Here is a 72089-nt window from a genome sequence, read left to right on the forward strand (position 1 = left end):
TCCTTGACATGATTCCAGCCAGTTGGTCCATCAAAGTTTCCTTAGTTGCTGTCGCCGTTGTTTCTCCAATATATCGATGAGCCAAAAATACCATAATATCAAAAATAAATGCAACCCTTTCACAAAACAATGAGCAATAAATAATAATCAAGTGGTGTTCTTGTACTGTATATGTACTGTATATACACAGAGAGTTAAGTTTGTTGTATATATGTACACAAAACAACTTTCAGACTGGCTTTTTTTTTTTTTTAAGCACACAGCCTACGACTGGAATTTGAGTCTATAAATCCCAGAAAAAGCAACAACATAATAACTTACACAGAATCCTCGAAGAGCAGACGGGATAATGCACAATGACTATGTTGCTTGTAATTTTCGCCCCCAAAAATAGAAGCAGTGGTCTGGAAAAGAAAGGAAATATAAAAGAAAAAAATGTAACATTTTTTTTAAGGTAGGGTGTAAAAAAAAAAAAAAAAAGCCTCTAGAATTCCATAAAATAACTAGCTTATTAAAACATTGATTGACAACAACATGCACAATTCTCAGCCTAGGGTGGAGAAGGTTATGATGAAGCACTTTCTCTGCACCGCGGCATGACTTTGCAGTTTTTGCATGTAATAATGCTTTTCCAATTCCTCATTTAAGGGTGCTGTTGTCTGTCTTTGCTTGAAATAGTTCTTTTAAAATAAGAGTTTTTAATCCATTCCATGTATCTTGCAGTTCACATGCTCAGGTCGCAGAGGGCGGCATCATTTCTGCTTCCGTAAATGTATCTATTAACCGTCCTCTCGGCATAAAGAGTCCGTCTGCTCGCAAACAAACACCTCACTTTTTGTCCCAGTTTGATTTTAGTAGCTTATGTACAGGAGGTTGAAGTGTCTGCCAGGCCTTATCCTCACACATTTACAGTATGCATTCCAGTTTTTCAGTCCTCTTTGTCCTCTTCACAGGTTTATGTGCGTTTGTGTCTTTGAATGAGAGCTCTATTGTCGAGTGCAGCTACCTATAAGTGTTGTTTTTTTTTATGGTTCTGCTGTTATCATGGCGAGGTCACTGAATCATACATTGGACACACAATCTACAGAATGTGTTTGTGTGTTTATGTGTGGATGCATGGTTTTGTGCTTGTGTGTGTACATCTGGCTGCATGTGTGTGCTGTTTTTTTTGCTCAAACGCTACGCGGGGGTCTTTGGAGCTCATGGGTCCTCCTGTTGCGGCCCTTCTTGTTTTCCTGCATCCGTCTCCACTTGGCCGCATGCTGGCTGCTGCTTGCCCGAGAACCCCCGACGACCTGAGAGCCAGCCAGGCCGCCCTGCCCCTTCTGGTTGTTTTGCGTCTTCTGATTGTTCTTTGGCGCCTGGCCGCTGAAGGTACCCAGATTTGGTTGAGCTTTCTGGGTAGTCTGGCTCCGTGCCGGCCCGTCCGCTGTCGGAGCGCCAGCCTGAGGCCATGGTCGGCTCTGTGGTGGACTGGCTTGTTGCTTCTGGGCGTTTGGAGGCAAAGCTTTAGGCCGTAACGCGAGGTTGGAAGCGCCGGTGCTTTCAGGTTTACTCTGACTGCTGCCGCTTGGCGTTTTCACCCTCTTCTGTTTGCGTTCTTTCTTCCAAACTCGATCGCAGAACTCCTCCACGCTGTTGAGGTCTGGGTGGTCCAGGAGAGACAGGAAGTCTCGATACCACAGCCTGTGCTTGGGAGAGTGACCTCCGCCGCCTCCAGATAATCCAGGCAGGATGTCACCCAGTCTCTGGGCGGGGATGACCTGGAGGTTGAGGCGCAGCAGGGGCTGGATGAAGCCGTGTTCGACGGCCTGGCAGTGGTAGACCCCCGAGTCAGACTGGGCCAGACTGCGTATGAGCAGACCCTGGTCTGTACGGAGCACCCTGTCATCGAGCTTGATCTGAAAGAAGTAGCAGAGAGAAAGACAATGATAAATAAAGAGCAAATATTGGGACAAACATTCATTATTTTTGGGAAATAATTTAGATTTAAGGTGGGAACAAAACAAATACATTTTCCTCCGACAGCACATGAATATGAAAGCAGCCTTTTGGTATCAAACTCAAAACACACTTCATGCTGAGTGAACCTCAACAATACAGTTTCAGTACAACCTGAGGCCACGTTCATACAGACAAAAGCACTGTGTTAAAAAGGCTCCCGCATTTTTGATCTGTCATAAAAATAAATAATAGATTATGCTTATAGAAGATATCATGATTGCTGCTGTGATAATTTCCCAAAGAAGTAAAATCCTTCCTCTTAATATTTCTACCTGCTGTGCTGTGGTCTGTTTCTAATGAACCTTAAAAAAGAACTTCACCCACAAAATCATCATTTGTATATTGATTACTCCCTCAATGTTATGTTGAATTCTGGAGGAATACTTTGTTTTTATTGCCTACCTTCATGGGATGAGTAACTAATACACAAATGATCATTCTGTGGGTGAAGTATTCCCCTAAAACTCTCGGATCTGCGACTCGGATTAAACTTTTTGTATTGTATTTCTTCTTGTTATCAGTATTTAAAACCACACGCCCTGAAGGCCCGGTTAGACAAATACAGCCACAGAAGAAAGTCAGGCAAAAGTAATTAGTTACATCATTGGGTTAAAAGTCAATCTAAACATCCACACCCCAAGGCTAGCACCCTCGGGGCTTAAAGGTCAAATGGGTCATTACATGATAACACAGAGACAAAAAGGTGCAGAGATGATGTTTTCTTTGCAGCAATTAAATTAGCGTGAAATCGAGCTCATCCAAAAAAGGATGTGTGGCTTTTACAATCACGCAGCTGCATTTGACAAAAATCAGCAATGATGTGAGAAACATACGCACCTCGTGCTTGCGGTCGTCGTTGGGCTTCTGCAGCTGCCAGTAAATGAGCGCTCTCTGAGACTTGGGGCTGCACTCCAGGAACATGCTGCTGTTCTCCACACCGTACACACTCCTGTCCTCCACGCTGCCTCCAAAGCCGTCCACGTCATCTACTCAAACCGAAACACACACACAGGCGAGGGCAATGAGACATGTGGCAAGAAAAGGAGAGATAGAGCTTTGATTCTCTGCCTGAGCTGACTGAGATTATTCTTGCCAGTTGACTGGCGTTTTTCATTGGTTTATTTTTTATGAAACTGGCAGTTCTCTTGCATAAATAGAGCTGAAGGACAATGAAGAAATAAGAGTGGAGAGCTGGGGGAGAGAGATAGAGCGTGTGCAAAGAAAGAGAGGCTGCAAGGCGACTTGGCCAGCAGTGTTTGCCTCTGCCTCCCCAGCAGAGGGAGAGATGTGTGTAACATACAGCGGAGAGTGTTGAGCATCGTCTTTATGATACAGCGTACGCTGTACGCACTCAGGTTCTGCCAAACCTGTTGAGCGTGAGACATACAGCCGAAAACAGACTAGTGGAGGAAGACAAGAAGGAGAAATGCAGCGCGGAAACACGTCAGCCCTTGTAAAGTAATAAATGATTATTTTTGGTCTGACATTAAAATAAAATAGGAATTTATCTGTTAATTTTGTATAGAAAAAATACACAAAACATAGCAAACAGAAAACATCTTTCATAATACTGATAAAGTAAAAGTTGGATTCTGGTGCATTATCATAATAATTTTCCTAACATTTTTCTCTTCACAAGCACTGTGTTTATTGTGAGTGTTCTTGCAGCAGGAAAACTCTGTTTTTTAATCGGGCTCGGTCCCAAAACTGCCTCTGTGGTTCGGGCTCATTGGGCTTGGACAGAAACTGTGGTTTCGTGGAGGATCAAGATTTTTGGGCCGATCAAAGGTAGCTGAAAGTCTGTATACACAATCTTTTACTTGCTTCAGCAGACCTCACATTCGTTCCATTGGAATTACACACATTCATGTGAGTCAGAAAGAGGGTGTGTGTGTTTGTGTGTGGTCATTAAAGTACCATGATGCTGAAGATCTGAGCACTGCGAGAGAGGGTCTCCGTTTCTGATGTCCTGCCGTCTGGTTCGCCTGGAAAGAAAACACAAAGACAGTTAATGGTGGAAGTGGGTGTACTGATAATTTAAGCAACAAAGAATAAAGCAATAATGCACTTATCACATGTCCTGCTCACTGTACTGTCTCGTTTTAACCACTAGGGGGCAATGTTACCCAACACTATTCCACACTCAGCTTCTTCAGGACTGGAGAGTGGATATTTGTTGAACCTTTATTCCACTGTGAGTAAAAAAAGCTGGCAAAACGTAAGAAATATAAACCTGCCGAGCAATGAAACAGCGTGCTTCATTGCCTTCTGATGAGCCGTTATTATGAAACACATACAGCATTGTTTCACCCTTGAAAAACCTTGTAAAAGCAGCCCCACTCTTTGTCCTCTCCATAAGAAAGTCCACTATGTCATTCAGCTTTTTATTTTTACTGCGATGGTGCGACGTTTTCATATCCTGGCTTTACTGACTGACTTTGTCTCCTCTGGTTCTAGTTGCCATGGTTTAAAATCTAGCTGTAAAAATCAAAGCCGGGAGGAGAGGTGGGGTAAGCCAAAGGTGAGGCGAGGAATGGAAAGAAGGAAGTAAAGGTAGAGGAAAATAAGGGGAGAGGTAAAAAAAAAAGAAACAGATGGAGAAAAATGGTCAGTTTGGTGCTGGGCGGGTTAGGGTGAATTCTGCACACAAAAATCTTAATTTCTGTGTGTCATACATGTTTTAGATGCTCGTCTTTCTGCCTCGTTCTCTCACACATCCCTCCTTTGAATGGACTAACATTCCTGTCTTTTTTGGCTGTCTCAGCACGTGCGGGGCCGGGTGTCTGGTTCTCATTCGGGGAGGGAAAATATTTGCAGTGTTGAGAGGAGAGCTGAGAGGAGCCGGTCCTGGCCTTAACCACGGGGTGTGCCACCTCCTCTGTAACCCTGCCAGGCTGGAGTATACCCACTGGCCTACTTGTGCTGGTGTGAGAAGTTCTGGATGAATGAGATGCAGGGGTGTAGTGCGACGTGTGTGTGAGGGCTGCGGTGGTCAGCCTAATCCCGCTGGATACAGCAGAGGGTAATTTGAGGGTGTGTATGTTCATACCTCCTGGCTGCAGGGTGAGGCGGTCAGACGGCTCCTGTTGGCTATAATTTAGTGTGTGAGTGCTTGCGGAGATGTATATTCGTGTGTGTCTTTATGACTGTGTGTGTGTGTATTTTTTGGGCTGTTGGGTGACGGGATCGCAACTCAGAACAACTGTTGTTGGCAGAAGTTATAACCCAGGTTGTACCTCTTGGAATGCATGCGTGTATTTAATGACTGTATTTTGTGCCCGTGCAGTATTTTGTCTCCGGATTACTTCCATGTTTAGATGTTTTGGCATGTACCATGTAACCATTTTTTTTTTTTTTTGGACTCACAGCACTTGCTAATAGGCCAACGAAAATCTGACGTTACAGAAACAAGGCTGAGATGCCCTTGAGCAAAGCATTTAAAGCCCATTGTAACAGCAGGCTGCAGGTGCACTGATAACTCCCAGGTGTTGTGACGACATTAATACAAAGGCAGGATGTTGCTGAAAAGAAGCATGCATGCTCAGCAAACCCTCCGAGGATAAATAAAGGTCAAAGATTTGTTTGCTGCATGTGCGCTCCCTACCTCTTGGCGGTAGGAAAGTATCTCGAGCACTCGGTGCCGTCCCAGGCGCAATAAGGGTCTCTGGCCAGGCAGCACTCAGCGCAAGCTTTCCCATACACCTCGCAACGGTGCAAAGACATCTGCGATACACCCAGGCCCGAGCCAAGGTACAGCTGTTGCTGTGGGAGCGAAAGAAAGAGCGAAGAAGTAAAAGTTGAGTATTCCTGTGAGGCTCACTTGGAAATGTTCTCGTAAATGAAGGTGGCTGTGGGTTTGGCTCTCAGTAGGCACATTGAATTTCTTTGTATATCAGTGTTTGCTTAAGGGCCCAGAAGCTCTCACTTTTTAGTTTCGGTTCTGTCAACAACTTTTGGATAAATTATTATGTGTGAAAACAAGTCTTTACCTGCTTGGTGGACAGCTCCATAGCAGTAATGGGAGTCGGCTCCTGCACAAAACAAACAGCTGCTTTACTATCTATGGACATTGTGTCTATATTTATAGACATCAGGTGCATAAATTGTTGTTAACACTCAATTTTCAATGTCGTACCCTGAAGACAGTCATCTCCTCCAGCACCACCTCTTCCAGGTCGTGCCAGCTCTCTCTGGGGATCGTCACCACCTTCAGCACCGTGCCCATGTCTGAAAGAAAAAAAGACACTTAGATACAGTGTATGTGAATAAAAGTATGTTGAGATCATGTTTACTAGTAATGAAATTCACATTTTAAAGTCTAAATCTGCAGCTGCCTCTCTGTGTTGGAATATGTGCAATTTCTTTATGTTTACTGTGAATAAATGAAGATTTCTCTGAATACAGTTTTTACTTGTAGTTTTTAATTTATAGATTCTAGATGCTTTTTAAAAAAAAGAAAATGTTATATATATATATATATATATATATATATATATATTCCAAACAAATGCATGAATTTCTTTTTTTTCAAAAGGAGAGGAAAACAGCAATAATTTTCAGGTTAATAAAAAATAAATACAATATAAAAAAATATGAAAATCTATGAGTCAATATTTTTCTGATTTAAAAAAATAAAAATACAAAAAATTCGAAAGAAAAAGAGTCTGCCATCAAACCAAAAATTTCTTTCATAAGAAAAAAAAGAAAGTTAGAGTTGGATTGTGATGCATCATCAGAGCTCATTTTCTCCCCATTTTTCTCTTCACATTTCTGAACTGTGTTCAAAACTGCACCAAGAGGACTTGGTTTGCTGTGTGGGATTCAGAGTCTTTTTGCAGCAGGAAACAAAACACCTTATGAGTGCATCGGGACATATAATTCAAGTAAACGATATAATATGCTGGACTTTACGACAAAAAAAACAAAACATGTAGACTCATACAGAAGTTATCCCTCCCAATCACCATTTATGACCCACTAGAAGTTATATATTATGCAGAGACTCTTATTCTCTTATTTTCGTCTTATTCTTTGTGCTGTGTACGTCAGGTAAGGTCAAGACTTTATAAAACAGCAGCCGCTATCTCGGAGACACAGCGCTCAAATTTGATTGTTGATTTAGAATTCAAATGCCAACATCATGAAAGAAGCTTCAAAGCTTAAAACTATTTGGTGCCGCTGTGTAAAAGACATGTTAAAGCACAGAGACAAGCTGTGTACCTGTCCCGATGAACATGACATCATACTGTCCGTCCTCTGCCTCCACTCTGTCCACCACCAGCTGGGAGAACTGGTATTCCACGTCCGTCCGCACCATGATAGGACGCCCGCCTATCGGGTGCACTGGGTTGTACATGGCTGGGTGACCCCTGGCGAAGGTGATGACATCATCAGGAAGGTCCTTGGTGGAGTCGAATCCTCCGAATGTCTTACTGGGGCACTGAGAATCAGACATGTAAAAGTAAGTTTTAATGACTGACAGACGATTAATGTTTATTTATTTAATTTCTGTATGCTAATTTGATTTTTGATGCTTTTATAATCACTGCATTTTTGGAGATTTGCTTATGTGGAGACTCACAGTGCCGGGGCGAGGGTATGGCACCCTCCCTTGGAAAGGCACCCACTGGTAGTTGGGTCCATCTCTGTGGGCGTAAGGACCCAGGAAGACCCTTCGGATGTCTGCCATGTTGTACATACACACTGCTGAGCCTTTAAAGATGTTACTGCAGAGAAAAAGAGAGAAACGTAGACAAAAAAAAGTTAAAGGATGAAGAGAGGGAGGGAGTGAGAGTGCGGTGAAAGAACGAAAGATGACAGAGACAAACAAAAGGGATTCACAAACGATAGGTCACAAGACAGGGATTAGGAGCTCGTGAAATACTGAAGAAAGACAACAAAATGACCCTTCATCGCACAAAGACAGAGGGGAGCAAGGTTGTCATTACCTAAGTATAGGAATGACAGATTGGAACTTCTCTCTGATTGCTTCCAGCCTCTTGAGAACAGACAGGAATTTGGGCACGCCACCAACAAAACGGGAGACCTGGTTCAGAGAGCATTTGAAATCCCCTCCAATATTTTTGCTCGCACAAGCCAGATGGGTGGATTTTGCTTTCGCTTGCCAGACAAGGTCCAAATCAGGCAGGTCAATCAATCATACGAAAAAAAGGGAAATTTTGTGGATTTTATTTCAAAACATTCTCGGTCTCAGGTCGTCCAGAAGACAGCAATTTGAGCTGTGACTCATTAAAGTGGAAAATTTGGGAGTTTCTGAGGAATATTCCAAGAGTTATTAAAATATTCCTGTGGAGATTGTGACAAATAAGCTGGATGTTTAAATCTCTGCGCACCATGAAGTCTATTAACCTCTGACACACATAAGAGGGATTAGTCTCACGATTTCATGTCGTTATTTGCTCCAGAAATCAACGTCATTCATCAGCTTTTTGTCACTTTTTACAGATGGCAGATTTTAATTTGGACAGGCAGCGTCTTGCATTTGCAGGAACCAAACGCTTCAATAAGATTTCGGGACGTCCTTTGTCTTGCTGACTGCACTGGGAAGTTGTATCAGACTAATTAGAGATGTGGCTGGCATACACACAGCCGACAGTCCTCACCAAAGCGTGGAAGATGAATGGATTAGCATTTGAAAATGTTAATTACAGAGAAATTCAATTAACTCTGAGGGCAAAAAAAAAAAAAGACACTCCAATATCTGTGCTTAAGAAGAGGGTCGAACATGTGTTTGTGCAGATACACACAGGCGCAGGAATTCTGTCGACCCCGCCAAAATTGCACACAAACAGCGGCACAATCAAACATTGATCTGTCAGTGGCGGCTTCTTTGTGCCTCATTAAGCAGTGATATTAAAAGCCGGTCCCTCTGAATCTCGGCTCTATTCATCTCTGAAAACCGGCCACTTAGAAAACCAATTAAACCACTCTAATTCCTCAATGCCCCGTAATTGAATTTTAAAGTGTGCGTGTGTTTGTGTGTGAGCACAGGCGCACATGTGAGAACGTAGGTGTACGCCCACCACCGCAGATCCGACCTCTTGCTTTGAAAGCATTTCCAGAATTGGGCCAAGCGATGCGTCGGTATGCTTGCGCCGCTGTTCTTTTCAGCCTGTCTTATCATAGTGGTGATTGATGATGAAGTGTTTGTCCTCCTTTCAAAAAGACACTACTGGACACCCCCTCCTCCATCCCAAAATGCAAATTCATCATCATGATAAGTGCCACCATCTGTGCCATTTTAACTCACTTATCTGCCTCGCCCCATGCCTTCACCTCTCTGCGTGCTTCAATAGAGCCCCACCCGGCCCTCTGAAAACCCCATTCAAGGCTGGGGCGGCAGCCAGGGCAGAGACGCGCGTTCCTGCTGAGTGAATATCGTGTTTCTCTCGCTCCTTTCCTGCTCCATAATCTGATTTCCCTATAAGCCCCTGCCAAGGTTTCGCTGTAAAGAAAAAAGGGGGGACAGGTAGCTGGGAATCGGCTAAAAGCAATTCTGAGACGAGGGGAGGGGAACCATATGTGGAGAAAGCAGCCATGAGACACCTGTAAGTGGATTACGGGACGGGGAGCGCTGTCTGGGAATTTGACGGGGGCACGCTTGGTCGCTCGCATCTTGCCGTGTCATTTGAAATGGTTAGGAAATTACAGATAAAGGAAGAATTCTTGAAGGGAAATATGAAGCGTGTGTTTTTCAGATACAGAGGAAATAACTTGTCCAGGACAGTTGCCCGCTGAATTTATTTCATCTCCCTCTGATCTCCTAGCAACAAATCAACAAAACAAAAATTATACTACCAGCGTCTGACAAGCTGTTTGAGCCTTTGCGTGCACATTTTTTGGAGGTCATCGTGAAAAGTTCTGGATGGGTTTATACCTGGATGTGGTGAATATTGCGTAGATAACTGGATTCTTTGGGTCCTTGGAGCTCATGAGAAACACATCCTCTGTAAAGCGAAAAAAAGGTGAAGGTGAGGCTTTTCAATGGCTTTTGAAGGAGAGTCTGTGAGGTTAACTTCAAATCCAAATAAAGAACACACACTTACGCAGCTCATCAAAGTGTGTATCAATGCCGTTGACCCCGGGCACTGAACACATTAGCCGGGCCTTGAGGAAAGTGGTCCACTTGTTCACCAGACTCCTGTGACCTCCCATGTCATTCTGTATTGCAAACACATAATAACCTCAATATTATCTCTGCAGACTCTGACAAAAATATGTTGTTTTTTTGTGAAACCTGTGGAGAAACTTAAGAAGTATGATAAATAGGGATGTAACGATACCAGAAATTCATGGTATATCACAGTAAAAAGTCCACGATACAATATTGATCACAAAATTTAAAAAAGGAAAAAAACAAAGCTGATGTTTTCTTGAACTGGTTCCATTTAGGACTCTTGGAACCCTGGTTCTATCTGGTGAACCAGCTCTCATTTACACCGGTTTTAAGTAGAATCAAAACCACAACCATCGAGCATGTGCCATCAACAAAGAGCGTTGCATAATGTACATTGGAGGTAAACAGTAGCAGCAAGATGGCAAAATGCATTGATTACCGTCAAACTTTTGTTCTGTTATTACAAATATTTGTTTTTATCCAAAAACAAGCATGGACCAGCTACTAATATGACCACTGCACACTCTTCATTTTCAGAAATTTCTTAGTAAAGGTCTCTATTGTTGCCTTCTCCAATCTCTCTTTCCAACCTGTAGAGTGTAACATGCCCACTGGTGTTATTCTTCACGCTAAGGAAAACCTGAAATTTTTAGGTTCCAACTGGCGAGAAACTTTTTTGGTTCCAAAACAATTTATTTCTGGTCAAAAAGCAGAAGGGAACCTGTTACATGTTGGTGGAAAAGGGGTATCTGTGAGTGAGTGAGCTTTGTATGATTGCGCCCTCTTCTGTTTAAACAAAAATCATGCCATCAGGGCTTTACATTAAGCTTGTTTTTGTAAAATAAATAAAATCAACAAAGATCAGGACAATTTTATGATTTATTAATGTATAAAGCATAACACTAACAGATAACAATGACAAGATTCTAATGTAAACATTGTTTTTTGGCCAGTTTAAGGTGGCCGGGGGGAGTTTTTTGTAAAGATTATTTTGGGGGGCTTTTTTACTTTTTATTTGATAGCACAGTTCAAGCAAGAAAGTGGGAGAGACAGAGAGAGGATGACATGCAGCTAAGGGCCAAGGCTGGAAACAAATGTGCAGCCACAGCACAGTTATCAGCACGGAAAAATGGGCAAAGCTCGAATTGGAACAGCACAACAGCTAATGTTAGCTTCTGGACAAAATCTATGCAACGTTCTAGAGATATTTACTGTTAGTAACATTATGTCATTCACAACATTATTGATCCCAGAGGTAACTTCTATAGTGTCCAGGATGTTAGATTTTTCTCATTAGTTCTGTCACCATTTATTGTACACTTGCCCAATCAGGAAATGCATGAGGTATTCATTTGCCTGAACACAAATTTACTTGCTCAATGGGCATTTGTTAATGTCATCGAGCCGTGACAATTTCCGACAAGGAGTGATAGTTGAATGCACTGTGTAATATCTTTGCAGATATTGACACTGTTACATGATGTTATGTATCGTTACATCCCTAATTATGAATATTTTCATTGCTTCAGTGTAAACTGTGATGAAGATTTTGTTTGTGTGTGTGTTGTTACCTTACACAGTTGTCCTATCCTGGCGATGGTAGCTTTGCCAGTGTGCTCTCCGTCCATGGCATTCTCTTTGAAAAACAGGAAGATCTTATCGTCTTCAGGGTTGTCGCTTTCCGGGATCAAGTGAACACCTATAAACCTGGGGTCTGGAGGGAAACAGAATATACATGAAGCACAGAAGCATTGTCTGCTGTAAGATGTGTTCATACACACATAAATTTTACAATCCAACCTCTGCCCCAATGACAATCCTCTCACCCCTATTTTACACCTCCGAAACCAAATCCCCCGTGATATTCTCCAGTCACGGCTCAGTAATAACAGCCATTCACTTTACACCCTTGTGTTACAGTATCTGACTTTACCCCAAGTGAGCCCTCCAAGTCCAAATCCCACATAACCCCTTCTGTAGGCCACATCCTCACAAACACACATGGCTCTGATTGTCCCCGAAACACTTGAATAAATTTATCTCGATTTTAAGCGCGAGAGGAAATCAAAGCTAAACAGGGCAAAGCGAGGCCTCGGGGCCGGGGATATCTCTTAACTTGAGGCGACTGAGGAAAGGTGGCCATGGTCACTGAGGCGTCGTCACGCGTAAAACGAGCCTGTGTCTGAAATCTCCGGGGTTAGCCGGAGAGAAACAAGCAGTGCCATGTTACGCCTCCATGGCCGTTTAGGATATAGAGTAGCTGTGAAAAAGACGAGTGTGGCCAAAGTGGGGAGCAGATTTATAAGTGCTGTGCGGGTGCGAGACCTCTGGTATGAATCATGCGTACCCCACACACGCCTCATAGCTCCACTATGTGAATATGTGCCATTAAATCTACACATTCATAAATTCTGCCTTGTGTGCCCTTGCATACAAAAACAGGCTTCTGACGGTGTCGCCAACCATTGAGGTCGTACAACTCATTACATTTAATTCCAACAAAAGGCCACTGAAGTTCAATCCAACCTCGATGTTGATTGAGAGGGCATTAACCCTTTGAAACCCCGACTGACATCGGTTTTCTGATGCTGCACTCAGACACTTTTCACAAGCTATCTAACACTTTGAAATCTGAGCAATTTGGTTTTACTTCTTCCTTAAAAATGAGAGTAAAAGACAGTATCAAAGTTGGCAAGAAATGTCCCACAAATTGCAAGAAATAAGTACAGGGTGACAAGAAAACGACCTAAAAATTAGTTTTAAAAAAGAGGGAAAGATTATTGGGAAACGAACCAATTTTTTTTAACATTTAAAATAAATTTATTTTTAAAAATTATGTTACAGAAAAAAACATAATAGAATATGTTAAATAAATAAATACAAATATTTTCAGCACTTATTTTTAGGTCATTTTCTTGTTTGTTTGTTTTTCCCCTCTTTTTTTCTTATTAAGAAAAAAGAGTAAAACATTTTTCAACATTTTTTATTGCTTATTTTTGGGCCATGTTTTGTTTGTTTGCTTGTTGCCTTCTTCCCATAGTTTTTGAAAAAAATCAAATAAGTGTGCTCAGGTTTCAAAAGGTTGAACTGTGAAGAGATGCGTAAAGAAACTGCATGAATAAAGACCGGCAAAGCCCTCATTTAACCCTAAATCCTTTTTTAGACCCAACTGCTATTAAAGATTCATCCCCGAGTTTCTTGTTACATTTGAGTACCATGTAACCTTGTTGATAAAGGCTCAATAGAATATCCCCATCCCAGTAATCCATGCAATTACAATCCCTCCTTTGTGGAGAAGGAGTTGGATTTTGCCAAATGGATGCAGTCCCCGGCGTATTTGTTTGAACAAGGTGAAAGATCGATGGGGATTAACGCTGTAACAATGGCTTCTCCCTTTTAAGTCGCTCTTTATTAATATGTCACAGTAATCAGCACAGCAGAGAGCAGTGTTTGTGATTTTTGATGGTGCTGGGGGAGGGAGAGAGGGTGGTTGAGGGTGGAGGAATTTGACTCCACTACAGGAAAACAGCTGAGAACGGATTAGTTCTGTGGGAAAGAGGGGGGAAAAAGGGATGGCACAGCTTGAGGGAAAGGTTCAAACTGACCTTTTGTGGCTCCCTAAGTCCTCCGCGGTGCCGAAAGATAGCCAGACAGACTGAACAGTCAATAACCCCCGCTGCCGCGCTAATCTTACTAGCACAGGCAAATCCAGTGACTTTGTGAATGGGCTCTGATATCTGATGTCTGCACATGAATGGAAATGATCGGAGACTCGAGGCTTGTGGGAGAATTTAATGCTTCAAAGTCCGTTGAAAACCTCTGTGGTCGTCTTCAAAACTGGCCAATGATAAGGGTTTACTTCCACCTTGTACGGAGTAGTTGAGGTTTATGTGTGCCACAAGTGTCCAATTTTACTTTAATAGTAAAGTTTGATAGAGTTTGGGAGGTTTGAAATGTATGTTATCAAGTTTTGGCAGTCTGAACACTATTAGCCTCCACAGTAAGCTTTAAAATAGAAATAAAAATTGGAAAAAAAAGGCAACGTATTTGGGGAGACTACAATGACAAAACCCAAAAAGATAAACTGCAATGTCAAATGACACAAAATAACTCTTCAAAAACTAGATTGTAAAAAACATAGATTAACTTTTTTTAAGGAAAATGCATGAAATTCAGTTTTTTCGACCGCTGTTGCGAATCAAAACTTTTTTCTTTTACCATTCAGCCATCTTGAATCATGCTGCTCTGTTCTGATTGGATGATGATCTCCCAGGGTACGGAAAATAGCAAAGTCCCTTCCCATGAAATCAGCAGATGTGCCAGAGTACAGCTCTCCATCTGCCAGTGAGAAAAGTGTAGTTAGGAACAAATGACCAGTTCATTCTGCAGTGAATATGTGTATTTCCTGGAACTAATCAAGGCAAGAGATCAAACTCACCGATCAGGAGTGAGGCTGACAGCATTTTGGGGTCGTAAGGGCTTTTCCCGCGGCCGTTCTCAAAATGGGAGGCCAGTCGAAAGATGTTGTCCTGTAGTGGAAAGGATCGAAGTTCAGCACGAGGCCAGTGAAAACCACATTGAGCCTGGCTAAAGGTGCATAAATAGCCTGTGTTTCAAATTACACCAAATTCTCATTATAGTGAGCTGCTTTTGGGGTAGGCAGCCAGATTTGTTCTGCTTTGGTCATAGATCAACGATAATTTCTGTAACAAGAAGGAATAACTGGGTATACAGTGGAATCAGGCAGCAAAAGCACAGCTCACACTCCGACTCAAAACAAAAGTCTCAAAAGAGGGACCAGACTCACTTTTCTTTAAATCAGTTACTGACAACACTACTTTAAATGCAAGTGAATGCATGCAGGGTCTTCTATACTCAAAACCTGCATGGTGCTAACAGTCACTCCCCTCCCCATTGTTGATCTGCAGAACCCACACTGGTGCATTGATTAACCTGTAGACCTTTATCAAGATGACTGATTAAACCTTTATGTAGGGGAGAGGTTGTTTAATTTCCATCGGCTGAAGTCGAACCATGTAGTGACCACTTTTTTACTCTACTTCCTCACACAAAAGAAAACATTGACGAGAAAATAATCAATGAAGGGAATGGTTACTGCTGTGCTTGACAGAAAAATGTGTGTGTGTGTGTGTGTGTGTGTGTGTGTGTGTGTGTGTGTGTGTGTGTGTGTGAAAGCATGCATTAGTCATGTTGTGGAGACACTGGAACACAATCACATTGTGGGGACCCACCTGCCTTTAAGGCCCAGACACACCATACCCACATCAAAGATCTAGGGGTGAGGAAGGCCAACTGTTGCATTGTCTCACGTTGCTTTTGTCTCAGCCAAAATGTTGCTTTGAACACACCACAAAGACTACAGCAAATAGCCAACTAGCATGTTTTTTGCACCTGTGTAAATAGAGAAAAACTCTCCATACCAGCAGGTGGCAGTAGTTTGTATTTATCATACAAAAGGGGAAACTGGGAGACCTACAGGACGGATTCAAGGTGCTTTTTAGCCAGTTAGCACATCAACAAAACAACCTGATGTTAAAAAACAAAAGATATTTACTGTGTGCGAACAAGCAATAACCCAAAGATTACACACCCTTTCAACCAAAGAGCTCCATGCCCACAAAACATAATTTTAACCCATATAAAAAGTTTATTTCAATCTCACATCCTTGACTTCCATCTCTTGTCTGGTTACTGTTTGTCAGAGTAATTTCATCTACTGACGGACTCTAGTGTCTCTGACACAGATTCAACATGCTAAATCAGCCTTAAAAAGAGAGCCAACAGTGTGGGATACGCTGCAAAAAATAGGGAGACGGATGCTCTCCAATGGCCGTCGTCTTGATGTGTTGAGTTGGCAAGTCCTCATAAGGTATACTGTTAAATTTTAGAGAGGACTTGGGTTAAGCTTAGCGTTAAGTTAAGGGTTAGGCAAGTAGTAGTTTTGGTTAGGAGATGTCAGGAAATGACTGAAAAAAAAATCAGTGTAATGTCCTCTGAAGTGATGTAAACAGGGCCGTGTGTGTTTGTGTATGAGCACAAATTCTTTTAAAAAACAATAAAGTACTCTGTGTCGTTACTTAACTTAAGCACTGGTGTCAAATTTCAGGACTCATTAATGAACGCTCAATTGTGATCAAGATTAGCTTTGCCTTTATATGTAACTGATTTACCATGTGAAATATTTTTTGAACCAACATTAATGCATCCGATGTATTACCTCTGCCCTCTTGCCCATTTCCAGGAAAGAACAGATGGGGTGGAAGGCTCCTGTGCCACAGATGTACAGGTGGGTCTGGTTGTAGGGTTGGAGGACCCGGATGAAGTTAGAACACTCTTTCTGGAAAAGAAATAAGACATGGAACATTAAAAACTATTGCCAATGTATAATATCATACAGTGAGACATACATCTGGCAAAGAGATATTTTGTAGGCAATACCTTTCTCTGTTTGTGTAGTAATCCTACCAGGATAGTATATTATATAGCCTTGCAAAGCATGTGGAATTTTATGAAAGCGATTGCATATGTTAACGTTAACCTCCAGAAAGCCTCCTCCGTATCATACAGTTTGAATTAAGTTTTATCCTTTATGAAAATAACGTTGACACTTTTAATAGAGAAAAGCACTGCTGTGATTGAGTTGAAACTAGAGACTAATAGGAAGCAGAGAATAATGGAGAATATAGAAAAGCTCTGTTGGAATTCCCTTTAAAGCGGGGACTTTCCAGTTGGATTGGAAAAGACTTATAAAAGTCTCCTTCAAGGAAATCCCACCTGTAAGTCAAATCTATCTCAGATCTTTAATGATCCATATGTTTGAATTTACCGGGGGTGTTTGGGTTGGCTGGCCAGCACATGCTGATAGTCCCAGTGGTGTGAGACTGTTTATTAGAGTGCTAATCAACGGGATTGGTTAATGTAGGAGGGTTATTAGCAGCCTCGAGGAGTTGATTTGGGCACATGTGTTTAAGAGATTAGGCTGGGGTTTGCCTTATTAAACATACACGCTGAATATCCACCTAACAAATAAGTAGACATTTGCTTGGGGATTTGGAAACGCAGCGCACACATCACATCACATGCAGACAGCCAAATTACCCTTCAGTCTTTCTCCCCTTTAACACATGTATCTCCTCAGGCTTCCAAACCTCACAGACATTTCAGTATGATGATTTGATGATGTCCCTCATATGAGACATAAATGGATTCGAGGCTTCCACTGAGTTCAGGTTTGAGTGATGACATTTTCCAGTGCAACACCAAATTGATTCTGGGATCACACAGTGCAAAGCTTCTCCAGCAAACAGAATTTCTGGCTTTTATTCAGAAAGGCAGAAATTCATGTTTAAACTCTGACTCTTTCGCCTCCTCAGAAATTTGCTTAAAGGTAGAGTTTGACATTTTGAAAATGATGCTTAGTCATTGCTTCAGCTAGCAGCCTGTTAACTTACCTCAACATAAAGAATGAAATGAGGTAGAAACAGTGAGCTGGCAAGTCACTGCACCCAGCCAAGAAATAGTCCCGCACATAAAACCCAGCAATATATAGCCCAGTCTATATAGAAAATATTTGCATTGTACATTTCTGCAAAACATGTATATTTGTACATTTCATACACATCATAACGGTGTTTCTAGAGTGATGTAGTATATAAGTGGCACCAAGTTAAGCATGCTCTGCTGTGAAATACTGCAGATTGCTGATGAAGACCAACAAACAACAAAACTGGATGTTTTTTAGAGACTGCTGGCCATGTTTCCAGCAGCATTGGTGCCACCGAATTTTGGTGTTTTCTTTTTAGCAGTCCAAATCTGCGTTTCCCGCAACCTTTGTGCCACTGAAAGTGGTTTCTTTTTAGCAACCGTTGGCTGATTTTCCAGCAGTGTTTGTGCCACTGAACTAAGGTAATTCTAAGTAATACATCTTTGCATTTCCAGTGATGTTTGTGCCACTCGAGAAGTTAAAAAAAATTCAATATTTCCCTCTTAAATATATTGGAGTAACAGTATAAAGTGACATGAAAAGAAAATACTCGAGTACAAATACCTAAAATTTGTACTTAAGTACAGTACTTGAGTAAATGTACCTAGTTACATTCAAACACTGCAGAGGACAGAGAATCTGCAGATAAACACACCATCATACTTCTCGCAAGTCATAAGTGATGATTGAGAGGGATTACTTCCTTTATACATTTAATTGATGCTTTGTTTTTTAGGAAAATCCCGCATAGTTTACCTTTACCCTGTTGTAATACAAAACTAGTTTCTAGTAGTTTCTCACTGACCAGGTTTCATTCAAGCATGCAACACCTTTAAACTGTGCATGTTATCATTAACCCATCCTAACAAAGATTGCACATTTCAGCCATAGGACTATTGCTGAGTTTACAGAGTAAGACCCAACTTGCATGAATCCTTGTGGCTGACCTCAATCCTGCACGTCTCTGCGTCTATTCAACTGTGCAACTTTAATGACTTTACCCTCTGTGTTTTCTACTGTTGCACAGCGGGTGCATATGTCCCCCCCACATCATTCTCACGACCTTATTATATGCATTTCACCAACTCCTATAATCCCTGTCCAATGTCAGCTCTGTTTAGGATTTGACATGGCTGTCTTCGAGTTTGACTCATTAGCTATGTGGTAGGTAGGTTGCACATAAACACTGACAGACGATAGTTATGCGAGTCACTCAAACATGCGGCTCTGTTGTGCCCCCAGGTGAAAAATGGACTCCCTGATCACAAACCATGTCATTATGTGCAAACCACAACACCCGCAGAGGATAAATGAGTCATTATTGGATCAAACTAATGACTCTCTTCGGACCGGGTATTGATGATTTTCCATGAGAGAAATGGGTGGACAGATTTGAATGTGGGTTTGTATATATTTGGACGAGTTGAGCGAATTTTGAGATTATGCTGAGGTCTCTAATTGAATATGGAAAATGCATTGGAAATTTTTATTTTTCCTTTAATATCTGAAATATCTGGGAAAGTGTTCAGAAAGACATCAGGCAGCTCGACAAAATCGTGAATCCACACTCCAGTATCTGAACCTTTTGTTCGCTGAATCAAACGCAACAACCTGGGCCATGTTACACACTCATCCTGCCAAAGAGAATGATACAGCCATCAGGCATTTTGGAAAGGGGCAGCTGTTACATTTGTTCTGCGGCTGTAAATTGTGGTTTTGGAGAAATGCATCACTTTGGGAGCTCTGAATGCTTTAGTAATGTCCTAATCAAGGCCTCTCCATGCTGCACTCCGTCTCTGCTCTCACCGCCTCATTTTCAAGGGTAAACATTTTCACAGCTTGCAAATACCTCATCATTGTGTTTTCTGCGATTTGGTGCTGCCAGAAATATTCTCTTTCCACTGTGCGAGGGCGAGAAGGTGTAGTGTTGCTTGTGTGGCTGCGACTTTGTGTTTGCGCGAGAATCCCGGAAAGCTGGCGGCTGAGTTAGACCCCAGTAAAAACCTCTGTGATTTAAAAGGGCTACGTAATTCTGGATAATCCTAAAAACCCTGCAGCCGCCGCACTCCAGACTCATCCAGCCGTGAAATTAAGATCAGATACAACACAGAGTGGGCCTATCCAAACACAGAGATAACACACACCAACACGGCCATGCACACAAGCAAAGCTGGTGGCATATAATATGTGTTCAGCAAACTTGGGCAGAATGGCACATGTGAGCTAACACGTCGTGCCAGATAACGAGAACTCAAACACTCCCACATAAATATGCACACATGCGCACACTCTGAGGCACAAACATAAACATACACCCAACATTAAACTGTAGCAAATAACCTCTGTGGTAATGCATTCCCGTGCCTTTGAGACACTCTGTACACCTTAATGTGACCGAACATCTGTCGTACAATGTGTTAGTTGTTGGTTTCACTGGGGGATGGCCTACAGAGAGTACAGTGTGCCAGAGGTGAAATGCAGCACTGTTCTATCTCTTTTGTGTGCAGTAATTTGTCTCCTCTACTTTCTAATCTAGTCAACTTCTTCTATGCCGTAATGTTGGAACCAAAACATGCATTCCAGAGAAATTTGAAGACTTACATGGATCCAGGACAGACGTATAATTTGTTTAACAATAGCAACAAAAATTGCAGGGAAGAGCTCAAACGATGATGCCATCGTGAATGTGGACTTACCCCAAGGTCTTTCCCTGCCCATTTGCATTCATCCTTCTTCGACGGGGTGGCAGGCCACGCGATCTGTGCAAATGAGAGACAGACAAAGTCATACTGTGCTGGAGGTGGAGAGCAGAGATTTGCATGTTGTTTCACGAAAAAGGCGGTGAGTCAATGCTGTGAATCAGAGGAAACCAAGGTTTGTGTGATTCCAGAAGAATGACTTTGTATTTGTCATGTTTTATATTTACAATTTCTAGTTTGCTCACTTCCTTATTCCCCTCTATATCCCTGGTCATACCATCAGTGTTGCGCATCCACATGATCAATGAGGGATGGCTTTTTAAACAGCATAATGATAGACTGCACAAGAGTGGAGAAGGAGAGGGGTTTAGGTGACTAATGAATAGAAATGAGGAGAATTTAAAATTACTGTGGTTGTATGCCTCCGCATACCAGTCAGTTTGCTTAGTCCATCCTTGACTCAAAGAGGATGTTTTTGCCAAATTGAAAGAATTCCCTCAAGGTGTTTTTGAGATTTTGTCTTCAAAAGAATGAGACAAACAAGGTCTCAGTGACCTTAACCTTTGACCTATGAACACCAAAAGTCCTCCTTTATCCTCAAGTCCATGTGGATGTTTGTGCCAAATTCTCTTCATGGTGTATTTATTACCTTCATGAGAATAGATGTGCAAACAGAGGGACGGACAGTATGGAAACATAATGCCTTGTGTTAATGGAATAATGAAATAAGATTCTGTATATAAGAACACAGGTAATATTACCCTCTACACTTGCTGTGTCTATATAGACATTTTATATAGTCTAAATATGGGTTCTGGTTCAAATTACAGCATTTTAAAAGTTAAACTCTTCTCCACAGTTCAAATCCTCAGCATATGGTTGTAGTTTTCACTTCAAATATGAAGAGAGAGTAGGCTTTTGCTCCTTTGGTTTGGAAAAGATAGGAGTCACTGTGAAATAGAGGTTTTGTATTGTCCTGAAGGCGAATCTGTCTGTGGCCCCTGGTGTCACATGAATCATAAACACACATGGTGAGTACAAGTGCAAATGTGTAAGGGAGTGATTAAATACTCAAAAATTGGGTGTGAATGAGCCTTTTTTGCTGGTGGCCACATAGATGTGGAAGAACAAAGAAAATGTATGCACATGCATGCACACAAATTATTATGTCCATACAACACACACGCATTTCGTATTCTATTCCTACACTTTATCTCCTCTCTAGATCAGCTGAGTTTTCCTCTCTTGGGAATCTGCGCTGCACATTTCAGGGTAATTACATTAGATTTGCTTAATCACTGCTTTTTGGCCTTTATCTGATAATGATGCAAAGATCAGAACAAAAGAGTGAAAAAGGGAAAAAGAAAAAATACACATCCGAGCCAAGGGCAAAAAGAATTCTGAGACACATACTCTCTCTCTGCATTGACTATGTATTTTTCAGCACTTTCATTCCCCTGCTCAGCTCTGTGCAGCCTGCAGGCAAGTCTGTGTCAGTCTTGTGTGTCTATGATAGCAGCTCGAATCTGATAAAAAAGACTGTTAACCTAGTCCAGGTGGAGTAATGGAATTATGGACAGCCCTGTCTGGACCAAGACAGACAGTGGGAGGGATGGAGGGAGGGGAGGAGGTGTAATGGACTCCAGAGGGAGCATTGAGAAGAGAAGAGAAGAGAAGAGAAGAGAAGAGAAGAGAAGAGAAGAGAAGAGAAGAGAAGAGAAGAGAAGAGAAGAGAAGAGAAGAGAAGAGAAGTGAAGAGAAGATATGAAAAGCGAAAATGGGAGAAGAGAAGAGAAAATATGAAAAGCGAAAATGGGAGAAGAGAAGGGAGCATAGAAAAAGAGAGTAGAAAAGGAGAGGTGAGAAGGTAGGAGAAGAGAAGAGAAAGGAAAGGAAGAGAACACAGGATAAGAGAACAAAAGAGAACATAGGAGAAGGGAGAAGTAAAGAAGGAAACACAGGAGAAGAGGAGAGAAGAGAAAAGAAGACAAGACCAGAGAAAGGGAAAGAGAACACAGGGGAAGTGAAAAGAAGTTAACTGGAGAAAATAACAGGAAAAGAGAAGAGAACATAGAAGACATATGAAAAGAAGCGGACATCGGAGAAGAGAGGACAATAAAGCGTTGTACATCTGAATTTTACCATTTTGTGGTCTCTGTTGATGTTGACAAGGTCGAATGAGAAGATGTGGTCCTCGGCTCCGACCAATAGTCTCCCTCGCTCCTCATCCAATAGGAAAGCGTCGTAGCTCGAGCTGTTGGCCAAGCCATTGAAGGTAACGAGGTTGCTGGACTCTAACATCTCTGGAAGACAAGGAGAAGAAAAAGTTGGTGCTGATGATGTAAGGGGCAATGTTGGCTGACAAAATATTGAAATCCCACATTTATACGGTACAAACACCACAGCACTTGTAAAAATAAATGTGAAGTTAATAAACTAAAAGTGTGGACTATAGACGCAAAGATATTGTATTAAAAAAAGATTAAATATTGTATGAGAGCACAATTATTCACATCTAAAAATCAGCACTTAGTACTTAAATTTTCTCTTTTTTTTGCTCTCTGTGGTGATAGGTGTGTGTCAGTAGCTTTAAATGTATTTGCACTGAAAAATCACCCACTATTTTATAGTTTAAGTGCAGAAAAATTGTTTGCCTTTGCCTCGAGCAAAAAAATATCAGTTCTCATGCAATCAAGCTGCCTTGTTGTATGAAATCAGTCAATTTTTCCATGTTTGTTTAATTGCTTTGCACACACTTACATGCAGACACATGTCAGTCAGGTATAGCGTGAGACATTTGAAGTGAACACAGCATGCCCCAATCAGGGACACAGTTCAGACTGTTCAGCCGTGTGATTGGTTGAATAATTCATATGGAGTCGGGGCCAGGGGAGACGCTGTGTGTAAGTAAGTAGGTGTGGGTGTGTGTGGCGTGTAGCTGTAAATGGGTTATTATGTAAATCAACACTGAAGAGTGTGTGACTGCACAGTGTTCCATTCAGGTGTAAACCGTCTTTAAGTATAGAGTAACAATGTGCAGGCAGGCTAAGTGGAAAACCAGCACAAGACGTAACGTATGAGCCAAAGTCTATCCAGACCTCTGACAGTCAGTTAACTTTTAACCACCAAAGATGAGTTCCTTCAACTCTGTTATTACATTAACAAAGAACCAAACTCCCTTCCTGAGACCAAGTTTACCCCCTGAATGAATCTGGTTTGTGAACCTCATGTGTCACCAAAAATACAACAAAACAGTTGTTTTATACTTAGTATTTTAGCATTTGCATAAAAAGTTTTCTAACAACTATAGTTGGTTAAAAATAGAAATGGTAGATTTTTGACTTTCTGAATAACTTTAAATTTGATGCCTGCAACACATGCCAACAAAATCTAGGACAGCAGCATGTTTGCCACTGTATTACATCATCTTTTCCTTTATCAACATTCAGTAAATATTTGGAAACTGAGGAAACTGTTTTTTAAAACACTGAAGTGAAATTCTTTCTCAAAATTCACAAACAGGCCCCCCAAAAGTCATCAAGATACAATATTATTGCATTTTTAAAAGTTGCACACTTAGTATTGCAATAACATATATTGTGATGTATTACTTTATTTAATTGCAGAAAAATGTATGTAGAGAGCTGAAAAGGCAATTGACTGTATTATTCTAGTAGTCTACCAAAAGTTAATTATGTATTCGCAAAAATAATAATAATATATACATACTTGGCACCCATGTATCCAAGCAATATTGCCGGACAAAATTTTGTGATACTATTAAATTGAAATTTCTGTATTGTGAGAAGTGTCATATTGCCAGATTCTTACCAATAAACGACTCTAATAAAAACACTTCTTTATTTGCTTTTCTTTCCCAAAACATTCTAATTACTGCATATTTCTATTGTGAAGTTAACTAAAGGCCAATAAAAATATCTTTAATTAAATTTCTGAATAAAACAATGGAATATCTAAGCTAATTAAATGGCAGCCCTCCACTTAATGTGCAATCTGTCAATCAAGAGAAGCCTGTTTTCACTCATGCAGTACAGGTTTCTTTAAAATATTGTCATAATAATAGTAACAGCTGTTTAAAAAAATGAAATGAACAGAAATTGAATTAACCCTTTCACCGTCTGCCTCTGGTTGCTCCACTGGATACATAACATGTGCTTCATATTTTCACCACAGGTACAGTCTTCTACTACATCAGCCTCACTATCACACTACATCATCCATCATCATCAGTGTCACCGTGCAGCATGGACACACGCAGGCACACAATATAGAAACCAGAGCACACAAACACGTATACACACTGTATGTATGTATTTATAGAAACACACATGCACACACAGTCCAGTGGATTGTGATCTCCCTGCTCTCTCCACAAAGCTCTGATTGACGGGCTGCTATAGGAGCCATCTGCGCCCACTCACAGTGTGTAAGATCTTGGACATCTGTGTCTACATAAAAGAAGGGATTGATGGAAGGGGAGATGGAGGAAGTGGTGTGTCAACCGTGTCTGTGTGTCGAGTACCGGTGGGGTGGATGAGGACCGTGAGAGGGCGTGGTCGTCACCTAATAAAGACGGTTGCAGCTCATCTGCGTCAGTTGGATTTTGAGGCTGAGGAAATGGAGTGGGTGGGTGTGGGCATGAATGGAGGTCTGTGGATGTGTGTTTGTAGTGTACCACAGATGGGTTGAGCGTATGTGTGTGGGTTTCAGAGTGTGTGTAGGTATCTTTTTTTCCACATACATTTGTAAGTCTGCTGCCACAAGAAGGCAACACTCAAATCATCATGACAAGGAATTAAATATTGAAGATAAGAAGTGTCGGCAGAGCCGTTTCAGAATCACTTGGTAACCAATCAGATTCTTATTCTCAGTTTACCAATCAGACATGACATCGCAGGCTCAGGAAATGAGTTCGAGGAGGGAAGTAAGGAAATGTGATTTCCAGTCGACAGAAGGCCGGTGGAGGTCCTCTTATGTTTCAACTGTGAAGTAACGGAAAAAGAAATGGATGTGGCAGAAGGCCAAGGTAGGCATAAAACTGGGAATGGAATGGGAAAATAAACATTTGTAGGCTATTGAACGATGAGAAAAAAAACAGAAATGAAAGGAAAGAATGGCAGATATTGAGCCACAAGAGTAAACAGTGACTAACAAAACAAAGGACAAACAATCAGCCTAAATGAGCCCATAAGCACACTAAAGAGCACACTTACACTCATTTGAGTGCAAACATGTTTGTGTGAAGTAACTGGTTTATTTTGCTTTCTTCAATTCTTCAGTGGTATAATACACTGTACTATTGTAATATTTTTAGCATTTATTTTCAGTATCTCATACATTATAATCTTTTAAATTAAACACTACACTGACAATTTAAAACAATTGATCATAATAAGTCCCGCCCCCTTATCACTGTTGCTATATCGGACAAGTTTGATCCAAAAAGGAAACCTGGCTGACATTAGTGATATGGTCTAACTTGATGCAGCTTTACATTTGCTATTTAGCTAGCATTTTGCTGACATTAACTAACTTATGATGCAACAATAGGCTTACAATGTAATGTGTCCCCCAACTCTCTTCACCTCTTCTTTTTTTCGTCATAGATGAGCCCAGTACATGGCATATGTATGTATAACAGGAAAGGGGGGAGCTGAACGAGGTTCTACCGGGTTTCAAGCTTGCTCAACTGTTATTGGAGCACCAACTGAAAATGGGCAGGATTTAGGAAGGGCTAAAAAAATGTTGATCGATCACACTATTTTCAGGCCCGAAGTGCACCTAAATATCTCTGCACCCTAAGTCTACTGCTGTAAGACGCTGCAGATCGTGCCCTGAGGAGGGACCGCATCTTGCAGGACCATGTAGCTCTATTAGCAGGGAGGGCAAGTTTGTCCCCCTTCAGTGGTCAGCGTTTCTCTCTTCTGTGTTTGGTAGTATTTTTAACCTTTTTATGTACTTCATTGTGCACCCTTCTCTGGACTGAGAATTTCCTGAATGAGTAATAGTATTGCATGCATTGTTTTTTTATATCCACTACTGACTAAATATGACAGCTGGCTTGGCGCTCACTTTCTGCAGAAGTACCTCCCCTTTAGAACTACTAAAGGTTTTCTTTTTTTTTAAGTTTGGAGTCTGGCACTCCTGCCTCTTTAGACTATTGTTTGGGCATTCTTGACTAAAGTCTTTCAACTTTTCTTTTCAGTTTCTATGTGAGCATGCAGCCCTACAGTCTCATGCCCTTTTATGGAAATTGGCAGGGTGTTTACCTTTGCTAATTAGGATCGACTGACAGGCGCTTTTCATTTTGAGCTCTAGGGAATTCATCATTATTTAAGCACAGGTGTGAACAATTCTGTGGTTTAAGACAACGTCATGAATCTGACACAGGACCTTTCTCAAGAACATATTTAAGAAAATTTTTTTTAAGACACTGGTGAATGAGGCCCAATAGCCTTAGGAGAGACTTTTCTAAACTCCTCTTTCCTGCCATCTTGGCTCGAAGTGACAACCTGTATCATCTGAAAAGTGAGAGACTGAAGCTGAACCCAGGAGCCGGGAATGTGGTGCAATATGGTCAGTCACGAAAGGTTTCCCCCAGATGGCCCGGAAAAGAAAAAACACACACGCATATTTCAACACGTGGCGATCTCTGACAAAGACACGGTGGCCTGCACACACAAATACACACAGAGACGCTTTATCTGAGCTGGGATCTGCTGTGGTTTGGAGAATTGGAGGAACTGGGCGTGAGCACCTAAGGACCTCTAACCTAAACACAGACACGCTCGTTTAGAAATGGGAGCACGGGCAGATACAGAGCACACAGAGCTGCACGGCTCATACAAAATACAGTAACCGAGCTGAAGACAAGCGTAGAGTAACGCACGGGCAAAACAGGTCCGACATGAATCCACTGGGTTCTGCTTTTAAAATGCAGCGCTTTAAAGTGACATGCATATATTAATATTGACCCAAATGTTTACACCGCATCAATTCTCCCTGAACACACACACATGCACGCACACATACTTCCCAGACTAAGTTGTAATCCAATCAGTATTTCTGCTTATGCAGCAGTAGAACAGTGAGCGCACTCAGCAGCTTCCACCTCTAACACACACACACACACCCTGATCACACATTAAAACACACCTTCTCTCATGTATGTGTGCACACACATGCAACGCACCCCCTCATCACACAAAGTCTGCTTACACTAGCCTCTGGACACACAGAGACATTTAAACGCATATACTCGTGTGCGCATGATGTGCATTCCGCTCACTTCATATACACATGGTTATACACACTCTGTTCAGTCCGTTTCCATCACACTTTCTCTTGTTACACACATCCTCTGTCTGCTCTTTTTCACTCACACATTCTTTTTTTTTACACAGTGAAGTTATACACCACACCTCCAGGCACAGTGTAAAAATAGCCACAGACATACATGCAAACATAGAGATGCAAATGCGTAGAAACTACGGTTGGGTCGATTTCCGGTTTTGTCGGTCTGCTCTGGTAAACAAGCTTAGACCGGTTTGATTTTATGCAAACTGGATGAACAGGCAGTTGTCATTAAGGCTCTGGCAATTTAAAAAGTAGCCTATATCAGCAACCAGTGCTGATGGTGTCACAAATTCAAGTCCAACTTGTATTGCATTATTAATTAATAATATGACAACATAAGCAACATAGTATTTCCTTTACAAACTAATGGAATCACTAGCCAAGGACAGGCCGTGAGCCAAACATGGCAACACGAAGAGGATCAAACTTCATGAGATTTGGGAAGAGGGAAGATGAGCATGGCACATGTTGTGTTTGTTTACCAAAAAATGTGGGTGTTTTTTGGGGTGACGAAAGGAGGCATGGCAGAGTTAGTCTCTCAAGAATACTGTGCCAATTGGATTTAAAGCTGATGAAAGAGTTGTCTTAAGTGGCCACAAGCGTCAGAGCTGCCATTTTAAGATAAGCTTTTGTTGGACGCCCTGTGTCTATTTTCTCCTGATGTTCACTTTGAAGGCGCCACAATGGAAGAGGAACTGCTTATTCATTAATTTGAAATGAGGAATTATCTGCATCAGTGGTTCCCAACTAGTCCAGTTATGGGGTCGAGATTTCTACTTAGTCACTATTTCAGGGTCCACACATTAGAAATTATCACATATTTAATTTTATTTCACAAAATGTAAACATGTTGGCTCACAAAGAAATAAAATATATTGCACAAATAAACAGAAACACCACTTCAAAATAAAAGTTCTGTGCCAGAACTTTACTGTTCTTCTTTTGGACCCACCAGTTGGGAACCACTGATCTACAGCATACCTTCTTTATTCACTACAAAATACAAAATAAGATGTCAACTGGCAGCTGGGAGATCAACGGGAAGCTGAATGACCATCGTTAATAACAAGCTAAGCTACTTGCTGTTGGCTATATTGTTTCCTTTCTATTAAATATAACAATATGAAAAGTGTGTTTTCTGCTTAAAAAGAATAAATGTATGATACGTGGTTTGTTTACATGACATAGTAGAAGTGCATATTTAACAGATTCGGTGTGAACAGAGTGCTCCGATGTCACGTGATTCCACGAACTAATCCATGCTGTTGCTGTTGGGACTTGGTGTCATTATGTTCTACTCACAAGCAGCTGCTGAGTCAAGTGTGACACCTAGTGGTAAAATACGGTATACCACTCCAGTGGTTGACCTAATATCAAACCGGTTTAAACATTTTTATACCAGTGCAACCCTAGCAAACATGCCTGCATGCATCTAAATGGTTGCCTTGGCTCAAACTAGACTATAATGTCAACATATGAATGAAAGATGGAAGTTTTATCTTATGTTTAGTATGCTAACCAACACATTTGTATATATGTGCTTTATATTGTAACTCGACTGAGATTTTATTCATTTTCATATTCACTCCATGCGTAAACACACGCTATATATTCAAGGACACCCCTTGAAACTGGCAAATACAAGCGATTCATTCAAATAAATAATTTGTCGCTCTGTCATACTCCATTATGGAAAATAACCTGGCTCTTGTCTTAAAAAGCCCCAGGAAAAAAAAATCTACATTCAAAATTCAAGTGCAATTGTCTGTGGAGTACTCTTCACTCCCCCATTCTCCAAACAGGCAGGCGCTTTAGACGCCTACATGCCACGCAATAGCGGAATAATGAAACGGCATGAAAGAAAGGCGACGGGGCATTAAATTATGTTTATCTGAATGTGTGTATGCGCCGCTGCGTGAGTGTGTGTTTGAGTGACATGGAACATAAAAGCCTGACAGGGGAAAACACTTGACTGAGATTCAACAAATGGATAATATTCCATTAAACTAATGCAACACTTTTCAAAGTGTTTCTCTTGTGCACATACACAGTGAAGAAGAGAGGGATTTTCGATGAGTAAAAAAAAAAGAAAAAGAGGTGTTGTGAATGACACATTTTCAATGTTCATTTCCTGTTCGTTGACACAGCTTTCCTTTTTGTTCTGCTGCTGGCAGAAGGTGCGTGACTTCGACCCAAAAGGTGTGTTTCTGTGGTTTGTCAGAGTGTGCAAATCTCTGTCAGGTGGGGGGAAAAAAAGACAGTTTGAAAAGAAAATGGCAGCTCAAAAGGAACTGGCGCAGGGAATTACACATGTTTATCTTTCAAATACAAGGCTAGCTTCAGAAAAGCAAAGACACACAGGACTGTAAAATCTCCAGTGGTTTGGTTTGGCGTGTCAATCCCTCTGTCCTTTTCCAACCCTGCCTCCGAATGCCTTTCTTTTTTCTCCGTGTGTGGTGCGGTGTACGTTTCCCCGCTCTTATGACGGCCTCAGCCACAAAACACAGGTGTCAGAGAAAAAAGAAAAAAAAAAGACGAGACAGCCGCCCCATGGAAATTTGCTGAGAGCTTTGCTTAACAAAGTGTTCAAATATTATCCTAAGCTCAAGGATATCCACACATGCCTCAAAAGTTCACCTCCCCGCTCATGCTCGCTCCCTCCCTTTTTTCTCTCGTTCTAAGCGCAGTAGCAGGTGTGGGTTGGTTGCTATGGTGACCATCTGTATAACACAACCTGGGCCTTTGGATTTCTCATTCAGGTGCAGGTGAGTGACAGGAAATGTGCTGCCTTATACACGGTGCTGTGAACTCTGCGATTAAGCGAAGCTTGTGTTTGAATCCAAAAAAACTGTGTGCGTGAACAAAGTGTGTGTTGATTGATAATTCATTACAGCTGCACTAAATATGTGAGAAGTTTGCCACTGAAGCCATGGTGAAATTACTTTTCAGAAAAAAAGAGCGTTTTTTTGGATCCACTTTTGCAAATTTTCTATTTTTTAACCAAAGTGACTCACAGCCATAATTCACAGTCAAGCACTGCATCTTATGGGACATTTTAATACCATATTCTGTTCCGTGAATGTGACTCACAGTGTGTTCAACCATAGGATATGTATCAGCGGGACTAACAAGGAAACGCGACCACATCCCAAACCACAAGAATCTATATGAGTAGTCTGAGCATGTGTTGAATTTCACCATAAAGCAACGTTCGTCTCTCTAAACCAGAATGCTAGACTTTCTCGTCACCGCACTGCATTGAAGGAGGAAAAGAGAGAACTGGGAGGGATACTGAACACAAGAGCACAGTATAGTATAAGAGTGGACAGGAGGAAAAAAGCAGAGAGAACAGCATAATGAATGATACAGTAGAGACAGGGATAATGAAAGCAGAAACATGAGTGCAGGATTAAAAAAAAAAAAAGCATACATAACAAAAGCGGTTGAATATGGAACCATTTCATTACTGTGTGTGTCTCCTCCTGTCATTGGACGGCTGGACCACAGAGAGCGGTTTTCCACCAGCGCTGTGACCACAGACGGCTCGAGGCCTGGCCATGCCGGCCACAGAAAGCCCACTCACACACCACTAAATGCTCACTGTATAACCAGGCTGCTCTCTGGTTCCTATTACTCTTAAGGAAAACACACACAGACACACTTGCAAATAGACTTTTGCATGCAAACGCAGCCAACAAAATAAACTTATTTAAATGTATACAAATGGGAAAATGTGCCACACACACGCGCACACACACAAATCACTCCTTTGTATCACTGTGCAGAGAAAGAGAGAGGGAGATAGTGCCGTTGTGAGGCAGTTTGATGGATGGACTTTGAGAGGAACCAGGCTGTGGTTAGGGTGGTCATGTCTGGAGCCACTGCCTGTTAGTGCAGCCTGTCAGCTGTGCCGTGTAGCTGAATGTCAGCTCTGCCATTTTATTAGAAATTAATGAGGCAAGGCTACAGATCTGAATGTGTCCCGGGCAAACTGTGACAGCAAACACGTTGATGCGACAGGAACACAAATCCACAGGCGCACAGATGCACATTTTCAGCTCTACACACCATTGTTGAAGGTGGAGCAAAATGTGGCTTTGTGTCATAAATGAGAGCTGAGTCTGAACTGTATTTTATGAAATGCATTTGCACTGAAGAATGATAATGAGAAAAAAACCAAATGACTAAATTAATATTAAGTCAAGATAGCGCTTCAATTTGTTTCACTGCATCTAATTTTGTAATGTGATGTAATTGGTAGCATTTACTTCTTGTCTTTTGGTTAAATGTTTTTTGTTTGTATTATGTGCATTTACATGAAACATTTGACATCCTAGGACACAGGCCAAAATTCAGTTTTTTTTTCTGACAATAAAGTGAAATCAAATCCAATTTAATCAAATCAAAGATTAGGACTGGGCAATATATTAATATTATATCAATAACATACGAGTCTAGATATCCTCTTAGATTTTGGATATCGTCATAAGCGTTGTCTCTATGTGTTACACGTTATATCTGGTATATTTTCTCTGCTTCACCTCACACACAAATTAATTGAGGCAGTGGTAGATCAGCAACTCCAGTGTTCTGCAAAGTAAAAGTATTTTTTGTCAGTGGAGTCTGGAGGCATTGCGATAACGGCTTCAAAAAAAAAAAGATTTTTTTAAGTTGAGTTTTTTGAAGGTGGATAAAAATCATCAAGTACACCATTATCTGTATCTGCTTAACCGACTAAATTGCCTGCATCCATATATTTACTCAGCGTGGGCGGGGTTTAAACCTGAAGTATTTGCAACATTATGTGGGAACTAACCAGTATTTGTTATTTTAAGTCTAAAATTGACAGGGGTCGAACAGAGGTTGGTATATTTATTATTTGAAAGTAAACTATTTATGGATAAGCCTCTGAAATGAGCTGCCGATCATTTTTTATTACAAGAGTAAGAGCGTGAACACAGATATCCAAATAAAGATTCTCCTTTATCGTGGATATTGACACATTATACTTTATCCAAGTATTTGGCTCAACCCTGCTGAAAACTAACCAAATGAGGCAGCAATTGCACAGTGCGGTTTCGTTTTGCATGTAGGGATTTATTGCAAATAAAAATTGTGATTTTGTCCATAGTCAATCCCACAATATTGTCACAATATCGATATCAAGGTATTTGGTCAAAAATATTTTGATTTTATCCTTATTGCCTGGCCTTAGTCAAGGTTTGTCATTTCCCACTGTGAATGAATAATGTAAAATCTTCCTCATTATGTCTGATGCTGCTTCTACTATGTAAGCCAGAAACAGAGAAATAATAAGTCAAAGGGAAAAAGAGAAAAAAAGAACTGAATTGCAAACTGAATCTTTAATTAATGAGATTTTAAGGGACTAGAGTCTATAATATTATGAATCACTGCACATCCTTAGTAACATCAAATCTGTGCTATTAAATCATTCGAGACTCCGCTGTCTCTACTTATTCAACATTTCCTTTTCTCTGCCACTCCCCTCTCTCCGTCTGTGCATCCGTCTGTTGTCTATCAGTCCTTCAGCCTGTCTTTCCTGCAGAGATGTCCCCCTCATTTGTAACACGACTCTGTTCAGATTGAATGGTGCAACCCTTTCTCCATCTGACTGACAAGACTTAGCAGGTGGCGGGACCCATTCATACCCGCGGTTCAGCAATCTGCACCGCGCTGTAACCCAAGCCTACATCCCAAACACAGATGCAAAGGCGCTGGGTATTTTTCTTCATGTGCATGTCCGTGCAATGCTTATGTACACACAGACGAAAATGTACACTGAGCGCACACAATTCGCTGTGTGCACACTCATTAATCTTTTAGCTTAGCACTGACACTACATCCCATTGTGGCCGACGAGCACGCATCCAGATTGTTTTTGATAATCGTTTCGGTTTGAATAAAAATTTCTAAAGAGAAAAACACTGTAATTATGGGACGTTTTATGATCGTTGGGGAAATGCACGACATTCCAACACACTAACTTGGAAAACAAACTACAGACACATGCAATCGAAAAGGTCATAAAACTTGCGGTTTACACCAGCCTGTTTTCCAACACGGGGTAAAGATAACATGCTCTAATCATTCCTATTTTATATTAGTCATAATGACATAAAATAAATGAGATACCGTATGAAACATCTAAAATAGTGAACAACATCACACTCTCCCTGTATAAAAACTGCAACAAAAACCAGTATGTTTACTCAAGCACTGAACTTGAGTTCAAGTTTGAGGCGCATTTACTTTAATTGAGTATTTTAATTTCGTGCAACATTCTACTTTTACTAAACTTAAGAATCAGAATCAGAATGCTTTATTAAACCCCGGGGGGAACTTGTGATACGTTACAGCTGTTCTAATGTAAAGCACAGAGAATTATGGAGAGTAAAGAAAAGAAGTATTTAAGTAAGAAACACGTATTTTTAAAAAGTGTACTATGTTTTAATTTTAACACCAGTATATATCGTATTTAAAAATATAAAATATGTATAATATGCTCAGTATTTAAAGTGTGTAAGAAATATACATTACAATGTGCAAAACTAGTATTTCAAGGTTTAGAAAAAAGTATACAGAAATGTTGTACTTTTTGCTCCACTAAACTATTTACTGACTTTAATTACTGGTTGCTTTACAAATTGAGATTTTTGCAAACAAACCATATGAAAATATACAGGTACTGCTGAAATGCCCAGCTGATCAATTAGAACTTTAATTTAATTAATTAGTTCAATTTATTAATTCATTTAATTATTTTGACAATTGTTTAAATTATTTTTCATGCAAAAGCATTTCATGGTTTTCACATTTGCTGATTTGCTGCTTTTACTCTTAATTATTTAAATTATTTAAAGGGTCCCACATATTTTCCTGGACAAAATTTCAAAACTCTTTCATGACTTTTCAAGGATCCAAAATGCAAAACAAAATGATGGTGACCAAAAAAGTTCACACAAACACATCACTGCATAGCAGACCTATGTTATGTTGGACAGTTGCAGAAATTTACTATTATGTTACATTTACTGTAATGATTTCATTACACAGCAAAATTAAATGACAAAAACTTTAAATGATTTTTACTAATTCCATGACTTTTTAGGTCAGGGAAATGTGAAAATTCCAAGACTTTTGTAGTTTTTCTGTAACTGTTGGAACCCTGTAATTGTAATTAAATTTATTTAAAAACTCTGCAGTATCTTTACTTTTAATACTTAAATACATTTTCCTGCTTGTACCTATATATATATATATATATATATATATATATATATATATATATATATATATATATATATATATATATATATATATATATATATATATATTTTACTATTGTAAAGTTTTCAATGCAAGACTTTTACTAGTGACAGAGTATTTTTACAGCGTGGTATTAATACTTTTACTTAAGTAAACAATCTAAATACCTCCTCCACCACTGACAAAAACAAGCGACCGACTTGATGAATGGCTCTTTTGTTTTGCAAGTGTGTCATTGCACAATTATCTGTGGGGCAATGAGTGTCAACAAAAATACACACACACACACACACGCTTAATTACACTGTCTTTCAACTTGTGGACTTGTGGTCAGGTGTGTGAGTTAGTTTGAGGAAATGTATTCGGATGTGACATGGGGGCATACTTGAAAAGCAAGCCACTGCAAAACATTGGTTTCTAGTGTTGGAATGTGGCCGTGTGGGAGCAAAGATGAGGGTAGTTCAGCGTGTGCAAATAGAGTTGAAAGGAAGGATAGCCAAAAGATATGCATCAAGCAAGCTGCAATCAAAGAGACAGGAAAAGGAGACCAGCAAAAAACACACACAGACACACACACACACAGCCTACTTCAAGATTGTACTTAGGGTCTGCGGTGTTGTGGTTCCTTGAGAGGCGACCGAGCCGCAGGAGAGGGAGGACGGGGTAGGAAGAAAAGAGCGATGAGAAAGAGAGAGAAAGAGAGATGGAGGCAGGCATCTCCAAAGTTGGCGCGTTGGGAGAACACCTTATAATTATCTACATCCGCTCTGTCAGCCCGAGCCCGCAGAATGGACAGATACAAGAGAGAAATAGATTCTCATTCACATATAAAAGAATGAATAAAGATCCACTGATAAACCAGCACACATGCAAACACCCACAAACAGTCCATATTTTTATAGGCAGGCACGCCCACACACAAACACACACGGACGCGCTCACTCACACAGACAGGCTTATTATGGGGCTGAGTCCAGACTGCGTTGAGTGCGGTTCCACACCGAGTGTCTATTTTGAAGGGGTTGTAAGCCAATTCCAGATTCCCTGTCTCTTTCTCAGTCTCGCTCCGTCTTGCCTCTTTAGTTCCGCCCATCCAGCCAGCGTGGGGCGGCAGCGATGGCATTAAGAGGTCATGCAGTAGGCTCCGTAATTACCCACGCTGAGTGTAATTATCAGGTTGCTTGACGAGGTCTTTTAAGTATTAAAGTGCCGCTTGCTGGCTCTTTTTTTAGGGATCACAATAGGGTCAAGTTTTGCAGTTGTAATGTGTTTGTATTCACTGGGTGCTGTAACAGCATTGATTGACCTTTAGGGGTCAGTATTCCTCCTGATGGCTACTTACAGTACAGGAGGGTGCTGTAAATGAATTGTGTTCAGGAATGTGATTGTGTGCAGGTATGCATTGATTCGTGGGCGTGTGTCATTGTTCTATTCTTGCAATTTGTATGGTTGCTGTATTGCAGAAGAGGAGCAGCAGCACTGAATAATCTTGGTTGTGCAACACTAAAGGTCCAGTGTGTAGGATTTAGTGGCATCTATTGGCAGAAACTGAATGTAATATTAATAACTGTATTTTCTTGAGTGTATAATCACCTAATAAGACTTGTGTTTTTATTACCTTAGAATGAGCTGTTTATATCTACATACAGAGTGGGTCCGCTTCCACAGAGTCCACCATGTTGTTCTACAGTAGCCCAGAACTGACAAAATCAACCAGTATATATGTATGGGGACATTCACATATTCCCCTCTGTCACTGTATTTCTACAACCATGTTAGCACATGAGAAGTTTCAGTTCTGCAAACTCACCATTTAATGCCACTAAATTTTACACACTGTTGCTTTAAATTGGCAGTAAAAGAAAAGCAGTGACTCCAGGAGGCAACGAATAACAAGAATTCAACCAATCCCCATGAAATCTGCGCAACCTTGCAATTTTGTCCAATTATCACAACTTTACCACAAATTTGACTATTTAACCCCTTGAAACCTGAATTGATATCAGTTTTCCTGTGCTGTGTTCAGATGTGTTTCAAAAGCCGTTGAAAACCTAGAAACCTGAGAAAATTTGTTTGATTTCAAAGAGCAACTTGACAAGAAATGTCCTGTAAATTGCAAGAAATTAGTAATAGGTAACAAGAAAATTGGCTGAAAATTTGTTTTTTTTTAAAAAGCGAAAAAAAAAAAAAATTAGTTGTTTTGTTGTAAATTTCTAGTTTAGTGTTTCCTTCTTTACTTTTTTCTTCTCTTTTTTTTTTTTCATTTTTGGGCATTTTTTACTTGTTCTAAGTTACTTCCTGCTAAATTTTGTGTTTTTTAGAAAAACTGCCATGACATCAGGCTTTCCGGCTGCAACAATCACAAAAAAGCCTGCAAAACCCTGGAGGAACTAAAGAAGTGGTTTCAGAGGATGATTTCATTGTGCTGATAGTTTCTGCTTTGCTGGGAAACTCAACTATGATGACTCACTTTTAGTAGAAAATTGATTGCCATTTGTTCTCTTTAAATATTACAAAACAACACTGGTTTCTATCAGTCAACCTTTGATGAAATGATATCAGTATGTGTATTACCTTTGCTAAGCATACTTATTTTAATTATTTGCAATCAGGTTTTGGTTTGATTTATTTAAAAATCATGTTTATTTTTTCTGTAACACAATTTTAAACATATAATTATAATGATTATGAATATATTTTTCTGGTCATTTCTCCCTACTTTTTTGATAATTTTCCAGTAATTCTAAAAATGTAAAACTAATTTTTTCAGTCATTTTCTTCAGCACTTTTCACTTATTTCTTGCAATATGTGAGACATTTCTTGCCAAGTTGGTCATTGCCTTTTTCCCAAAATTTTTGTAAGAAATCAATTTGTTCAGCTTTCAAAGCTTTTGTGAAGCGTGTGAACGCAACACATGCAAAATGACACCGAACCAGGTTTTTAAGTGTTAATTTAGACTTGAGTTTCACCTTATTCTGTCTCTTTATATTCCTGGTCAAGGTAAGGACAGTGCAAGATATTCTAGTCTCAAGGAGAAGAGAAAATCATTAACTCCTGTGATCATGGTTCTGTCCCCATGAAGCCGGATCCTTTCAGCTGAGAGAGATGTCTAACTGACCCCATTGGGAAATCATTTACTCTGCACTTGCTGCGCCAGCCGTCCCATGAGAGGTAATTTTATCTACCTGCCTCCATTTCTCAGTCCTTCTACCTCTCAAACTGCTCACTCTGCAGTCGCTCGCCTGTCCTTTCCAGCAGAAGATGATCGGTCCCCGGAGGCGTGTCATCAGCGCTCATTTGAGAATGATTTCATGGGGTCCTGCTCGCATGCCTCACTGCTGATTTGACCGTCCCAAATCACAGGCCCTTCCTTGTTTCATGCGTCTCTCTTTCACTCTCTGCTCACGTGATTGTCCCACTCAAGGGCCTGGCGTACTCTTTTGCTCGGCGCTTGTTTGACTGTCCTTCCCAGGAGGATTCCTCCTTGTCGTTTATTTGACTTAATTACTATGCTGGCTTTGTGGAGGGAGAGGGGATGAGTGACACTTCGCTTAACGACCAGGCCTCCCTTCCGTCTGTGTCGTCTACTGTATGTCTGCCAGCTTTTCCTTCATTAAAAGCAAGTCTCCTCCCCTCAACCATCACCCCCGCCATCCCCCTCATCCTCCCACCACACACCACAGTGTGGGTGTCAACTGAGAATCGTCCCCTGACAGGCATCAATGCGGCCATCAAACACCTGTGGGCCCGAGCAGTGACACACAAAGACGGCGGCACACGATACACTCTGATGCCTTCACACAATGACTTACACAACAGCAGTTTGCAATCACACATAATTACAGAAGATTCAACGGCACAATAAAAGATACCGATTTGTGAGCTCATGCATACGTGCGCGGGCACACGCACAAAACCAGGTGTCTAATTATAAGGGCGCCTGCCAGACCTGACACATTTTTTTTTGCATTGCTAAAACACGCACAAACTAACACACAGAGACTCCACTTGCAATCTAAATGGAGGAAATCGCAGGAGAGGGTGTTGAGTCCTCTCACCAAGCATGGCAAGAACATTCACACACACATACACATAAACAACAAGGCTTTGATGTACTTTTAGCAAAAATAATACCCATGAAAGTACATCTGTCATGACAGGCTACTCTTTCTCCCCACAGACCTGCTCTCTCGCTCTGACATCACATCCATCACTCGTACAGTGAGTCAGTGCACACTTTGATGCTTGATGACATATCTCTTGTCTAGTATTGTTGTCAGCAACATGTTCGCTTGTCAGACTGAACAGTGAAGAGGATCACAAAAGGGGGCAGGAGGGAACTATATTCGCATTCTTGAAACAGATGGCTGTGTAAAGAAGGGATGACATTTTCCCATCGTGCCTAGAGGCTTGGCTTCGTGTGAACTGACATGATGGAGCCCTGGGGATGTATGACTTGCAGCAGGTAAGTTCAACTCTGATTCTTTCCAGATTCATTTTGTTCATGTGGTAAGTGCATGTCATCACCCTTTTAAAATCTTAGATTGTGACATGCCAATGACTACAACCACCAGGGGTTCATGTTTTGTTTCAACATTGGGGGGACTCATGTGATCAAGGGATTTGGGGGTCCGCCACCAGAATATTTTATGGTTTCCCACAAACTTTTATTTGTGGCTGCTGGCCACGATTAAAACATCTGCTGCCACAGGTAGATTTTATATTTTTGAGCTGAACTGTTTATTAGAAGTGCTGTTATAATATATATACTATTTAGGTGATTCATTGCACCACATTCTTGGACTGCAGAGTGTACTCTTGGCACAGGTGGAGCAGTGAAATGCCAGGTGCATTGAACATGAAACCTAATGGTTCATATCACTGGGTCCAAAAGTTTGAGAAAAAAACAAACAAACACAGAGTGAATTCTGTCTATGTTGTGTTCACAGACATGCAAAAACCTCAGAATTTAGAGAGGGGACACTGATAGAAAAGGGGAAAATAAGGAAGGTTTGCACTTAATTTCTTAAATTCTGGTGAATTTTTTAAGCACTAATCTGTGCCTTTTCTGCATCAATTTATGTGAATGTCTTGAATTTTTTCAAATCAAACGTCCTCTGCTACTTTCATGTTTTTATTAGGAGGCAGAAATGCACATATTCTAAATGCTGAAGGAGGCATCCCCCTCGAAATCACCTATGCAAAGTGCTAAAATACAATTGTTAAAATGCATTCAAGTCAAATGCTTGTTTATTCGAACAATCGCCATATACACTTGGAAGCTGAAAGGGTGATGAAGGAAAATATACCATACCAAAATTACAACTTGCATTGCATCTAAAGAATAAAGCATGTCATATAGCAGGCCTCTAAACATAAGTTATACCAAACGTCTCAGCTAAAGATAGAAAATGAATTAGAGTGACAAACATCACATTTGCCCCCTTCAAGACTGAAATTTTCTCTCGACACAGAGCGAAATTATCCGGGGAACCAAAGCCTTGGGTGACACACAAGGGGGATGCTGCTAAATGACGGCAAATCAGCACGTTCATAAACTTCTCAGAGGGCATGTTTTATGAGAGAAACGGGACTAAAATAAGGAATCGGGAGACCACACTCCCAGCCATATACTTTCGGTCATGTTTTAGGACAAAGAACCACAATAGCCTCCCTCACTGACATTAAAAAGCAAAAAAAAAACGTCCTAAAATATGCCAAAAATGTTGCCAGTTATTTCGAGCTGAGATGAAAAGTCTGCTATTACAAAGAGCCTGATTTAGTGTAGGGTGTGAGAGAGGAGACGAGACACAGAAAGAGAGAGAGAGAGGGAGGGAGGAGCAGGAGGAGAGGAAGAGCCGGCGCTCCGCAGTCTCCCCTCAAAATAACACAGAAGAAGAGAGAATAACATGTTTGCTTGTATACGTCAAAAACTTACACGTGCACGATATAAAAAGACATGCGAAACTCCCTCTCATTCTCTCTTGATACGTTCTCCTGCAAATGCATTATTTGATACATGCACATTAAACCAATGTGCATGTATAGTTTTCCATTTAAACAAAACTCTACAACTGTTGGATCCATTTAGGAACAAGAAGTCGGGAACCTGCACAGCCCCTTAAAGAAAGGCTCTGTGTCATGACCGAGTTTTTGGGACAGAAGCCATTAAAACAGAGGCTCCACTGCCTGTTCGGAGCACTTAACAGGGCTGTACAGTACTACCAGAAGGGGACAGCACAAGGGGAAAATTGGTACAGGGGCCAATATATACATTTAACTCCAGGCAAGAGCCCTTCCTCAGCATATGGAACCAATCTGACTATTTGCAAGAAGAATAGTGAATTCTGAGAGACAGAGCGAGCAAAAAGGAAGGAGTGAGTTAATGGGAGAGAGGGAGTTAGATGTGCTGACCAAGAGGGAGAAAGAGTGAATGAGAGAGACACAGAAATAGATTTACAGAAATAGAAGAGAAAAAAGGGATACTCAACATAAGAAAGAATGCATGAAAGAAAGAGCACAAAAGAGCACCCCAAGGGCAAGAAAAGAGACAAGCTAAAAGCACCATATACCCCGGAGTCAGGGGGGAGAATGGAGAATGGTGCTTACCCTTGTATGACAGCTTTAGCCTGGGTACGTTGTGCTTGGGCTCTACACCTCTTCCCGGCTGCACCGCCCCGCACAGCAGCACTACAATCCCAAACAGGTAATCCATGGTGCTGGAGTGCTGCTGGCTGGCCTCCAGACCAGGGGGCCACTCACACCCCCGACCAGTGCCCAGAGATGAGTGTCTCCTGCTGGGGGTCCGCCGAGCCTGGAGAGTCCCTCCACGCAAGCCCTGAAAGTGGAGGTTCCAGGGAGAGAGGAGGGGGGTACAAAAAATCCTGGTTCCCCAGCTCAGAGAGCAGACTGTGGGGGGACTTGTGTAGTGTGAAGTGGGTGGAGGGGGTGCCGCTCACATGGCTCCCCGTGTGGAGGTCCAGGCTTTATAGTCCCCCTATCTGTTCTCCCTCTCAGGTGAAGGCTCAGCAAGGCTTGAGATGAGAGGTAGAGCCTGTGTGAAGGTAAATCAGATCACTTATCCACAATAGTAAGGCTATCCTTTCCTGGAGATTTTTTTTTTTATCTCTTTCTGTCTTCTGGCTTCTTCTCTTTGAGCAGACACTCACAGCAACCCTCTAATCCTTGTGTGCGGCTCCACCAGACTGCCAGAGTGAGAGAGGAGGAGAGAGAGAGCTACACCATCCACAGAAGAGAAGGGAGGGGAGGGAGAGCAGCTGAGAGAGGAGGAGTGCTGGTGAGAGAGAGAGAGAGAGGGGGGCGGGATGACTCCAGAGCAACGATTAAATCAGTATACTGGATAGGAAGTGTAGTGGATGGTTGGGTTTTTATAGTGGTGCCTCTTCCGCACTTATTTCATTTTGTGTTAGTCATCAATTCTCAGTTTCCTGTATGCTAATGCCTCTTACACCAAAACTCTTACTTTGAAAAGCCTCAAACAAGGCGTTTGCTGGGTTTTTTTTATCCCTGCCAGTCGATATGCAGGTCACCTGTTTGTCCTGAGGCTGAAGTCAGACAAAAGCAGAGTTGGGACCAAGTTTTGCAAGTCCAAGTTTTGTAAGCCCCAAGTCTTTGCAGTCAAGTCCCAAGTCAATTAAGTCTTGACAAATTCTCAAGTCAACTTTCAGACAAAAGCAAAGGTGCGACAAAATCATTGTTTTGCAAGTCACAGATCTAAAGCCTTTGCAATCAAGTCACAAGTCATGTCCTGAGTCAAGACTGACCTGTCCCAAGTCAAGGAAGTACCAGGACAAGTTACAAGTCAAGTCCCAAGTGCTAAACTTTGAGACAAAAGCAGAGGTGGGACCAAATAATTGTTTTGCAATTCATAATTAAGTTTTTGCAATCAGGTCCCAAGTCAAGTTCCAAGTCAAGACTGACAACTCCCAAGTCAAGACCCAAGTCCTAAACTTTGAGACAAAAGCAGTGGTGTAATTATTTTGCAAGTCACAAGTAAATTTAAAATCTTTGCACTCAAGTCTTGAGTCAAGACCCAAGTCAAGATAGGTAAGTCTTGAGTCAAGTTCTAAATCAGGACTGACAAGTCCTATGTCAGGAAAGTGCAAAACTTTCAGACAAAACTAAAGGTGGGATCAAGTCTTTGTTATGTAAGTCACAAGTATAAGTTTTAAGTATTTTCACTCAAGTCCCGAGTAAAATCCCAATTTAAGACTGACAAATTCAGAGTCAAGAAAGTCAAGACAAGTCCCAAGTCTTAAACATTGGGAATAAAGCAGAGATAGTAATTGCTTTTTGTCACAAGTAAGCACCAAAATTTTGCACTCACTCAAGTCACCTGTCAAGACAGATAAGTCCCAAGTCCTAAACTTTAGACAAAAGCTGATATGGTGCCAAGTCATTGTTTTCTAAGTCACCAGTAAGTCTCAAGTCATTGCACTCAAGTTGCAAGTCAAGCCCCAACCCTAAACTTTAAGTTCTGTGTCCCAAACAAGTCCTACCTTGCTGGAAAAAGGTCAGTAGAAATTGACAATATATGGAAAAACAGGAGTGTTTTTTACAGAGTGTATACAAGAGCAAGAAGAGAATATTGGAGGAATTTATATGTTACAGCTTTTTCATCATCTGACATTGACTTAATATACAGAAAATCTACTGTTTTCACATACAAGAGTTCAATGCCAATGCCAGAGGCCAATAAATGACCCTCTACATGATCTCTATAGATTTAAAACCACAGCACATCATATTTAAGACTCTTTTCAGGATCTTTGGTCTGAAACTTGGGATTGAAGTGGGTTTGGGAGTTAATAAGAATCGCACTGCGTGACATGGATAGAAGGAAAATGGTCTCAGTCCCAGGAAAAGTTAAGAGACAAAAATCAGGACCAGGCAAGACTGATCAAGAGTGTCTGTTTCTATAATGGCCATATCATGTCCACTCCAAGCCCTCTATTTAACAGATCATAAGGAGGGTCTGTCTCTCCGGTTAGAATAGCTTCCATATTAATTTCTCACATTTGTTTCCTTTTGAGCTCAGAATATTTATTTTCATACATTCAGAGAGTTATGAGGAAAATTCTACATCAATTACCAGTCACGATTTTCCCACAGAGAATTTAGCCTTTGAGCGTGTTTTCGACTTATCCAGATGAAATCTGCCAGTCGAGAGGAACACATGCTGGTAGTTAACCCGTGTAGTCTGAGACAGATCCTGTATCTGGTTAAGTCATTCACATCAGCAGGGCAGGTCAACAACACTCCCCTCCTCTCTCAACCCCCGCTTGCCCCTGCAGGTGTTTGTGTGTGTGAGTGGGCACGTCCTGCTTCCTCTCAGAAGGTGACATAGCCGTGGTGAGGTGATAAAAGCTTTGATAAACAGGGGTGCTGATGTGTCAACTCACACACCTCAAGACACTAAAAGAAAACAACCTGAGAACTGGGCTGGTATAGTGAGTGTATTGAGTGTGTGCTTGTGATATAAGGGCACCCTCATATTCCAGCACTTCCATATATGCTTTGTGTGTTGAAACTATTGTTGCTGTATTGTATGTGTGTTTGTGTTCGCAGTGTAACTTTATTTAGACTGGGCTATTGATAGCCTAAATCAATTTTGGTAAAAGTTAAAAGAATGCTAGCATGTCAAAGCATGCAAGACGTCAGCCTCCTTAAAGACTAGTTCCAGGTTTTTACAACTTGGATCGTTTTCTTTGATTTTTGTAGTTCTGGCCATCATTCTTATTAATAAAAATATTAAAGTACTCTCTGAGACCTGGAAACACAGTGCAATTGCTCAGACATGTAAACTCTAGAGTAGTGAAAAAATATAAAACTAAAATGAGCTTGGGGGTTTCAACGGAAGGAAACTTAGGTCTTTTTTTAATATGCAAAAGAAGTCTTTTAGAGCATTTTGAGATCAAAATACAACAAAAAAACTTCTTGTTTTGTTTCCATTCCTTTAACCTTGCAGCTGGTAAATGTTTTTTTTTTTTTTTAATTACTGTTATTATTTTGTAATTCTTGACGTATTTATTGCATATATCCGAATCAGAATAAGATTTGTTACCAAGTAGGTTTTCACTTACAAGGAATTTGCTTTGGTTATTGATGCATAGATTAAACTTACAAGAAACATATTAAGAGGAACAAAATTAAGGAAAAGTACTGCAACTCACAAGAACGTAAATAAAGAAAGTAAAGTTAAAGAGAAAAACTTGCATCAAGTTTTGATGGATACGTTCACAAAAGGAGTCATTCTTTCTAATTCACAAGAATGACCTGGTTGTGACTAAAATGGCAATTAATTGCTGAAAAGCAGCAACTTTACTGGTGTGCTTGCTGAAAAAAAGTTTTCGCCAAATTATCCATCACACTTTATAAACTAATTCCCCTGTTCTTTACTGTGTGCTACCATTCCGTGTGTCTGTATGTTCCCAGATCTCAGTTACTGACTTTATGCACTGCTGAATAAAAAACATGAAAAAACACCTGATGTGTTATACACAGGAATATTAAGTTTTGCTGACCCTGTGTCTGTTTAAGTTGTTGTGAATGAATCTTGAGTGCCTACGTGCATCCATGTCTTCTATTGTGCACTCACTTCCACCACCATGGCGCCCAACGTCCTCGTCTTTCACCACCCCTTTAGTCTAAACAACCTTTTTAGCTGTTTACCCCAAACAAAAAGATGTGAGGACAGACACATGAAAAGTACCCTCTTCTCGCACTCTGCCCAACTCCATCGACCTCTGCCTCTCTCCTCCGCCCCGATCAGCCACCTCCCTCCCATTTATCCGCATTAGCCAAACTAATGGCAGCTCGACTACCTGCATCGATCTACATCGTTGGAGTGAGATGTGCTGGAACACGCCTTTATGGCTTGCCCTTTAGGGAGTGCAGCAACAGTCCCGACCTATCCTTGCCGACCTATTTGCAACACCCACCCGGCAAACTAGCAGCAGCCGGAGTGGCCCTGAGTAATGACGACTTAATAAATGGTGACACGCCGTTGGCGGTGGAATGAGATGCCCATTGACAAGGAGCTTCCAGAGGCTTTCAGCGCCTGCCGGTAAAAATAGAAAAGGACACGAGACACCCTGCTTATGAGGACACAGCGGATAGGGGAGAGGCGTCAAACAGGTCTGTGTGTGTGGGGCGAGTGTCAATGTGCTGTTACTGATATGATGGTGTATCTTCATCCGGTGGTTTGGAAAGGGCTGTTAATGTTCTGTGTATGCATGTGTGTGTGTTTGAGAAAATGATTACGGTAACTTGACCCCAGAAGTCAGTTTTACAGAGAACATCGGAAAAGTCCCACCCTGTACAAACACTGCCCTTCAACCTCTCTTCTCCTTTAGCCGCCCTGCACATCCTAACCAACCCATCGTCCCTGAGGCCATCGCCACTGCGAGCACAGAATCTCTGTTTCGATAAATGATACACAAAGTTCAAGGTACAAACTGTCATCACTTCCTTTATTCCAGGAGTTCCTCTTCCTATTCACGTCCTGTTCAACACCACCTCCTACTCCGTGTTACGGGAGGTCACACAGCAACCCCTTACTCAGCGAAACACACATCCAGGAAACACGAAACATGGAGGAAAAGGTTGGAGATAGTCAGGAAAGATGGGTGGAGGGACAGCGGAAGAACAGTAGCAACTAGTGGGTGTTATGACAGAGCAACGTTTCCGTTTCCGTAGCCAAGGCCTTAAAGCTGCTTATTTTACAGGCTAAGGCAAAGAGACGACATGAGTGTGCATTTGTGTGAATAATAGGTACGCATGTGTGGGGTGGGGGCGGTATCCACGATCATATGACACCATAAAAGATGCAGTAACACATGACATGTGAGGAAAGTGAAACTGTAAAACGTCAGCACAAGCACCAGTTATATTCATGCCATTTATTGCAAAGTGAGGGCACATGAGTTAAGGAGGTAACTGTGCAACTCTGTACTTTTCCATTACACATGTTTAGCTATAAAAAGGAAGATCACCTAATATATCAGGAGATGCACATGCAGTATGTCACAATTTAACATTTACCTGAATGTGAAGGCACATAAAATCTGCTCTGTTTTTCTGAATTAACAAGATGATCTCAGAATTCATTCAGTTTTCATGCATAGAAAATTATGTTCAGAAGAACAAAAAATAGAGTTTATATCTTTAAATGAGAAAAATAAGAGAAGAATTTTTCTCCCATGAAAATTTTTCTCAGAAAAGTTGATTTACTCTTTGATAATCCAAAAGTATAAATTCAATCAAATGTGGAATTAATGATCAAATTTATAACCCCGTTATGAGCAGACGTTTCATCCTCCTTTTCCCTTTGTCCTTTGTAATCTCATTCTGTTTCTATGGTCCTTTAACCCTTTGAAACTGGAGCAAATTGGCTTAATTTCTTTCAAGAACATGGTGAGAAGGCAATGAGCAACTCAAAAAGAAACAACCTGATATTTAGCAAGAAATAATATAAAACTTAACAAAATGTATCTAAAAATGTGCTTTTTTTCTCAGTGAAAGCAAAAACAAAACAAGGAAATATAATACAGACATAATATACATATGCAATTACTGATAATTATAAATACATTTTTTTTGGCCAGATTTCCCTAACATTTTTAAAGATAACTTGCTAAATCCACTAAAACTTGAACTTTGCAGGAAATTTCTTGCCAAGTTACTTATTGCCTTTTCTTCTCTCTCTCTCTGTGTGTGTGAGTTTTCAAAGAAAAAATCAAACCTGCTCAGGTTTCAATACGCTTCGAAACGTGTCTACACGCAGCTCGATAAAAGTGACGTCCAGATTTCAAAGGGTTTTTATTTATTTATTTTTTTTATTAAAAAAAATACTAAATAAGAAACATTTTTTTCTCAAGTGAGTGCATTACACCTTTGTAAAAATGGAAAGGGAACAAAAAAGAAAAAAGACATCTGTGCAGGCCATCATTATTGTAACTCTGTAAACCTGTCTTTGTCTGTGAGAGCTGTACAATGAGCCATATATCACACTATATGAAGCCTGAAAGTACGTCTCTGTTAGCATGTGAAAGTGTCAACTCAGGGTGTCTAATATTCCTGAAAATCCAGACAGAGATAATTTTAACAGAAAAGACATCTGGAGTGTGACAGAAAGAAGGTCTGGATGTTATGTGGTTGAAGACTTTAACCTCATTCTAAATAAAGTCTAATCTAAAAATTTTTAAATCTAAAAATCTAAACTCGCCTCTATTTCATCATCTGTCCAGTCAAGTGCCGACACCTGTTTCTGCTCTCGCATGCTTTTTTCACCTGCTTCAAATAAAGTGGTGGTTTCATTAAAAATCCATTCTAGAGCTCATTAACAAAGCTCCCTCTACACCAGCAGAGCCTCCAGACCCCGGCGGAGGGAAATGGGAGGTTTCCCTCCATTTCATCGGTTCTCAAAAGGTCAAAGGTTGGCCTCAAGGTTTACAATGGGGTCACGCAACCCCATCGTGTGCATGACGAAGTTGGGTAATCTCTTTAAAGCGGGGCCATCCACCTACACATACAGTTCCAATGCACGCTCACTCAGTTTCCGCATCCACTCAAGACAAGTACGGGAATGAGAGGATAAATAAACAAAAGTGGAACCACATTGCACCATGGGAGAGAAAACACGACCGAGCTGTAACATCTGTTGCAATGAGGGAGGGATGAGGGGGAAGTTGTTGGGCGTATTTATTCATTGCTGATACATTTCCATCCATCATCTGGTGACGGAAGTCTCCTGTGGAGCTTTGCCTCGCACAGATGTGTCCGCTCCACTCATGCGATGACGGTGGTACAAGGCAGATCAGGAACCGTTTACAGGAAGCAAGGAAATCTGACTGAAACGTAACACTGATTCATAAAATCTGAGCTTTTCCTGCTGACGTTGGCGTGGGGGAGGAGGACGTTGGAGTTGTTTTATCTGACATCAGCTGCTTAGCACTTGTTGTGCAACAACATGTCCGGAGCAGAAGTGTAATCTCTTCCTCTAAAGTCAATTTTGATAACGTGCATTACATTTAAATCTGCTGACTAACAAGTGCAACGTTACAAATGAATGATTGAGCAACTTCCAACTCCGATATAAAAGACTTCTGAGTCGTTTCAGTCCAAAGGAAGCTCATCATGAGGAGCCGCTGATGCAGAAAGGACCAATAGAAATCTTCAAGTAAAGGGGGCGTGGACTAATCCAAGACCTGAAGGCTTCCTTTAAGTCGTATGTATATGTAAATGAAAAACACACTATTGGCAACTTGTTGGGGGAGGACTTGAGTCCTGGTATAAGCTCAGACAACAGTGCACAAGCTCATTATTCCCTCTATATGGCCAAAATCAGGGAGCTTATAGGCCCCGGAGAAACCAGCTCGCCCCTGCCTCCCAGACAGTCAATGTGAATAGAGCCTCTGAGAGAGCTCTTTAAGAGCATTAGCTTCTTGGTTGCTGAAATTTAAGTGTAACCTAATTGCATGGTGAGGATTTGTTAAGATGGGGGAGTAATAACAGGACTAAAAGCTTTAGGTTGGGACCTTTTTTTATGCCGTGTAAAGTTGGAAAATGCCAATTAAGTTTTCATTTCTCTGAAATGTTTTTTAAAAGTCACACACAATAAAACAGCACTGCTCTTCTTTCTCTGCTTTGTAGTCTGAATGGCATTGTATTATTACTACAATCCTGTCACGGTTAAAAGATAACTTTGGTGTTTTCAAACCTGGACTCTATTTTCCCATGTTTTTTTGTCTAGGTGACTTATCGGAACAATAATCTTTGAAACTGGTCCAGTGTTGAGCAAGACAGCTTATGGAAAGAATCCTAACAGAGGTCGACCCTCTTGTTCAAAAGTATGATCATTTTGTTTAAACACAAACAGACCCGAAATCAGACTCGCCAAACACATCAGACTCCCTTTTAAAGTACCAGTGTGTAGGATTATGGAGATATATTGTCAGAAATAATATTTAATATTCAAAGCTATGTTTTCATTTGTGTAAAATCACCCGAAACAAGGAATTGTTCTGTTTTTGTTGAATGGGAAGTTTATATCTATATCTATTTATCTATGATATCTTCAACTAAGTAATTTCAAGGCTGTTTCTGATTAAACAAAAAGGATACTACTCTTTAACAAAGAGGTCCGTCGCTGTCGGGATCCTTTCCTTAAGGTGTCAGATAACAATGTGAGCCTGTCAGTGGCAACAACAAGCACTTACAGCCTTTTACAGCCTTTAACTCTCAATATACAGTATGTTGTTGTTTTGTATTTCAGAATGCAGGGATTGAAACTTTCATAGCTTGAACCAATAGCTGGAGCAAGTGGGAAATCCTGGTTAACAACGGTAATTTACAACCATAAAGCAATTCACTTTTAATATTCATGCAGTCTCGTGACAACAGCAACTCAAAATAATCAACATCATATAACATACCATTTGCATGACTGACAAAACTAATAAACTAAAGAAGACAGATTTCCCTACCATTGCTGCAAAACAAAACCTGTATTTTACTGAACGAATGAACAAATATAGTAAATCATGAAATCTTTCTTAGTGATATTTGTAAGGGCCTAAAGTTTGCTATGGTTTTTTATTTTTATTTTTTTTATGTATACAATGTGCTGTTTGAATGTATTGCGCTTTTTCTCCTGTCCCAAATTTAAAACTTTAGAACTTTAGAGGCTTGAACCACTGGGTTTTTGACAATTTTGCCCACTAAAAAAGGTTTCTTACAGTCTTCTTTCACTCTGCTTGTTGGCTGATTATGATTTCAAGCTGAACATCTAAAATAAGAAATGTGTGCAAGACCTGTGGGTTGCAAAAATATGAATGGAAAATACAATGGGACAAAAAAATGCATCTGAAGTCCCACCAGCCTTTGTAAGCTTACAGTAACAAAATACCAAACAGACCAAACACACAGCCCAAGTTTGGAATGCTGTTCCAACGTACATATCAAGTTAGGTATCAACATCTACACCAACTAACATCTTCTGCGACCATAAACAGCTTGTATATCCATGTCTGTGTCACACGATCTGAGAATCCGACTGTGCTGAAATAAGAATAAGACTTGTATATGAATCTTCTGGCTGCTTCATAAATTTCTCCTGTCAGGAGGAAATCCTCTCAGTATTTCTCTCTCTCTCTCTGCGTCTGTATGGCTGACGGGGCAGGAACAGTGACACAGCACTCCGCCCCGCTCTTCTATTAAATATTTACACGCTTGTGAAACATATAAAACTAACCGCCGGCGCTCGCATTACCGCTCCGGCAGAGGAGTCAGATTTAATATGGCTCACATTCGCTTCCAAGAATATGTGTGTTAAATAAGGAGAGGTAGAAAGACAGACAGACAGAAAGACAAATGGAGTCCAACTGCATTCATTCTGCTGAGCGACTGTCCCATGCTCAATTGAGATCTTTTGTTTTGTTTTGTTATTTGAGTCAAACATCTGCCTAAAATCCAACATGAGAAAATTAACTGTAGTAATCTTTCCCTGTAAAACATCTCAACCCATTTTACTGAATACATATCTGACTGGTTTATTAGATTATGAGCTGAAAAGTTAGCCAAGGGACTCTGGCTGCCACAGTATTTCTGCTACCATCATGAGTACTGCTTTTTTTATTCTTGCACTGAAACATAATTCAAAATGCAATGACTATAATTCCTATTCCCACTGGACAAAAACCCACTAACACCCACCAACATCTGGCTTTTGTCCTTGATAGAAAAAGTTATAATCAAAATTCATTCCAGCGACAAATGACTCTGCCATAGGGGATGCACAATATAGAAACAGATATTGCAATCGCAATGAGTCACAATTTTAGTTTAAATGTAATTTTTTGCCTTTCATTTTCACTTAAAACATATGATAATAATGATGATGTGATTTTTGCTGGGGTCTGTACCAAAGCAGCTGATTGGCAATGATGGAAACACGACACCAGGGTGAATGCACTAATGTTCACCCCTTTTCCAGAGCAATGCAATGGTGCGCTGCCACAAATTCCATCCATCACCTTCCGGCAAGTGCCCCAAAAGTTTGTCGGCATTGAGTTTTAAAGAGAGACTGATTAGGTAAAAGATTAAACAAAAATAAGTAAACACCGCAACATTTCCACTGGTCTCCATGCTGCTTTCTACTGTTTAATAACCTTGTTTTCTGACATCTTCCGGATGTTGAATGTAACACACTAGATAAAAAAAGAAAAAAACAAACACAGAAAGGTATAGTCATTGACTACAGAGCCATGTTCACAGCTTTGGTCTACTGACAGGAGAAAAGGAGTCCATCAGCTATACTATGTGGGTATAATTATGCATATATGCACTGCATATGTGGGGGGTGAAATTGAAACCGACTTCCTATATAAGGTACTCTTATTTGTTTTAGCCATTGAGCTCTTTGGCAGAAACAGTTCATAATTGTTTGTGTTATTATTCGCTAGCAAACAATTCTATGGTCTTTCAACATCAGGTTGTGCTGTTAATGTGCTAACTGGCAAGACAGTGTCTTTAAATATATCCTGTTGGTCTTCTAGTTTCCCCTTTCGAAAGAGGAAAACACACTGCCACATGCTGGTATGGAGAATAATCTCGTTTTACATAGGTGCAGAACGTACATGCTTGTTAACCGTAGGCTGTAGTCTTTGCGATGTGTTCAAGTGCAACTTTTTGGCTTAGACAGATGTAATTCAACACAACAGTCAGCATTCAATTCCCCTAGTTCTTTGATGTGGGTTTGGTGTGTCTGGGCCTTTAGGGGTGGTAGTGACAAATTACTTAATAATCTAATTACCCCTCACAGTGTTGAGCAGAATGACAAATGGTTATTTCATTTTCAGCAATTATACTACAGTTACAAAGTCTCATTTAGTTAAGTTAGTCCTGTTAACTATCACTTAAGATATATGAATGAATATGAAATACGAAAAAAACATGATACCACATCCTCCAGATTATCATTAGCTCCTCTTGCATATGGTGCATAGATGAGTGAGAGCAGAGATACTTCTCACTGTGGGACTATTTCTAGGATGAATGGGATATTGGATTTCTACACTATTACATTTCATTTTTATTTCTGATCGTTCACAGGGAAAGGGACGGGAGGTAGCTGATCTGTCCTCATTTTAAGGAGTAGGAGAAGAAGCACTTGCCAATTTATGGCATATAACAAAAAAAGTTATGTAAAAGTACAATAAATCACTGCTTCCAGGGAGTAATAAGTAAAGTGATAATATTCTCTCCGAAATGATGAATGAGAACAATATATATTTTGAGACAAGAGCCCAACACTGATCACTACCATATGATCCCAGCGAAAGCTATCTGAGAGTGAAATTATGTATTTTAGCTTGCTTGGTGAATGTCTCCTTTTAATATAGTCGATGTGTTGTGGCATGTGGGTGACTCAGCCGCCACATATTTCTCCACGGTGATTTGCCCCAGCTGTGTGGACAGGCTAACACTTCCCCGCCAAGGGAAAACATTTCTGTGTTTTATCAGGAGGAGAAAACTCATCGCAGATACGAGGCTCGACTGGCACCAAACTTCATCACCTCGAATTACTTAACCCTGTTTTTCCTCCAGATAAAAGACCATACTCCTTAACAGTTATGGCCTCATTTTTAACAACGTAATTATCTTCTTTTATTTATTGTCCCAGCCCTCTTTGGGAGCCATTAGCACAATATTATCAGTTCAAATGTATCAGGGCTCATAACGCAACCTTGGGGAACTTTAGACAACCTTTGTGCCCCCGTCTGTCTCTGGGAAGTGGTTCATGTCTGTCGCCTTTTACTTTTTATGAGCGCCCTTGTCATGTAACCCTGAGAACAAAACTGTCATGTACTCTATTCATTACTCTACGCAGACAAAGTCCTCGTATGCTGCTAGCTTTACAGCATTCATATAGGGCCCTGGGTGAATACAAACCATCTGTGTAAACACAGACTTCTGACAGGCCGGTATGGTGAGCGATGAGTCCCACCTGTACACAATACCGCCGAAAAAGTCTCCTTTTGAAGTGGTTACATACCATTTTTTTAATACAAGTCACACTTTCACTGTATACCTGGGAGAGGTCGTTCCTCATAAGAGTAATGACTGAAATGACTCACTCCAATTCGACAAGGGATAATTGAAGGACATCCTGCCATGTTAATGAATGATATATCCTGCCATCTCCTCTCACTCTAGTGCAATCACCCACTCACAAATTGATGCTTCACATTCGCTGTCCCTTCGACACCTTGTAAATCAAGTATAATTGACAGACAGAAGTGATGAAATGCAAAGCGGTGCAACTAAATGACTCCATCAAAGCAGCTCCATTAAAACCTCCTAGGTGGCCAATTATCTTTCACACTTGCTTGGAAAATAGCACTGCCAGGCAGTTACTAACTTTTGCCTTTACACTGAAGACAAGTTATATGTACTGTAGATATACAGTAAGTGCTGTTTGGAAAAGAAGAAATGATAATGCAGCTAACATTTGAAACTGATTTTTTGCTTGATCATGTGGTGCAAATCTAAAAAAAATTCCATGACTATTCACAAAGTATAGCATGAACATTGGTCTGTCTCAAAAAAGCAGCAGAATTTAAAAGTAGTAGTAGGGCATAACACAGGTATGAAAACTTCATGATTTGCTGCACAACATGTTAAATTACACTGTCACAAAGAGCTACATTATATCAACAGCTACAGCAAATAAATACACCACTGTGTTACATTACAAGGAGGGTTGTCTCCGGAAGATAACTGTAACATATAATTCCATTACACACAACAAAATGTTAGGACTTTCAAGGATTTTATTAATCCCATGACTATGGGATCCTTGTGTACTTCCAGTTCAACTTTCAGCTTTACAGTCTATTTTTGTAGCTGGATATGATTTAGAACATCTTCAAACATGAATGAGGACATAGATAATGGCATTCTTGCTACAAATACATTTCTGGTAGTGATGAAATGCTGAAAACATAAAAAAAAAGATCTTTGCTTCAGCTGGACTGTATTCATAATACTCTACAATAATTTAAAAAACAGTGCGGATTATCCAGTCAGTTCGTTGACCAGCTGACCTTGCTACAAACTGACTGGCCGTTTAAAAAGATGACGTGCTTCATGTTCTCAAACGAGCCAATAGTGACTTGACAAGCTGAGTTGCGGGTGACAGGCTCCCATCAGGCAGCTTGAGACAGGCCAGTTTATACCACTGCAATGTTTTCCTCTCATGTTTTAAAACAGTTTTACCTCATTGTGAGTCTTTGGTTTGTGCTTGACTAAAGTCCAAAGGCTCAGAAACTCCAGATGAATAAGTAAAATTCATCTGCATGTGAAATTTGTGGCTCTAGAAGCTTAGTGTTGAACAGCTTTATGAGCTAATGTAGCTCGCAAGTTAACAGCTAACACATTAGCCAGCTGGGAACATGCAAATGCTTATCGTCATTAAAGCTCTCAAGCTTCTTTCTCTGAACTGAGTTTACTCAATAAAGATTACAAAGGTAGAAAAGAAGCTTTCCGAGCTAATGGGCTTGCTAAGTATTAGCAAGCTTGCTAGTTCAAATAGTTTGTTCAAAGATGAATTTGTAACATCTCCTGTCTCATGACCATTCCTCTTACGTTTACGCTCAACAGAGGAGGCTAAAATAAAAGTGAAAGGTGAAACACATATAATAAGCTACATTAGATGTGATATATTTATTTCCCGCTCTCTGTTCCTTCAAACGTCAGCCCTGTCAAGACTGCCTGCTATTGGTCAACAGGTCAAGGTTCACACAAGTTGAACTCCTTGGTATTTCCATTGGAATGAATTGATTTCACCACAGGATTTTGCCTTTTTAAACGCTGGTGTGACCAGGCTTAAAAACTATACACAGGACTGCAGTTGTGCACTGAAGTACAACTGCTGCAGTTTCATTTCCTCCAAACAAATCCCACTGTAATTCTCTTGAGGGATCCAGCAGCATCTGTCAGAATTCATCTTTTCCCAAGGGGGAAAAAAAAGCTGAACTTTAAACTACTCATCTCATCATCATCCAGACACTTCAATGCTTTAACATGTAAAGGAATCTCTTCCTTCAACTGCTTTTTGTGACGGCCTGCAGACAGAGAATCGCTCTGTTCCACGGCTCAACTTAGACTATTAAACCACTGGACAGATGGATTCAAAGCACTGTCCACAGGGTGATTAGGTTTCATTATGGCAAATGAAACACCCCATTACTCTTTACTGTCTTATAATAAATGTCTGTAAAGAATGCCATGAGAAAAAAAAAAAGATTGTCCAGAGACTTTTGGGGACTCTTCTTTTGACCAGGGAAAATGAGCGGGAATGAGAGAAAGAGGAGGAAATGAATATAAATGTCAGCATGTTGTGTCTGTACAACAAGCCTTGTTAAAATAAATAAGTCAGTGTGTCATTTGTATGCTCTGCTCGACCGGGACAACACACTCCATCTGGGGCCTGAGAGAAAATATCTGGAGCTCAAGCATAAAGATTCAAGAGCCGTGCATCTGGCAATTCAAGAGACAAGATAGAAACACAATCAATTTACAAATATCGTGGTTTGTTCCACGACTCAACGGCACCAATGGGGACTTTCTTTTCCCTGTTAACATGCTGACAAAGCAGCAGCAACCGATACCCATCTAATGAAGTAATCCCAATTTGTGTCCAAAACGTATCACGCAGCGCTCATTGCAACACGGGGCAGTCTGTTTGGACAGTTCCCCGGAAATTCTGTTATCAGTGCACGTCCAGAAAGCAATGAAGGGAGGGTGGACAGTGGGTGGATGCTAGTGGAGGGTTTGTGGAGAGGCGGGGACTTGCTGGAAAAGTCAACTGGATGGTGGCCTCCAGCTGAGGCTGTCTGGCAAAGGATCAGTCTCATTCCTCTTCAGTCGGAGGCTCCTTTTCTCTGACCCGTCAGTCCTGACATCTCAGAGAACTGATGCAAGATATGCAGCTACAAAAAAAGCCTCTGGTCCTGCTGGTGAGAACCGGGCAAACATGCAATGACATACAGGCTCACTGTACTCCAGCCATCTTGCATTTCAATAGGGAGAGCCAAGGCGATACTGTACATTAGTGAGGGGGGTGCTGTGTGTGTGTGTGTGTGTGTGTGTGTGTGTGTGCGTGTGTTTGTGTGGTGTGTGTGTGGTGGTTGATGATAAAAAGAAAAGATGATCCCGACGTATTTAGTGTCTCAAACAGCTGTATTGCATATGTTTTGGCATTGTCTCACGCCTCTGAACTAAAGCCTTTGTGATGACTGTAAAATAAGATGTAGAGTACTACCACATCAGTCACCTGAGCAGTGAATGGAGCATAATGGTGCACTGTTGAAATTAGCACAGCTTTTTCTACAGCCACGGTGAACTTTAAAAAAAAGGCCCTGAAGCCTTAAGTGTAGGCAGAGCTTTATATGAATGCTCATCTCTTTGATAAAGTTGCCTTTGGGCCAATTTTTTTACACATGTGTCAGCTTTCAAACAGGTTGTTCTCATGCACTGTTTATATGTATGCACCAAAATTTGTATACATCCTACTTAATCACAAGCCAGTAATTCATGTAAAATGGATGTATTTTGGAAGGTTGCAATTACATGACCAATATACTTTCAGGGTTTCCCCACTCAATTTATTTCATCTGCCGGCACATTTAGATTTTGCTGGAGCTGCTTTTCTCTTTCTCTCGTGGCAGAGCATACTCTGGGCACAGACAGAGCAGCAGAGCACTAAGAGAGATGAAAGCAAACCTTAACCGTTCGCAAGATCAAAATGTTTTAGTGTTGTCTTTCATTTTGTAACCTATTTTTCATGAAAGCATCTATGTGCTCTCATGAAAACCGTGAACCCTGCACTACAGCGCTGGGTCAAGTTTTATTTTAAAAGATTGTCTTTTTGGCTTTTGCTTTTATTTGGATAGGACAGTCTAAGCATGAAAAAGGGAGAGAGAGGAGATGACATGAAGCAAAGGGCCGCAGGTTGGAGTTGAACCCGCGGTCGCGGCGGCGAGGACATAGCACTGTGTATAGAATGCCAACTCTACTAAAAAGAGTTTGTTTTTACTTGTCTCGTCAATTTTACTTGCCCAAACCTAACCCAGGTACATTTACTTGCCCAAACCATAGATTGTATAAATAATGGACATAGCTACCATGGCGTCACCAATTGGTTTGTGGACTGCTTGTGAGTTTGGCATTTTGGCCATTGCCACCTGTTTTCTTTTTTCTTTTTTTTTGATCCAGAAGTGACCATATATGAACAAGAGGTTGGTGATGCAGAGGAGTGAGAGGTGGATCTGCCCTAAACCGGTCGTGATGACTCGCAGATGGCCTGTCACTCAAGTGACCCCGCCCTTAAATATGTGTGACTTTGGGCCTCAAAAAATGTAAACAGTTTTTTTTTCCTCATTGGCTTCATTTTTTAGCCTTGGGGTTTGCCTCTTGGCCCAGACCTAATCCACATAACTTTACTTGCCTAAACTTAATCCACCTGAACCTTAAGATGTTCAACCATATTTTTTTTCCAGAAATCTAACTGATGTAACTTTGTATTAAGAATGTGACTTTACATTAAGTATGTGGCATCGTTCATGGGGCGTTATATGAACTGTATGAAGATAAGTTGTTTCAAATGAAGCATAAAACAAAAATCTCGTTTCATGCTTTTACATAAATGCAGCCACTGTTTTCTCTGATAACGTCACATGATTCAAGGCTGGTGGCACAGTGGTTCAACAGTCACCTCAGGCACAGAAACTCAACGCATCCTGTTATGCCTGTGCCAGCGAGGTCGGACAATAGCGGCGCATCTCATCCCTGTGTTTGTCTTGGGGGCGGATTCTTGTTGGATGATAGATGAAGCAGTGTCCTCCTGTTTCCCTCTGATGTTTGGGCTCTGGATTATCGCTCAGCTCAGTGTGGTTGTTTTGGGTGGATTTTGTTCTAATCTCGTGTGCTTCTGTCATGCTGCGATGAAAGACAGCCTGTTGGTATTGGCTCGGCACTGATGCTGACTCACTGGCACAGGTGCACCATGAGAGAGGTCACACTGAGCCTTACGGTGCATTTTCATCTCCAATAATATTCACAAGAAACGCAAACAATACAAATCCAAATGGTGCTCATCCAAGGAACATTCACAGGGATTTCGACTGGCAAACACCTCATTCACCCTCCAGCAGTAAACACATGCTAGTTTGAACTTGCAAAATCTGATTTTGTGAAGTGACTAACGTGACAATTTACAGAATTTCTCTCCCCTAATCCTTTAAAAAGGGTGGAGTTTTTTTGAACAAACCACTCACTGTGTTCTTTGTTGCAGGATTTTGCAAACCTGACAAGTTTAGCCTGCGCAGCTAAGCTATTTGTGATTAACATGTCTTCATCTTCTATACACGGGATTACCTTAAAACAACAGTTGTCAGGGCAAAAATGTGGGCTCAAAATCACAAAACAAGACAAGTCTTTTCAAAAAGTACCTACCTTTTGAATCATCTATTATTATATACATCAACGCTGTATGATCAAACTATACACACTCTACAGCAAGAACATGTCTGTTAACACCGGCATACCACAGGTGTGTTTGAGTGACTGAGAGTCAGCATCAGTTCTTACATTTAGTCATTTATTACTAAAAATTATTTGATACATATGTAACATTCAATTTTGGCCACAGTCTGACATGCTTGTTCAAATAAAGTCTAAAAAGCAAAACGAGTGTATAGCCCTGCCATAATCTTTTTTTATTCATCAGTGTCCAGGGACTGTTATTGTTTCTTGTTTGTATGTGCTAATTAATGCCAACATCCATTTTTTCTGTTAAAAGCATTGAGATTGGCAGCTGGTTGATTACATAAATAATCTTGTTGTACTAGCAAACAAAATCCCAGTGGACGAGGTGGGTTTCACAACCTGCTGCTACACAGTGTGAAGCTTCTAATCCTGCCAGACAACTCCTATATTTTACGCTTGGCCACAGAAAAACATGTTTTGATTACAGTCATTGGACATCACCCTTCAGGACATACATTAATTCCAATCAGGGCGGTGGAGTCTTCCTCTTTGGCCCGCTACCTGCTGGGGTGTGATGGGTAAACAGTGACTCCGATGGAGGTTGGTGGTCTACAGTGTTCAGTGGTTTACTAGGGATTGGCTTCTCTGGGGAGCTGTCCTGAAGAGGAGGGGATTACCTCAATCCTCTCTGCCTGCTTCACCCCTTCCAACTCGACACTTCAGATTCAAACAAAGGCACGGGGACTGTGGGCCTCAGGCCCCTGGCGGGCTGCTAATCCCATTCCAGCTGGACAACAATCTGTCTGGCCGGTGGCCCCTGCGGGGCTGTAAGAGGCTTGGAGGAGAAGTCAGACAGCTCATCAAGGATGAGGACTTAATTAGCCTTGCAAAGTCAACCTGGCTAATTGAAAAGATTCAACCTGAGTTCCGCCACAGGAGCAGAGGAGAGCATTTTTTACGTTTTTTCTGCATTGTGCAAGGTGTTCTGTTGCCAGGCGCAGAAAAATGCCAGGGATGAGGCACCCCCGTTGATTCAGAGTTGGCAACGTGAAAAAGGGCCTACTTGTAAGGTTAATTGGGCTGGACACGGTGCCAAGATAAAGTATGGGGGAACATGTCTTGAAGTGTTTTGCTGGATCTGAGCTTAATCTTTCATGACGGGCTTTATCGGCGGGGTCAGGAGTGGTGTTCTGGGAGTGATTCTACATGCTGGTTTTATTGGATGCCTCAAGTTTATAAAAACAAGACAGACTGGGTGTGCGTGTCAGTTTGTGACTTTATTCACATACATGTGCATGTCTATGTGCATATATGTTTGTCAGTACATGTGTGCCAATAAACCCTCAAGTGTGCTTGAGGTGAGACGAATCACTCGGGTAGAGTTTGTGTACCCAGGGTGAGTTGATGTCAAAACTCAGTCAGCACTCAATGGGCAGACAAAGCACACACACCTCGCCGAAATAAAACAGAAACTCTCTTGACCCCCCCCCCCCCCCACTCTCCATCAACACTCTGTTTAAGCATGCCATCGCCGCTCCGGCATAATGTGTTTAGAAATGTTGCACTCCCTCAACCTCCCCGACTCCGTAATGCATTTTGCTACACGACCCCCATCTCTGTTATCCGTGTGTTTGAATACGCCACTTCTCCCCAAACACGGTGTGTTTAAAGAATGCCACACTCTACCTCTCAAGCTCAATCACTGTAACGTGTTTGAGAGCGCAGGCTAGCTCTCTCTTTGTGTAATTTGTTTGACGATGCTAGCCTTTCCGACGCCACTTACACCTAATGTGTTTGAGCGTTCACAGAATCACATTCAGCCTCACGTACATTCACACACATATATATACACAGACAACATTTTCACCCTCAGCATACAACTGATCAAGTCGAATGCAGAGAAAATAACTCTAATTCATGAGGCGAGGCAGCAGTTGGGGGTTTAATTAAACATTATGATAAAAACTCAAAGGCCTGAACAAAATGCATTGAAAATAAATAAACATTATTCTCCCATTTTGCGGATTCTGTGTCTTTGAGGTTGACTATAATGGATTTTTGATTAATTTATACTGTTAGGCATAGTAGCAGAAGGGCTGTATGGATGGCAGTTTTGGTCTGTGGGTGCTCCCCCATTAACAACACTGATATACAAAACTTTTTTTTAAATTTCATACAGACATTCATGGTTCCAAGAAAAGGTAAATCACTAACTTTGGTGATCCCCAGATTTTCCCTCTAGTGCCACCATGAGATCAAAATGTGACTCTGCCATCCTCCTCAGCTGCACTCTACTGCTACTTAGCAAACATGAGAAGTGACCAGATGGTGAATTTAGTAAACATTATCATGTTAGCATTTTGTTTGTAAGCATGTCTAGTGTTAGCATTTAACATGAACACTAATGTGCCAAATTTTTCACGCAGCTCGACAACATTAAATGTCAATGTGAAAGCAAAAAAAGTCAGCAAAAAAAGTGTTAAAGTGGTTAGCACAACTGTTGGCACAAGTGATTAAAAAAAGAAGAAAAGAAAATATATATTGTATACCTTTTCTGCCAATATATCCCATTAAATCCAACAAACTGCACTATAACATATGCCTGCTTTTTTTTTCATTGTGGATACATTTGAGGGGTTTTTTTGTAAAAGATTAGAAGAATTTTTTAGTGAAGAAAATTCTCTGTATGTTACAAATAAAGCAACATCTGTTTGTCTTGTCTCATCACACTTGAGTATGCCAGAAACAGCTTGTGATGCAGCAGGATGTACGGTTCATTTAACTAAAACAACAACACGTAGCTTTCAGTGTGAGGAGCATGTCAGCATATTCCTGTGACTGGAGACACATCTGAGAAAATCACATTTTCTCCCGCAAAATATTCTTTCTATAAAATGTCAAAACTAGTAAAAAACAATGTACATCACAAAATCCCACAATCCAAAGGAAGTTCCATTCATGTTATTAGTTTGTTTTTGATATATCAACAGATATTTGTTAGAACTTGCAAATTTTTGGTAATTTCTTAGATGATTAACTTTCTTTGATTATTTACACACACTCCAGTGACTCCCTGTGGCTTTGACAAAAATGATCTTTTTAACAAATTAATTTTTAATCATCATTGCAGTAGAACTAAAGTGATTATTACATCCACCAATTGTAAAAGTTTGTCGCCCATACACAGAATTAAAAAGAAGGTATTAAAATTACGTCAACTAAAATGTGAGACATACCTCCATGGCATACGTCTAGATTAGCTGTGGCTAGTGTTGATCCAACTTAGTCAAAAGGTAATTTTGAAGAAATAATGAGAATTTCATAGTATGTGGATAGATTTATTTGCTTTCACCACCAATCCTGCAAAGTTTAAGTCACACACCAGGGATTAGTGCAGCACAGGAAATTTAAGTGACACACCTTCCATCGGAAGAGGAGAAACTAATTAGTAGGTTGGGTCTTTGTTTCACAAGATTTTTCCGCTTCGTCAAGTCAAATGTATCTTTCATTTAATCCCCCTCTGCCCCTTTCTGTCTGTCTTTCCTAAAATCCTCACTTTGATCCACATCTTTCTTTCCTCAGGGCCACCTCAAAGTAAACGGAGCGCTGACCCCGAGCTGCGGAAACCGATCACCCACAGCTATGATGCTAATGGTCTTCATGGGGTGACGATACTGTTCGCATTGTGGTCATAAGGGATTAGCCCAGCTCTCCACACATGGACCCATCACTCACGGGTGAGGACAGCTGAGAGTAACGACAGATTCGACTGAAAATGATTTAACAACTTCAGAGCTGCTTTGAATTCTTCTATTTACTGTACCACGGCTGCCATATTTAAAAAAGTAAATCCATGAGGATTAGCTTTATTTTTTCTTTTCTTTTAAACTTATCTCCAGAACAAAGAATTAGAGCATATCCCATTTGCATGTGCAAATACTGTGTTGGCACACAGTTTGTTATCATCACAGTAATCTCTTGTCTGTTTAATATCAAATGCTTCTGGAATCAGCTGAAATAACACCGCTGGTGTTTCAAGCAATTAACCTTTTCCACCGTGTAAATGGCTCGGGGGGGAGAAAGAGGAACTCGAGTGGGAATGAATGTCTGCCTGTGCGCTTCATCCACTCTGGGGGAATACATGGCACGTTTCAGGGAGGCCCCAGCTTAGTCGGGCAAGACACTCGCACAGTGTGTGTGTGGGTTGAAGGGTGTGAGACAAATGCTAAAGAAATCAGTGTGGTTTCTAAAGCACCGTTTTGAGTGAATATAATGGGGGAAGGGGAGTGATGTGTGGTCGGTAGTGGGGGAGAAAAGGGAGGTAAGACATTAATAAAAAACCAAATCAGTCAGGCTTGACATAAACACCCCTTTGTTCTTTGATGTGATGGCAGCAGCCACACAGTCGGCAACGTGATACATCATGCACAGGACCGCTCAAACCCCCCGCATGAAGACCACGTATACTCATGTTCTCTCTGGCTTCGTCTCTCATGCACACACATACATGCACACACTCTGAGGCTTAATATCCCCTCTGCCTCCATCCCCTACCTGCGAGCCTAATATCCAGGGCTTGATAATAACGCGCTGTGTCTGATTTGTGTCTGCAGGAAGGAGCCATGAAATTACCTTCCTATGCATCGAGGGCTATAGCATAAAGCCGCACCTCAATCATCAAGAGAATAAGGCCCATTGTTACAAGCTGGAGCTTTCACGAAAGTAAGTGATCCTACTTAGAAAAAAAAAAAGATGATAAGACTTGATATCCCTGAAAACTGTCGCCCGCCGTTCAAGCTTTACAGAAATCCAGGTCAAGCCCCCTCTGTGTCTTTAAGATCTCGGAAGAAACTCTTAAGCATGTGATTATATATTAACCCCCAAGTGCAGGAGAAGCTCTGTCGTTATGAGGGTAAGTTTTCAATTGGTTTCAGTTGGGGTTATCTTGCTTTTGTCCTCTTGGAAGCTGTTGTTAAGGTTGAGGGTATGAAACTTGGCAGCCGTTATCCTCTTTACAAATGATATAATGGCATGCTGCATTGAAACAGTGGCGTTCAATGACCCTGAGCGCTACAGGTAAAAAGGGTCACAGTTTCCTTTTTGCTTGAAAGATCCCTAATGGCCAGAGGTCAGCGAGTCATGTTTGTCCTGCCTGGAGTGAATAACAATAGAGGAGGGTGGCGATGGACAGAGGCGGGCAGGTAGACAGATAATTAGATGGATGAGCGGACACAAGGCTGAATCTTATCAGCGAGGAACAACAGGCGAGGCAGACAATACTGGATCGCCATGTCCTAGTCTCTTTGTTGGACCCACAGAGGCACATGCTCATTAAAAGTTTTGTCCTACATTCACACTGTGACAAAACAGCAAACTGAATCTGATGCCAGAGAGAAAAACAAATGTTTTTAATGAGTACATAATTAGATTTGGATTGTTTTAGGTCTTATTCAGGGTCGGATTATCAGAGAATGGGGCCCCTGGGCACAGATATGCAAGAGGGCCCCACCACTTCTCCTGCAAAGGAGTTGGACACACACACTTTGCAGGTTTTTTTTTTTTTGTTTCTTTTTATTTTCTTTGTTTGTGTTGTTTTGCATCTCTTTTTGGTCACAACACATTGTTTTTGGTCATTTTGTGTCTCTTTATAGTTGATTAGCCTCTTTTTGTGCTGTTGTTTTGTATCACTTTGCAGTCGTAATGCATGTCACTTTGCGGTATTTTTGTGTCTCTTTAGAGTTGTTCAGCCACTTTTTGTGTTGTTGTTTTGCATCTCTTTGAGTTCATAATGCATCTTTTTGTGATTCCATTTTTCTTTGAGATCACTCTCTCAGTCTTTTTTGGCCATTTTATGTGTACTTATAGTTGTTCTTTTTGTGTCTTTGTTTTGCATCTCTTTAGGGTTGTAGTGTATCTTTTTGTAGGGGGTTTGGTCATTTTGTCATTGGGGTATTTTTGTGTAATTTTGTGTCTTTGTGTAGTGGTTTCACATCTTTTTCTGTTGTTTTGCATTCGATTGCGGTCACAGTGTTCCCTTTTTTTAATGTTTTGTGTCTCTTTTTAATTGCTCAGACTTTTTTGGTTGATATTGTGGCTTTGCACTTTTTTGAGATTGGAATGCATCTTTTTTGATTTTCTGTTTAAGCTAAAAATATGTGCCATTTTTGGCTGTTTTGTGACTCTTTATAGTTGTTTAGCCTCTTTTGTGCTCATTTTTCTGTCTCTTTGCAGTGAATGTCTTTGTGGTTATTCCGAATCGCTTCCTAGTCAGTACATGTTCATTTGAGTGACATACTGCCCCTTACACCATGGGCCCCTGGGCATGTGCCCAGTAGTCCCTCTCAGTAATTCTTCCATGGTCTCACTGGAATCAGTATTTGAGTTTACTTAAGTCAAAAACTGCTTCTGTTTCAGACATTTCTTTATCCCGCTCTCCACCTCACTAAAGGAATGTTTGTAATGTAGTTTTTTAAATTTTTACATATAAATAATACAAAATATGCACCAAACAAAAATAGAATTATTTAGGATTTAGGGATCCTTAGAGAATTATTAAAGGATTTTGGAGTCCTTTGATGAGTATTTATGGTTTTAAGGAGGAATCACAGAATTCCATGTATTTTGTGATTAAATATGAGGAATTTTTCATTGCTCGCTTTGGGCCATCAGGATTGGCTCTGATTCTAAGGGAACATGATAATTCAGCCCAGAGAGGTCTGAGATGATTTTTTGATAAGATGAAATTCATTAACAGAGACAGGCCATCTTTTATTTAATTTAAAGGAAGAGGATGAATGAATTAAGAGAGCAATTCAGGTCCTCAGAGCAGAAGCTATTCTTGTCTCTTTAAACTTTGCTGTCTGGAAAAACTGCAGGAGAAAAGCTTATTTTCATGAATTCTAACTGGGCCAAAAAAAAAACCCAGCAGTAAACATTTGTCTAATTACATTAAATGTGTGATGGTTTCTTTTTAATCTCAGTTTTATTCAAATGGAAATATGGTCTCCAGACTTTGAGTGGTGACACGAAAATTAGGGATTTAAAATTTATGAATCAGAGTCATGCAACATGAAATCATTGATGAAAAATGTTATTTTGAACTGTTTTGACAGAAATGGCTGTATACAGACTCGAAACCAATGGGAAGTCAAATATAAGACATTTAGTTAGTTGTTAGACTGTCAGCAGTTTTAGTAATGTATCTGTTTGCCCCAATTAGGTCATAAATAATTATGTTTTTCCGCCTCTGTGCTCAATCTGTTTCACCATGGAAAGGTTAAAGAGCAGGATTTACGGTGTGAATTTAGGCCCAGATTTCATCCGAACAGAGACAAAACCTCTGATAAATGTTTATTTAATCACCAGAGCGAGAACAATAACTCCATCTATGATCAATGACTTCAGCTGGGTTGATGTGTTCTGTTGTAGTGACCGGGCTGCGCACCAGGATCGATCACTTTCATTAACACTGAGTGACGGGCATCCGAGGTGGGTCGATCCTGAACCAGGACTGACATTGACCCAGATCCCTCCCTGCATGACTCTTGTGTCTACCAAGTCCATCATCACTGCCATCAATCGGCATAGCACCCGGCGGCCAAATGTGCATGAATTGATTGTGGAGAGCACATGCAGAGCATTACTTGTGGAGGCACTGGACCTCATCCAAAAACCCAACATCCATCACTATGCCGCCTCTGTTATCAATTCTCCATTATGGTTAAATTAAAGCTCAGCAGATTACCACTTCAACAGTTCGCCTCATTAGTTACATGGTTGTTCTGTGATTTCAGTGAAAACAAACTTGACTTTTTTCTCACATAAAAGTCGAAACTGATTTAAAGAAGATTGGAACTGTTTGTTGCATTGTGAGTAAAAGTAAATACAGTTTCTCATCGGCTCTGATTGTACTTAAAGTGCTCATCTATTGCATTCTTTCACCTCTCGCTCATTTCTATTTGCTTGTAAGTCTCGCCTCCTAGAAATTATATTTACATGCTACTAATTTGAAAAAGCAAATATGTTTTGATAGAAGTGCTGCCCAGATTATGTTTTCCTCAACATTCTTAAAGGGACAGTTCACCTCAAAATCAAACATAAATATTATTTTTTCTAACCTCTAGTAAGTATTTAGGATTGTTTTGGTGTGAGTTATCAAGTGTTAGAAATAAGGCTTGTGGTGCTCAAAAAATACTTTGAAAAACTTAATAGCAATGTCTCTCTCCAGAAATCATGACCTTGATACTCAACATAATCCACAGACCTTACTGTGAGCAGTTTCATGAAGGAACTATTTATTTTTCTTAACTACCCAAATCACCAGCCCACAGTATCACTGCAAAGAGGGAGCGTAGAGGTGTTACAGCAGAGTTACTGTAAAACTTAATAACATGCTCAGCAATCACTCCTTTGAAATGTTATTAGCCAATAGTAACAATACGGAAACACAGTAAGAGTTACAATGGAGAGGTGGAGGGGAAAGAAAACGCTTTGGTTGACGTGTTGTTTGGGTTAGGCACAAAAACCACAAGGTTATGGTGAGGAAAAGATCATGTTTTAGCTTAAAATAACACCTTTGAAGGGCACAATACCAGCAGAAAAAGCAGAAATGTCCGTAAAACAACAACAGATTTTTATGGCACTATCCCTGATGACAGGTTGCTGATAAGACCCACGTCTGGAGCCTTAAATGCTGAAAAGTACACACCAATTGGTTGCAACAAAACATCCATGATTGGAGCCCAAAAAGTTGATGAAAACATACCGACTGGTCACTTTAAAACACCAGTAATTGGAGCCTAAAAAGCCAATTGAAACATAATGATGAGTTGCTGCAGAACACCCACGTTTAGAGTCTAAAAAGCCAACGGAAACACACTGGTCAAAACGAAACACCCGCAATTGGAGCCTAAAGGTTATGCACATTTTCCAGCTCTCCAAATCTGACAACTGGTAAGAGATTTCACTGTTTTCCAAAAAAGAGATCTTTACAAAAATAACCTGGAGATTTTAATGTGGATCCACATTATATTACTGTAAACAGATTTTATACAGCATGCCAGAAATCACACCTTTCACATCAGTTTTATCTTTCTCATTCTATTATTCCTGCAATCTATTTTTGCTTGTCAATTCAACATGGTTTATCTTCTCAGTATTTCTAGTTCACACACTGTAATGTGACAATCTGTGCAGAGTTTACCTTCCCTCTCTCTCTGTTGCTCTCAGCAACAGCCCCCACCACCTCTCCCCCCTCCCAGGGGAGTCACTCCAACAGACAGGACCAATTTTCTGCTAATTGGGCCTCAGGAAATTGCTCCTCGTTTTAATTTACTGTTGGACAGCCATGAAGACATGTGATCCACCGCTGCTTTTCTCTCCTCCTCCCTGCTTTTCTTCCCCACAGCCGGTGCAGGTGTGAGGATGAGAGAGATACACTGCACGGCACCTTCTCCCTCTCTTTGGAAAATGTAATAGTATGCAAAGGCGGCGACTGGAGCCGAGTTAAAGGGTTAACCCACCGTGGCACACAGATGTATTGAATATGACACGGTCCATATTTGTAGGTCAGATACGCACACAGTGGGGACGTGACTTAAAAGTGTTTTCCAAGACAAAGTGAACATGGAGAGAAAAAAATCAGTGTGATCTGTTGAGGAGGACAATCAGGTCCAGATCAGACTATTTTCGTAAACACAGACTGTCACGACAATATCCAAACCACCAGGGCATGTTGTTCACACTATCCAAACAGGAACTATTCAGTGGAAAGAGTATTAACCTTTGCTATCGGGCGACGACAGGCCGGACTGTGAGATCACCAGGATCAAATAACGCTATCTGACAGAGTTGCGTCTGGAGGATTGTCGAGATAAGATTAATTGCCATTTTGTGACAAAACTAACATAATAACCGTAACATTAGTACCAAAGATTACTCTGTTAGCAATTACTGGAGAGATATCTGAGTAAATCTACACCATACTTTACATTTCAGACCTTGATAATGATAGACGGTTGAGACAGGTGGTCCCCTCCTCGATGGCCATTACAGGAGTAGAGTACTACATTCAAAACTAAGAAAATTTATTAAAATATATACAATTCAAGAAACTTGGACATCTTCCTTTTCAGTGCATTTATGTAGTGGTAGTTTGTCACGTTTGTGCTGAACTGTTGGACTTTTACATATAAACAAATGTCCATTCAAGCCCTTGCCAAATGTGTCCTCACAATGCTGATTAAGCCTATCGGCTACAGGGGAAGCTCTCTGTATTTGCTTGGAGCGTTGGTGTCTGTGACGACTTTCCCTTGCATGCACACTGAAGTACATGCATTTAACATCAACCAACCAAAGCTAAAGGGGGCAGGAAGGGGACAGAGAACATAGCAACGGAGCAGCAGATAACAGGAAGCTAGAAGCATCCAAGAAAAAATTCTGGGGTTGATGCTCTAGATAAAAAAGAAACTGCATTCAGAGGAAGCATTAAGTTAAAAAAAAAAAAAGAAGACTTGAATAGAGCACTCACCTGCATGCATCAGCATCAACATCAACAGTGTTGTAGTTACTCTCATTGCAAGAGAGTGAGACAAAACGTCTGCACTGCAGCTTTGAGACAACATCCAAGAATTTTTACATGAAAAATTCCGCCGCCACATGGCTTTCATTCTGGCAACTTCAAATTTAACGACTTCAGTTTTTCAAAATGGCTGTCATATGTCGATGAATTGGAAATTGCATTTGTGAACCCCACAAATTGTCACATTTGTTGCCGTTTGTATTTGTGGATCACAAGACATGCATGTTACTATTTTTGAGACTATTTTCTCCCAATACTAAAATGTTTTTGCCACCACTGAATTGTATTATAAGACTTTTATTGAGCTTAGTGTGTCATTTTTCTGAATGCCCTGTAGCAACAAAACACGTTTAGCTCAGGACAGTGTATTTTGTTGCTACAGGACATTTGACTATTTCTTTTACCAAATGAAAGTGTCAACCCTCCTACTGACAGGAGGCATATTCATTTCAACTTGAAGTGCTCATGAATCAGGAAGCAATCTGAGCTGTCTGCAGAAGTCAAGGAGAAATGCCTTCACTCTGTACAGCGCTTAATGGAAAATTCCCCTCTGGTCTTGTTTTCCCCTCTCTCTTATTTAGTTTGAGCATCTATCATTTTCCGTTCTATCTATTGTTTTTGTGTTTTTTGCCAACATAAGCAACATTGGTTTGAAAATTGTGAGGCTTACCACTTTTCTGACCATTTATAAACTACTAGAGTAATGCAACTTTGGATGGATTATAGTGGTTCTCCAGAATTTTGTGATAGCAATTTAGATCACTTTTGAAATACAGTGAATACAACCATCTGAGAAAATCTTCCTGCAAATCTATCTTGCTATGGCTGTGCGCCACAAGACTGATAGACATGCAATTACTTTTTTTGTAAATGTTTACTGCACAATTTTGGCATGGACCATAAAAGCTTATACAGTTTGTGGTAGAATTGCTTTCAGGAAATTAGTCTATATTGTGCTCAAAGCAAAAACACTCAAATTTAAAGAGACAATCCCTGATGTATGTGCTGAGCGTCAACAGATATCTATGGGGCAATGCTACACTCACTCAAACAGCCCCCAACCCTTCCTAAACACACATGTTGCAGAATGACTGGATCCAACCTTGGTTGACATTCACACCGACACACCCACGGCCCCCGAGGGCTCTCTCTGACCCTCGCACTGGGCTTATCTGCATCAGCCAATCAATACACGTGCATGTTTTAGCACAGAATCCCTCCATCGCTGCCTATCAATACAGACATGTTACACTGGCCAAACATCCATCAGGTCGCCTGACATGTTTTAGAGCCAAGCGCCGCCATCCATCAGTGCTGGACTTTAATCAACCTAACGACCTAATATGAATCAATAAGTCTTGTTTTCAAACATTCTCCGAGGTCGATATGCAAAGCCGGATTTCAACACCAGCAGTGACCTCCATGCAAGGACCTCAAAAAACAATCACAACAAAGACCCACCTCTGTGGAGAGATCTCCTCTCTGATTAAGAGTTACCGTATTGGTCAGTTTTCCTTTCAACACCCATTAACCAGTGATGAGTTGAAGCCTGCAGCACTCCACTGACCAGCTTTAGCATCGTTTTTCAAAGCTCTATCTATTTAGATCCAAATTTAAATGTTTTGTGATGTAAATGTCTTGTCTTTTATATAGTGTTTTTGTTGGCTTTACTGACTGACAGCCGGCTAGCTTTGTTAACATGTGCAAACATAGTGCCCACTGCCCACCTCAAGTTTCCACTATTTGCCTAATGTTAGCCTTGACTGCTTTGCACACACACCATCCTTTTCGGGTGTGAGCTACCTTGCGGCGCCAAATGAGCAGCTTGCAAGCTCCCTACAGACCCAGTTGTGTTACAGTGCAGTAAACTGAAGAGCAGCAAAATCAACCTTTGAACTGTCATGTATAACCACTCACAAATATTTTAACCA

At 40.8% G+C, this 72089-nt stretch overlaps 1 protein-coding gene across 1 annotated transcript; it reads right to left on the reverse strand.

The window, feature by feature from the left end:
- Positions 1-1171: 1171 nt before the first annotated feature.
- sema3aa (sema domain, immunoglobulin domain (Ig), short basic domain, secreted, (semaphorin) 3Aa) lies at positions 1172-42352 on the reverse strand. Its single transcript, XM_042510947.1, has 17 exons — positions 41619-42352; positions 22487-22647; positions 20342-20404; positions 16380-16499; positions 14580-14670; positions 14360-14479; positions 11713-11855; positions 10071-10185; positions 9902-9971; positions 7586-7730; positions 7225-7444; positions 6140-6231; positions 5994-6035; positions 5609-5766; positions 3922-3989; positions 2842-2990; positions 1172-1901 (listed from the first exon to the last, which is right to left on the reverse strand). The coding sequence occupies exons 1-17, from the start codon at positions 41722-41724 to the stop codon at positions 1173-1175; spliced, it is 2592 nt and encodes an 863-aa protein (XP_042366881.1). The 5' UTR covers positions 41725-42352; the 3' UTR covers position 1172.
- Positions 42353-72089: the final 29737 nt, after the last annotated feature.

Source organism: Plectropomus leopardus, chromosome 22, assembly GCF_008729295.1.
Source record: "Plectropomus leopardus isolate mb chromosome 22, YSFRI_Pleo_2.0, whole genome shotgun sequence".
In the NCBI taxonomy this organism is placed as follows: domain Eukaryota; kingdom Metazoa; phylum Chordata; class Actinopteri; order Perciformes; family Serranidae; genus Plectropomus; species Plectropomus leopardus.

What these genes read in the sequence shown, in the direction of transcription:
- sema3aa (XM_042510947.1), bottom strand. Translation starts at nt 41,724, where the DNA reads ATGGATTACCTGTTTGGGATTGTAGTGCTGCTGTGCGGGGCGGTGCAG. An exon ending in GGGCAGGGAAAGACCTTGGG is followed by an intron (nt 16,500 to 20,341) that starts GTAAGTCCACAT and finishes TTTCTTTTCCAG; the next exon opens with AAAGAGTGTTCTAACTTCAT. An exon ending in TGTCATGTTCATCGGGACAG is followed by an intron (nt 6,232 to 7,224) that starts GTACACAGCTTG and finishes TTTTTCTTTCAG; the next exon opens with ACATGGGCACGGTGCTGAAG.